The following is a 72,089-nucleotide window of genomic DNA, read 5'->3' as shown; positions in this document are numbered from 1 at the left end:
CTAGATTCAGAACATGCTGTTGTGTGAGAATACCCCATCGATCCATAACACACTGCTGTGTAAAAAGCACCTAGATTCAGAGCATGCTGCTGCGTGAGAATACCCCATAGATTCATAACAGACTGCTGTGTATAATGCACCTAGATTCAGAACATGCTGCTGCGTGAGAATACGCCATAGATTCATAACACACTGCTGTGTAAAATGCACCTGGATTCAGAACATGCTGCTGTGTGAGAATAGCCCATAGATTCATTACACAGTACTGTGTAAAATGCACCTAGATTCAGAACATGCTGTTGTGTGGGAATACCCCATAGATTCATTACACACTGCTGTGTAAAATGCACCTAGATTCAGAACATGCTGCTGTGTGAGCATACCCCATAGATTCATAACACACTGCTGTGTAGAATGCACCTAGATTCAGAACATGCTGCTGTGTGAGAATACCCCATAGATTCATAAAACGCTGCTGTGTAAAATGCACCTAGATTCAGAACATGCTGCTGTGTGAGAATACCCCATAGATTCATAACACACTGCTGTGTAAAATGCACCTAGATTCAGAACATGCTGCTGTGTGAGAATACCCCATAGATTCATAACACACTGCTGTGTAAAATGCACCTAGATTCAGAACATGCTGCTGTGTGAGAATACACCATAGATTCATAACACACTGCTGTGTAAAATGCACCTAGATTCAGAACATGCTGCTGTGTGAGAATACCCCATAGATTCATAACAGACTGCTGTGTATAATGCACCTGGATTCAGAACATGCTGCTGCGTGAGAATACCCCATAGATTCATAACACACTGCTGTGTAAAATGCACCTGGATTCAGAACATGCTGCTGCGTGAGAATAGCCCATAGATTCATTACACAGTACTGTGTAAAATGCACCTAGATTCAGAACATGCTGCTGTGTGGGAATACCCCATAGATTCATTACACACTGCTGTGTAAAATGCACCTAGATTCAGAACATGCTGCTGTGTGAGAATAACCCATAGATTCATAACACACTGCTGTGTAAAATGCACCTAGATTCAGAACATGCTGCTGTGTGAGAATACCCCATAGATTCATAACACACTGCTGTGTAAAATGCACCTAGATTCAGAACATGCTGCTGTGTGAGAATAACCCATAGATTCATAACACACTGCTGTGTAAAATGCACCTAGATTCAGAACATGCTGCTGTGTGAGAATACCCCATAGATTCATAACACACTGCTGTGTAAAATGCACCTAGATTCAGAACATGCTGCTGTGTGAGAATACCCCATAGATTCATAACACACTGCTGTGTAAAATGCACCTAGATTCAGAACATGCTGCTGTGTGAGAATACCCCATAGATTCATAACACACTGCTGTGTAAAATGCACCTAGATTCAGAACATGCTGCTGTGTGAGAATACCCCATAGATTCATAACACACTGCTGTGTATAATGCACCTAGATTCAGAACATGCTGCTGCGTGAGAATACCCCATAGATTCATAACACACTGCTGTGTAAAATGCACCTAGATTCAGAACATGCTGCAGTGTGAGAATACACCATAGATTCATAACACACTGCTGTGTAAAATGCACCTAGATTCAGAACATGCTGCTGCGTGAGAATACCCCATAGATTCATAACACACTGCTGTGTAAAATGCACCTAGATTCAGAACATGCTGCTGTGTGAGAATACCCCAATAGATTCATAGACACTGCTGTGTAAAATGCACCTAGATTCAGAGCATGCTGCTGCGTGAGAATAGCCCATAGATTCATAATACACTGCTGTGTAAAATGCAACTAGATTCAGAGCAAGCTGCTGCGTGAGAATAGCCCATAGATTCATAACACACTGCTGTGTAAAATGCACCTAGATTCAGAGCACGCTGCTGCATGAGAATACCCCATAGATTCATAACACACTTCTGTGTAAAATGCAACTAGATTCAGAGCACTCTGCTGCGTGAGAATCGCCCATAGATTCATAACACACTGCTGTGTAAAATGCACCTAGATTCAGGGCACGCTGCTGCGTGAGAATACCCCATAGATTCATAACACACTGCTGTGTAAAATGCACCTAGATTCAGAGCACGCTGCTGCGTGAGAATACCCCATAGATTCATAACACACTGCTGTGTAAAATGCACCTAGATTCAGAGCATGCTGCTGCGTGAGAATACCCCATAGATTCATAACACACCGCTGTGTATAATGCACCGAGATTCAGAGTATGCTGCTGCGTGAGAATACCCCACAGATTCATAACACACTGCTGTGTAAAATGCACCGAGAATCAGGACATGCTGCTGCGTGAGAATACCCCATAGATTCATAACACACTGCTGCACCGAGAATCAGGACATGCTGCTGCGTGAGAATACCCCATAGATTCATAACACACTGCTGTGTAAAATGCACCTAGATTCAGAGCATGCTGCTGCGTGAGATACCCCATAGATTCATAACACACCGCTGTGTATAATGCACCTAGATTCAGAGTATGCTGCTGTGTGAGATTACCCCATTGATTCATAGACACTGCTGTGTAAAATGCACCTAGATTCAGAGCATGCTGCTGCGTGAGAATACCCCATAGATTCATACACACTGCTGTGTAAAATGCACCTAGATTCAGAGCACGCTGCTGCGTGAGAATACCCCATAGATTCATAACACACTGCTGTGTATAATGCACCTAGATTCAGAACATGCTGCTGCGTGAGAATACCCCATAGATTCATAACACACTGCTGTGTATAATGCACCTAGATTCAGAACATGCTGCTGCGTGAGAATACCCCATAGATTCATAACACACTGCTGTGTAAAATGCACCTAGATTCTGAACATGCTGCTGTGTGAGAATACCCATAGATTCATAACACACTGCTGTGTGAATACCCATAGATTCATAACACACTGCTGTGTATAATGCACCTAGATTCAGAGCACGCTGCTGCATGAGAATACCCCATAGATTCATAACACACTGCTGTGTATAATGCACCTAGATTCAGAATATGCTGCTGCGTGAGAATACCCCATGGATTCATAACACACTGCTGTGTAAAATGCACCTAGATTCTGAACATGCTACTGTGTGAGAATATCCCATAGATTCATAACACACTGCTGTGTGAATACCCCATAGATTCATAACACACTGCTGTGTATAATGCACCTAGATTCAGAACATGCTGCTGTGTGAGAATACCCCATAGATTCATAACACACTGCTGTGTAAAATGCACCTAGATTCAGAACATGCTGCTGCGTGAGAATACCCCATAGATTCATAACACACTGCTGTGTAAAATGGACCTAGATTCAGAACATGCTGCTGCGTGAGAATACCCCATAGATTCATAACACACTGCTGTGTATAATGCACCTAGATTCAGAACATGCTGCTGCGTGAGAATACCCCATAGATTCATAACACAAGGCTGTGTAAAATGCACCTAAATTCAGAACATGCTGCTGCGTGAGAATAGCCCATAGATTCATTACACACTGCTGTGTAAAATGCACCTAGATTCAGAACATGCTGCTGTGTGAGAATACCCCATAGATTCATTACACACTGCTGTGTAAAATGCACCTAGATTCAGAACATGCTGCTGTGTGAGAATACCCCATAGATTCATTACACACTGCTGTGTAAAATGCACCTATATTCAGAACATGCTGCTGTGTGAGAATACCCCATAGATTCATAACACACTGCTGTGTATAATGCACCTAGATTCAGAACATGCTGCTGCATGAGAATACCCCATAGATTCATAACACAAGGCTGTGTAAAATGCACCTAGATTCAGAACATGCTGCTGTGTGAGAATAGCCCATAGATTCATTACACACTGCTGTGTAAAATGCACCTAGATTCAGAACATGCTGCTGTGTGAGAATACCCCATAGATTCATTACACACTGCTGTGTAAAATGCACCTAGATTCAGAACATGCTGCTGTGTGAGAATACCCCATAGATTCATTACACACTGCTGTGTAAAATGCACCTAGATTCAGAACATGCTGCTGTGTGAGAATACCCCATAGATTCATAACACACTGCTGTGTAAAATGCACCTAGATTCAGAACATGCTGCTGTGTGAGAATACCCAATAGATTCATAACACACTGCTGTGTATAATGCACCTAGATTCAGAACATGATGCTGTGTGAGAAAACCCCATAGATTCATAACACACTGCATGACATGCACCTAGATTCAGAACATGCTGCTGTGTGAGAATACCCCATAGATTCATAAGACACTGCATGGAATGCACCTAGATTCAGAACATGCTGCTGTGTGAGAATACCCCATAGATTCATAACACACTGCTGTGTAAAATGCACCTAGATTCAGAACATGCTGCTGCGTGAGAATACCCCAAAGATTCATAACACATTGCTGTGTAAAATGCATCTAGATTCAGAACATGCTGCTGTGTGAGAATACCCCATAGATTCATAACACACTGCTGTGTATAATGCATCTAGATTGAGAGCATACTGCTGTGTGAGAATACCCCATAGATTCATAACACATTGCTGTGTAAAATGCATCTAGATTCAGAACATGCTGCTGTGTGAGAATACCCCATAGATTCATAACACACTGCTGTGTAAAATGCACCTAGATTCAGAACATGCTGTTGTGTGAGAATACCCCATCGATACATAACACACTGCTGTGTAAAATGCACCTAGATTCAGAACATGCTGCTGTGTGAGAATACCCCATAGATCCATAACACACTGCTGTGTAAAATGCACCTAGATTCAGCGCATGCTGCTGCTGAGAATACCCCATAGATTCATAACACACTGCTGTGTATAATGCACCTAGATTCAGAACATGCTGCTGTGTGAGAATACCCCATAGATTCATAACACACTGCTGTGTAAAATGCACCTAGATTCAGAACATGCTGCTGTGTGAGAATAGCCCATAGATTCATTACACACGGCTGTGTAAAATGCACCTAGATTCAGAACATTCTGCTGTGTGAGAATACCCCATAGATTCATTACACACTGCTGTGTAAAATGCACCTAGATTCAGAACATGCTGCTGTGTGAGAATACCCCATAGATTCATAACACACTGCTGTGTAAAATGCACCTAGATTCAGAACATGCTGCTGTGTGAGAATACCCCATAGATTCATAACACACTGCTGTGTATAATGCACCTAGATTCAGAACATGCTGCTGCATGAGAATACCCCATAGATTCATAACACACTGCTGTGTAAAATGCATCTAGATTCAGAACATGCTGCAGCGTGAGAATACACTTTAGATTCATAACACACTGCATGGAATGCACCTAGATTCAGAACATGCTGCTGTGTGAGAATACCCATTAGATTCATTACACACTGCTGTGTAAAATGCACCTAGATTCAGAAAATGCTGCTGCGTGAGAATACCCCATAGATTCAAAACACATTGCTGTGTAAAATGCATCTATATGCAGAACATGCTGCTGTGTGAGAATACCCCATAGATTCATAACACACTGCTGTGTATAATACATCTAGATTGAGAGCATACTGCTGTGTGAGAATACCCCATAGATTCATAACACACTGCTGTGTAAAATGCCCCTAGATTCATAACATGCTGCTGTGTGAGAATACCCCATAGATTCATAACACATTGCTGTGTAAAATGCATCTAGATTCAGAACATGCTGCTGTGTGAGAATACCCCATAGATTCATAACACACTGCTGTGTAAAATGCACCTAGATTCAGAACATGCTGTTGTGTGAGAATACCCCATCGATCCATAACACACTGCTGTGTAAAAAGCACCTAGATTCAGAGCATGCTGCTGCGTGAGAATACCCCATAGATTCATAACAGACTGCTGTGTATAATGCACCTAGATTCAGAACATGCTGCTGCGTGAGAATACGCCATAGATTCATAACACACTGCTGTGTAAAATGCACCTGGATTCAGAACATGCTGCTGTGTGAGAATAGCCCATAGATTCATTACACAGTACTGTGTAAAATGCACCTAGATTCAGAACATGCTGTTGTGTGGGAATACCCCATAGATTCATTACACACTGCTGTGTAAAATGCACCTAGATTCAGAACATGCTGCTGTGTGAGCATACCCCATAGATTCATAACACACTGCTGTGTAAAATGCACCTAGATTCAGAACATGCTGCTGTGTGAGAATACCCCATAGATTCATAAAACACTGCTGTGTAAAATGCACCTATATTCAGAACATGCTGCTGTGTGAGAATACCCCATAGATTCATAACACACTGCTGTGTAAAATGCACCTAGATTCAGAACATGCTGCTGTGTGAGAATACCCCATAGATTCATAACACACTGCTGTGTAAAATGCACCTAGATTCAGAACATGCTGCTGTGTGAGAATACCCCATAGATTCATAACACACTGCTGTGTAAAATGCACCTAGATTCAGAACATGCTGCTGTGTGAGAATACCCAATAGATTCATAACAGACTGCTGTGTATAATGCACCTGGATTCAGAACATGCTGCTGCGTGAGAATACCCCATAGATTCATAACACACTGCTGTGTAAAATGCACCTAGATTCAGAACATGCTGCTGTGTGAGAATACCCCATAGATTCATTACACACTGCTGTGTAAAATGCACCTAGATTCAGAACATGCTGCTGTGTGAGAATACCCCATAGATTCATAACAAACTGCTGTGTAAAATGCACCTAGATTCAGAACATGCTGCTGTGTGAGAATACCCCATAGATTCATAACACACTGCTGTGTGAATACCCCATAGATTCATAACACACTGCTGTGTAAAATGCACCTAGATTCAGAACATGCTGCTGTGTGAGAATACCCCATAGATTCATAACAAACTGCTGTGTAAAATGCACCTAGATTCAGAACATGCTGCTGTGTGAGAATACCCCATAGATTCATAACAAACTGCTGTGTAAAATGCACCTAGATTCAGAACATGCTGCTGTGTGAGAATACCCCATAGATTCATAACAAACTGCTGTGTAAAATGCACCTAGATTCAGAACATGCTGCTGTGTGAGAATACCCCATAGATTCATAACAAACTGCTGTGTAAAATGCACCTAGATTCAGAACATGAAGCTGTGTGAGAATACCCCATAGATTCATAACACACTGCTGTGTGAATACCCCATAGATTCATAACACACTGCTGTGTATAATGCAACTAGATTCAGAACATGCTGCTGTGTGAGAATACCCCATAGATTCATAACACACTGCATGGAATGCACCTAGATTCAGAACATGCTGCTGTGTGAGAATACCCAATAGATTCATAACACACTGCTGTGTATAATGCACCTAGATTCAGAACATGCTGCTGTGTGAGAATACCCCATAGATTCATAACACACTGCTTTGTAAAATGCACCTAGATTCAGAACATGCTGCTGTGTGAGAATACCCCATAGATTCATAACACACTGCTCTGTGAATACCCCATAGATTCATAACACACTGCTGTGTATAATGCACCTAGATTCAGAACATGCTGCTGTGTGAGAATACCCCATAGATTCATAACACACTGCTGTGTATAATGCACCTAGAGTCAGAGCATACTGCTGTGTGAGAATACCCCATAGATTCATAACACACTGCTGAGTATAATGCACCTAGATTCAGAACATGCTGCTGTGTGAGCATACCCCATAGATTCATAACAGACTGCTGTGTAAAATGCACCTAGATTCAGAACATGCTGCTGCGTGAGAATACCGCACAGATTCATAAGACACTGCTGTGTAAAATGCACCTAGATTCAGAACATGCTGCTGCGTGAGAATACCCCATAGATTCATAACACACTGCTGTGTAAAATGCACCTAGATTCAAAACATGCTGCTGTGTGAGAATACCCCATAGATTCATAACACACTGCTGTGTAAAATGCACCTAGATTCTGAACATGCTGCTGTGTGAGATTACCCCATAGATTCATAACACACTGCTGTGTGAATACCCCATAGATTCATAACACACTGCTGTGTATAATGCACCTAGATTCAGAACATGCTGCTGTGTGAGAATACCCCATAGATTCATAACACACTGCTGTGTAAAATGCACCTAGATTCAGAACATGCTGCTGCGTGAGAATACCCCATAGATTCATAACACACTGCTGTGTAAAATGCACCTAGATTCAGAACATGCTGCTGCGTGAGAATACCCCATAGATTCATAACACACTGCTGTGTAAAATGCACCTAGATTCAGAACATGCTGCTGCGTGAGAATACCCCATAGATTCATAACACACTGCTGTGTAAAATGCACCTAGATTCAGAACATGCTGCTGCGTGAGAATACCCCATAGATTCATAACACACTGCTGTGTATAATGCACCTAGATTCAGAACATGATGCTGTGTGAGAAAACTCCATAGATTCATAACACACTGCATGACATGCACCTAGATTCAGAACATGCTGCTGTGTGAGAATACCCCATAGATTCATAACACACTGCATGGAATGCACCTAGATTCAGAACATGCTGCTGTGTGAGAATACCCCATAGATTCAAAACACACTGCTGTGTAAAATGCACCTAGATTCAGAACATGCTGCTGCGTGAGAATACCCCATAGATTCATAACACATTGCTGTGTAAAATGCATCTAGATTCAGAACATGCTGCTGTGTGAGAATACCCCATAGATTCATAACACACTGCTGTGTATAATGCATCTAGATTGAGAGCATACTGCTGTGTGAGAATACCCCATAGATTCATAACACATTGCTGTGTAAAATGCATCTAGATTCAGAACATGCTGCTGTGTGAGAATACCCCATAGATTCATAACACACTGCTGTGTAAAATGCACCTAGATTCAGAACATGCTGTTGTGTGAGAATACCCCATCGATCCATAACACACTGCTGTGTAAAATGCACCTAGATTCAGAACATGCTGCTGTGTGAGAATACCCCATAGATCCATAACACACTGCTGTGTAAAATGCACCTAGATTCAGCGCATGCTGCTGCTGAGAATACCCCATAGATTCATAACACACTGCTGTGTATAATGCACCTAGATTCAGAACATGCTGCTGTGTGAGAATACCCCATAGATTCATAACACACTGCTGTGTAAAATGCACCTAGATTCAGAACATGCTGCTGTGTGAGAATAGCCCATAGATTCATTACACACTGCTGTGTAAAATGCACCTAGATTCAGAACATGCTGCTGTGTGAGAATACCCCATAGATTCATTACACACTGCTGTGTAAAATGCACCTAGATTCAGAACATGCTGCTGTGTGAGAATACCCCATAGATTCATAACACACTGCTGTGTAAAATGCACCTAGATTCAGAACATGCTGCTGTGTGAGAATACCCCATAGATTCATAACACACTGCTGTGTATAATGCACCTAGATTCAGAACATGCTGCTGCATGAGAATACCCCATAGATTCATAACACACTGCTGTGTAAAATGCACCTAGATTCAGAACATGCTGCAGCGTGAGAATACACTTTAGATTCATAACACACTGCTGTGTAAAATGCACCTAGATTCAAAACATGCTGCTGTGTGAGAATACCCCATAGATTCATAACACACTGCTGTGTAAAATGCACCTAGATTCTGAACATGCTGCTGTGTGAGATTACCCCATAGATTCATAACACACTGCTGTGTGAATACCCCATAGATTCATAACACACTGCTGTGTATAATGCACCTAGATTCAGAACATGCTGCTGTGTGAGAATACCCCATAGATTCATAACACACTGCTGTGTAAAATGCACCTAGATTCAGAACATGCTGCTGCGTGAGAATACCCCATAGATTCATAACACACTGCTGTGTAAAATGCACCTAGATTCAGAACATGCTGCTGCGTGAGAATACCCCATAGATTCATAACACACTGCTGTGTAAAATGCACCTAGATTCAGAACATGCTGCTGCGTGAGAATACCCCATAGATTCATAACACACTGCTGTGTAAAATGCACCTAGATTCAGAACATGCTGCTGCGTGAGAATACCCCATAGATTCATAACACACTGCTGTGTATAATGCACCTAGATTCAGAACATGATGCTGTGTGAGAAAACTCCATAGATTCATAACACACTGCATGACATGCACCTAGATTCAGAACATGCTGCTGTGTGAGAATACCCCATAGATTCATAACACACTGCATGGAATGCACCTAGATTCAGAACATGCTGCTGTGTGAGAATACCCCATAGATTCATAACACACTGCTGTGTAAAATGCACCTAGATTCAGAACATGCTGCTGCGTGAGAATACCCCATAGATTCATAACACATTGCTGTGTAAAATGCATCTAGATTCAGAACATGCTGCTGTGTGAGAATACCCCATAGATTCATAACACACTGCTGTGTATAATGCATCTAGATTGAGAGCATACTGCTGTGTGAGAATACCCCATAGATTCATAACACATTGCTGTGTAAAATGCATCTAGATTCAGAACATGCTGCTGTGTGAGAATACCCCATAGATTCATAACACACTGCTGTGTAAAATGCACCTAGATTCAGAACATGCTGTTGTGTGAGAATACCCCATCGATCCATAACACACTGCTGTGTAAAATGCACCTAGATTCAGAACATGCTGCTGTGTGAGAATACCCCATAGATCCATAACACACTGCTGTGTAAAATGCACCTAGATTCAGCGCATGCTGCTGCTGAGAATACCCCATAGATTCATAACACACTGCTGTGTATAATGCACCTAGATTCAGAACATGCTGCTGTGTGAGAATACCCCATAGATTCATAACACACTGCTGTGTAAAATGCACCTAGATTCAGAACATGCTGCTGTGTGAGAATAGCCCATAGATTCATTACACACTGCTGTGTAAAATGCACCTAGATTCAGAACATGCTGCTGTGTGAGAATACCCCATAGATTCATTACACACTGCTGTGTAAAATGCACCTAGATTCAGAACATGCTGCTGTGTGAGAATACCCCATAGATTCATAACACACTGCTGTGTAAAATGCACCTAGATTCAGAACATGCTGCTGTGTGAGAATACCCCATAGATTCATAACACACTGCTGTGTATAATGCACCTAGATTCAGAACATGCTGCTGCATGAGAATACCCCATAGATTCATAACACACTGCTGTGTAAAATGCACCTAGATTCAGAACATGCTGCAGCGTGAGAATACACTTTAGATTCATAACACACTGCATGGAATGCACCTAGATTCAGAACATGCTGCTGTGTGAGAATACCCATTAGATTCATAACACACTGCTGTGTAAAATGCACCTAGATTCAGAAAATGCTGCTGCGTGAGAATACCCCATAGATTCAAAACAGATTGCTGTGTAAAATGCATCTATATGCAGAACATGCTGCTGTGTGAGAATACCCCATAGATTCATAACACACTGCTGTGTATAATACATCTAGATTGAGAGCATACTGCTGTGTGAGAATACCCCATAGATTCATAACACACTGCTGTGTAAAATGCCCCTAGATTCATAACATGCTGCTGTGTGAGAATACCCCATAGATTCATAACACATTGCTGTGTAAAATGCATCTAGATTCAGAACATGCTGCTGTGTGAAAATACCCCATAGATTCATAAAACACTGCTGTGTAAAATGCACCTAAATTCAGAACATGCTGTTGTGTGAGAATACCCCATCGATCCATAACACACTGCTGTGTAAAATGCACCTAGATTCAGAGCATGCTGCTGCGTGAGAATACCCCATAGATTCATAACAGACTGCTGTGTATAATGCACCTAGATTCAGAACATGCTGCTGCGTGAGAATACCCCATAGATTCATAACACACTGCTGTGTAAAATGCACCTGGATTCAGAACATGCTGCTGTGTGAGAATAGCCCATAGATTCATTACACAGTACTGTGTAAAATGCACCTAGATTCAGAACATGCTGTTGTGTGGGAATACCCCATAGATTCATTACACACTGCTGTGTAAAATGCGCCTAGATTCAGAACATGCTGCTGTGTGAGCATACCCCATAGATTCATAACACACTGCTGTGTAAAATGCACCTAGATTCAGAACATGCTGCTGTGTGAGAATACCCCATAGATTCATAACACACTGCTGTGTAAAATGCACCTAGATTCAGAACATGCTGCTGTGTGAGAATAACCCATAGATTCATAACACACTGCTGTGTAAAATGCACCTAGATTCAGAACATGCTGCTGTGTGAGAATACCCCATAGATTCATAACACACTGCTGTGTAAAATGCACCTAGATTCAGAACATGCTGCTGTGTGAGAATACCCCATAGATTCATAACAGACTGCTGTGTATAATGCACCTAGATTCAGAACATGCTGCTGCGTGAGAATACCCCATAGATTCATAACATACTGCTGTGTAAAATGCACCTGGATTCAGAACATGCTGCTGTGTGAGAATAGCCCATAGATTCATTACACAGTACTGTGTAAAATGCACCTAGATTCAGAACATGCTGTTGTGTGGGAATACCCCATAGATTCATTACACACTGCTGTGTAAAATGCGCCTAGATTCAGAACATGCTGCTGTGTGAGCATACCCCATAGATTCATAACACACTGCTGTGTAAAATGCACCTAGATTCAGAACATGCTGCTGTGTGAGAATACCCCATAGATTCATAACACACTGCTGTGTAAAATGCACCTAGATTCAGAACATGCTGCTGTGTGAGAATAACCCATAGATTCATAACACACTGCTGTGTAAAATGCACCTAGATTCAGAACATGCTGCTGTGTGAGAATACCCCATAGATTCATAACACACTGCTGTGTAAAATGCACCTAGATTCAGAACATGCTGCTGTGTGAGAATACCCCATAGATTCATAACAGACTGCTGTGTATAATGCACCTAGATTCAGAACATGCTGCTGCGTGAGAATACCCCATAGATTCATAACATACTGCTGTGTAACATGCACCTGGATTCAGAACATGCTGCTGCGTGAGAATAGCCCATAGATTCATTACACAGTACTGTGTAAAATGCACCTAGATTCAGAACATGCTGATGTGTGGGAATACCCCATAGATTCATTACACACTGCTGTGTAAAATGCACCTAGATTCAGAACATGCTGCTGTGTGAGAATACCCCATAGATTCATAACACACTGCTGTGTAAAATGCACCTAGATTCAGAACATGCTGCTGTGTGAGAATACCCCATAGATTCATAACACACTGCTGTATAAAATGCACCTAGATTCAGAACATGCTGCTGTGTGAGAATAACCCATAGATTCATAACACACTGCTGTGTAAAATGCACCTAGATTCTGAACATGCTGCTGTGTGAGAATACCCCATAGATTCATAACACACTGCTGTGTAAAATGCACCTAGATTCAGAACATGCTGCTGTGTGAGAATACCCCAATAGATTCATAGACACTGCTGTGTAAAATGCACCTAGATTCAGAGCATGCTGCTGCGTGAGAATACCCCATAGAGTCATAACACACTGCTGTGTAAAATGCAACTAGATTCAGAGCACGCTGCTGCGTGAGAATAGCCCATAGATTCATAACACACTGCTGTGTAAAATGCACCTAGATTCAGAGCACGCTGCTGCGTGAGAATACCCCATAGATTCATAACACACTTCTGTGTAAAATGCAACTAGATTCAGAGCACGCTGCTGCGTGAGAATCGCCCATAGATTCATAACACACTGCTGTGTAAAATGCACCTAGATTCAGGGCACGCTGCTGCGTGAGAATACCCCATAGATTCATAACACACTGCTGTGTATAATGCACCTAGATTCAGAGCACGCTGCTGCGTGAGAATACCCCATAGATTCATAACACACTGCTGTGTAAAATGCACCTAGATTCAGAGCATGCTGCTGCGTGAGAATACCCCATAGATTCATAACACACCGCTGTGTATAATGCACCGAGATTCAGAGTATGCTGCTGCGTGAGAATACCCCACAGATTCATAACACACTGCTGTGTAAAATGCACCGAGAATCAGGACATGCTGCTGCGTGAGAATACCCCATAGATTCATAACACACTGCTGCACCGAGAATCAGGACATGCTGCTGCGTGAGAATACCCCATAGATTCATAACACACTGCTGTGTAAAATGCACCTAGATTCAGAGCATGCTGCTGCGTGAGATACCCCATAGATTCATAACACACCGCTGTGTATAATGCACCTAAATTCAGAGTATGCTGCTGTGTGAGATTACCCCATTGATTCATAGACACTGCTGTGTAAAATGCACCTAGATTCAGAGCATGCTGCTGCATGAGAATACCCCATAGATTCATACACACTGCTGTGTAAAATGCACCTAGATTCAGAGCACGCTGCTGCGTGAGAATAGCCCTAGATTCATAACACGCTGCTGTGTAAAATGCACCTAGATTCAGAGCACGCTGCTGCATGAGAATACCCCATAGATTCATAACACACTGCTGTGTATAATGCACCTAGATTCAGAACATGCTGCTGCGTGAGAATACCCCATAGATTCATAACACACTGCTGTGTAAAATGCACCTAGATTCTGAACATGCTGCTGTGTGAGAATACCCCAAAGATTCATAACACAATGCTGTGTGAATACCCATAGATTCATAACACACTGCTGTGTATAATGCACCTAGATTCAGAGCATGCTGCTGCATGAGAATACACCATAGATTCATAACACACTGCTGTGTATAATGCACCTAGATTCAGAATATGCTGCTGCGTGAGAATACCCCATAGATTCATAACACACTGCTGTGTAAAACGCACCTAGATTCTGAACATGCTGCTGTGTGAGAATACCCCATAGATTCATAACACACTGCTGTGTGAATACCCCATAGATTCATAACACACTGCTGTGTATAATGCACCTAGATTCAGAACATGCTGTTGTGTGAGAATACCCCATAGATTCATAACACACTGCTGTGTAAAATGCACCTAGATTCAGAACATGCTGCTGCGTGAGAATACCCCATAGATTCATAACACACTGCTGTGTAAAATGCACCTAGATTCAGAACATGCTGCTGTGTGAGAATACCCCATAGATTCATAACACACTGCTGTGTATAATGCACCTAGATTCAGAACATGCTGCTGCGTGAGAATACCCCATAGATTCATAACACAAGGCTGTGCAAAATGCACCTAGATTCAGAACATGCTGCTGTGTGAGAATAGCCCATAGATTCATTACACACTGCTGTGTAAAATGCACCTAGATTCAGAACATGCTGCTGTGTGAGAATACCCCATAGATTCATTACACACTGCTGTGTAAAATGCACCTAGATTCAGAACATGCTGCTGTGTGATAATACCCCATAGATTCATTACACACTGCTGTGTAAAATGCACCTAGATTCAGAACATGCTGCTGTGTGAGAATACCCCATAGATTCATAACACACTGCTGTGTAAAATGCACCTAGATTCAGAACATGCTGCTGTGTGAGAATACCCCATAGATTCATAACACACTGCTGTGTATAATGCACCTAGATTCAGAACATGATGCTGTGTGAGAAAACCCCATAGATTCATAACACACTGCATGACATGCACCTAGATTCAGAACATGCTGCTGTGTGAGAATACCCCATAGATTCATAACACACTGCATCGAATGCACCTAGATTCAGAACATGCTGCTGTGTGAGAATACCCCATAGATTCATAACACACTGCTGTGTAAAATGCACCTAGATTCAGAACATGCTGCTGCGTGAGAATACCCCATAGATTCATAACACATTGCTGTGTAAAATGCATCTAGATTCAGAACATGCTGCTGTGTGAGAATACCCCATAGATTCATAACACACTGCTGTGTATAATGCATCTAGATTGAGAGCATACTGCTGTGTGAGAATACCCCATAGATTCATAACACATTGCTGTGTAAAATGCATCTAGATTCAGAACATGCTGCTGTGTGAGAATACCCCATAGATTCATAACACACTGCTGTGTAAAATGCACCTAGATTCAGAACATGCTGTTGTGTGAGAATACCCCATCGATCCATAACACACTGCTGTGTAAAATGCACCTAGATTCAGAACATGCTGCTGTGTGAGAATACCCCATAGATCCATAACACACTGCTGTGTAAAATGCACCTAGATTCAGCGCATGCTGCTGCTGAAAATACCCCATAGATTCATAACACACTGCTGTGTATAATGCACCTAGATTCAGAACATGCTGCTGTGTGAGAATACCCCATAGATTCATAACACACTGCTGTGTAAAATGCACCTAGATTCAGAACATGCTGCTGTGTGAGAATAGCCCATAGATTCATTACACACGGCTGTGTAAAATGCACCTAGATTCAGAACATGCTGCTGTGTGAGAATACCCCATAGATTCATTACACACTGCTGTGTAAAATGCACCTAGATTCAGAACATGCTGCTGTGTGAGAATACCCCATAGATTCATAACACACTCCTGTGTAAAATGCACCTAGATTCAGAACATGCTGCTGTGTGAGAATACCCCATAGATTCATAACACACTGCTGTGTATAATGCACCTAGATTCAGAACATGCTGCTGCATGAGAATACCCCATAGATTCATAACACACTGCTGTGTAAAATGCACCTAGATTCAGAAAATGCTGCAGCGTGAGAATACACTTTAGATTCATAACACACTGCATGGAATGCACCTAGATTCAGAACATGCTGCTGTGTGAGAATACCCCATAGATTCAAAACACATTGCTGTGTAAAATGCATCTATATGCAGAACATGCTGCTGTGTGAGAATACCCCACAGATTCATAACACACTGCTGTGTATAATACATCTAGATTGAGAGCATACTGCTGTGTGAGAATACCCCATAGATTCATAACACACTGCTGTGTAAAATGCCCCTAGATTCATAACATGCTGCTGTGTGAGAATACCCCATAGATTCATAACACATTGCTGTGTAAAATGCATCTAGATTCAGAACATGCTGCTGTGTGAGAATACCCCATAGATTCATAACACACTGCTGTGTAAAATGCACCTAGATTCAGAACATGCTGTTGTGTGAGAATACCCCATCGATCCATAACACACTGCTGTGTAAAAAGCACCTAGATTCAGAGCATGCTGCTGCGTGAGAATACCCCATAGATTCATAACAGACTGCTGTGTATAATGCACCTAGATTCAGAACATGCTGCTGCGTGAGAATAGCCCATAGATTCATTACACAGTACTGTGTAAAATGCACCTAGATTCAGAACATGCTGTTGTGTGGGAATACCCCATTGATTCATTACACACTGCTGTGTAAAATGCACCTAGATTCAGAACATGCTGCTGTGTGAGCATACCCCATAGATTCATAACACACTGCTGTGTAAAATGCACCTAGATTCAGAACATGCTGCTGTGTGAGAATACCCCATAGATTCATAACACACTGCTGTGTAAAATGCACCTAGATTCAGAACATGCTGCTGTGTGAGAATACCCCATAGATTCATAACACACTGCTGTGTAAAATGCACCTAGATTCAGAACATGCTGCTGTGTGAGAATACCCCATAGATTCATAACACACTGCTGTGTAAAATGCACCTAGATTCAGAACATGCTGCTGTGTGAGAATAGACCATAGATTCATAACACACTGCTGTGTAAAATGCACCTAGATTCAGAACATGCTGCTGTGTGAGAATACCCCATAGATTCATAACAGACTGCTGTGTATAATGCACCTAGATTCAGAACATGCTGCTGCGTGAGAATACACCATAGATTCATAACACACTGCTGTGTAAAATGCACCTGGATTCAGAACATACTGCTGCGTGAGAATAGCCCATAGATTCATTACACAGTACTGTGTAAAATGCACCTAGATTCAGAACATGCTGTTGTGTGGGAATACCCCATAGATTCATTACACACTGCTGTGTAAAATGCACCTAGATTCAGAACATGCTGCTGTGTGAGAATACCCCATAGATTCATAACACACTGCTGTGTAAAATGCACCTAGATTCAGAACATGCTGCTGTGTGAGAATAACCCATAGATTCATAACACACTGCTGTGTAAAATGCACCTAGAGTCAGAACATGCTGCTGTGTGAGAATACCCCATAGATTCATAACACACTGCTGTGTAAAATGCACCTAGATTCAGAACATGCTGCTGTGTGAGAATACCCCATAGATTCATAACACACTGCTGTGTAAAATGCACCTAGATTCAGAACATGCTGCTGTGTGAGAATACCCCATAGGTTCATAACACACTGCTGTGTATAATGCACCTAGATTCAGAACATGCTGCTGCGTGAGAATACCCCATAGATTCATAACACACTGCTGTGTAAAATGCACCTAGATTCAGAACATGCTGCAGTGTGAGAATACACCATAGATTCATAACACACTGCTGTGTAAAATGCACCTAGATTCAGGACCTGCTGCTGCGTGAGAATACCCCATAGATTCATAACACACTGCTGTGTAAAATGCACCTAGATTCAGAACATGCTGCTGTGTGAGAATACCCCAATAGATTCATAGACACTGCTGTGTAAAATGCACCTAGATTCAGAGCATGCTGCTGCGTGAGAATACCCCATAGATTCATAACACACTGCTGTGTAAAATGCAACTAGATTCAGAGCACGCTGCTGCGTGAGAATAGCCCATAGATTCATAACACACTGCTGTGTAAAATGCACCTAGATTCAGAGCACGCTGCTGCATGAGAATACCCCATAGATTCATAACACACTTCTGTGTAAAATGCAACTAGATTCAGAGCACGCTGCTGCGTGAGAATCGCCCATAGATTCATAACACACTGCTGTGTAAAATGCACCTAGATTCAGGGCACGCTGCTGCGTGAGAATACCCCATAGATTCATAACACACCGCTGTGTAAAATGCACCTAGATTCTGAACATGCTGCTGTGTGAGAATACCCCAAAGATTCATAACACACTGCTGTGTGAATACCCATAGATTCATAACACACTGCTGTGTATAATGCACCTAGATTCAGAGCACGCTGCTGCATGAGAATACCCCATAGATTCATAACACACTGCTGTGTATAATGCACCTAGATTCAGAATATGCTGCTGCGTGAGAATACCCCATAGATTCATAACACACTGCTGTATAAAATGCACCTAGATTCTGAACATGCTGCTGTGTGAGGATACCCCATAGATTCATAACACACTGCTGTGTGAATACCCCATAGATTCATAACACACTGCTGTGTATAATGCACCTAGATTCAGAACATGCTGCTGTGTGAGAATACCCCATAGATTCATAACACACTGCTGTGTAAAATGCACCTAGATTCAGAACATGCTGCTGCGTGAGAATACCCCATAGATTCATAACACACTGCTGTGTAAAATGCACCTATATTCAGAACATGCTGCTGTGTGAGAATACCCCATAGATTCATAACACACTGCTGTGTATAATGCACCTAGATTCAGAACATGCTGCTGCGTGAGAATACCCCATAGATTCATAACACAAGGCTGTGTAAAATGCACCTAGATTCAGAACATGCTGCTGTGTGAGAATAGCCCATAGATTCATTACACACTGCTGTGTAAAATGCACCTAGATTCAGAACATGCTGCTGTGTGAGAATACCCCATAGATTCATTACACACTGCTGTGTAAAATGCACCTAGATTCAGAACATGCTGCTGTGTGAGAATACCCCATAGATTCATTACACACTGCTGTGTAAAATGCACCTAGATTCAGAACATGCTGCTTTGTGAGAATACCCCATAGATTCATAACACACTGCTGTGTAAAATGCACCTAGATTCAGAACATGCTGCTGTGTGAGAATACCCCATAGATTCATAACACACTGCTGTGTATAATGCACCTAGATTCAGAACATGATGCTGTGTGAGAAAACCCCATAGATTCATAACACACTGCATGACATGCACCTAGATTCAGAACATGCTGCTGTGTGAGAATACCCCATAGATTCATAAGACACTGCATGGAATGCACCTAGATTCAGAACATGCTGCTGTGTGAGAATACCCCATAGATTCATAACACACTGCTGTGTAAAATGCACCTAGATTCAGAACATGCTGCTGCGTGAGAATACCCCAAAGATTCATAACACATTGCTGTGTAAAATGCATCTAGATTCAGAACATGCTTCTGTGTGAGAATACCCCATAGATTCATAACACACTGCTGTGTATAATGCATCTAGATTGAGAGCATACTGCTGTGTGAGAATACCCCATAGATTCATAACACATTGCTGTGTAAAATGCATCTAGATTCAGAACATGCTGCTGTGTGAGAATACCCCATAGATTCATAACACACTGCTGTGTAAAATGCACCTAGATTCAGAACATGCTGTTGTGTGAGAATACCCCATCGATACATAACACACTGCTGTGTAAAATGCACCTAGATTCAGAACATGCTGCTGTGTGAGAATACCCCATAGATCCATAACACACTGCTGTGTAAAATGCACCTAGATTCAGCGCATGCTGCTGCTGAGAATACCCCATAGATTCATAACACACTGCTGTGTATAATGCACCTAGATTCAGAACATGCTGCTGTGTGAGAATACCCCATAGATTCATAACACACTGCTGTGTAAAATGCACCTAGATTCAGAACATGCTGCTGTGTGAGAATACCCCATAGATTCATAACACACTGCTGTGTATAATGCACCTAGATTCAGAACATGCTGCTGCATGAGAATACCCCATAGATTCATAACACACTGCTGTGTAAAATGCATCTAGATTCAGAACATGCTGCAGCGTGAGAATACACTTTAGATTCATAACACACTGCATGGAATGCACCTAGATTCAGAATATGCTGCTGTGTGAGAATACCCATTAGATTCATTACACACTGCTGTGTAAAATGCACCTAGATTCAGAAAATGCTGCTGCGTGAGAATACCCCATAGATTCAAAACACATTGCTGTGTAAAATGCATCTATATGCAGAACATGCTGCTGTGTGAGAATACCCCATAGATTCATAACACACTGCTGTGTATAATACATCTAGATTGAGAGCATACTGCTGTGTGAGAATACCCCATAGATTCATAACACACTGCTGTGTAAAATGCCCCTAGATTCATAACATGCTGCTGTGTGAGAATACCCCATAGATTCATAACACATTGCTGTGTAAAATGCATCTAGATTCAGAACATGCTGCTGTGTGAGAATACCCCATAGATTCATAACACACTGCTGTGTAAAATGCACCTAGATTCAGAACATGCTGTTGTGTGAGAATACCCCATCGATCCATAACACACTGCTGTGTAAAAAGCACCTAGATTCAGAGCATGCTGCTGCGTGAGAATACCCCATAGATTCATAACAGACTGCTGTGTATAATGCACCTAGATTCAGAACATGCTGCTGCGTGAGAATACGCCATAGATTCATAACACACTGCTGTGTAAAATGCACCTGGATTCAGAACATGCTGCTGTGTGAGAATAGCCCATAGATTCATTACACAGTACTGTGTAAAATGCACCTAGATTCAGAACATGCTGTTGTGTGGGAATACCCCATAGATTCATTACACACTGCTGTGTAAAATGCACCTAGATTCAGAACATGCTGCTGTGTGAGCATACCCCATAGATTCATAACACACTGCTGTGTAAAATGCACCTAGATTCAGAACATGCTGCTGTGCGAGAATACCCCATAGATTCATAAAACACTGCTGTGTAAAATGCACCTATATTCAGAACATGCTGCTGTGTGAGAATACCCCATAGATTCATAACACACTGCTGTGTAAAATGCACCTAGATTCAGAACATGCTGCTGTGTGAGAATACCCCATAGATTCATAACACACTGCTGTGTAAAATGCACCTAGATTCAGAACATGCTGCTGTGTGAGAATACCCCATAGATTCATAACACACTGCTGTGTAAAATGCACCTAGATTCAGAACATGCTGCTGTGTGAGAATACCCAATAGATTCATAACAGACTGCTGTGTATAATGCACCTGGATTCAGAACATGCTGCTGCGTGAGAATACCCCATAGATTCATAACACACTGCTGTGTAAAATGCACCTAGATTCAGAACATGCTGCTGTGTGAGAATACCCCATAGATTCATTACACACTGCTGTGTAAAATGCACCTAGATTCAGAACATGCTGCTGTGTGAGAATACCCCATAGATTCATAACACACTGCTGTGTAAAATGCACCTAGATTCAGAACATGCTGCTGTGTGAGAATACCCCATAGATTCATAACACACTGCTGTGTATAATGCACCTAGATTCAGAACATGATGCTGTGTGAGAAAACCCCATAGATTCATAACACACTGCATGACATGCACCTAGATTCAGAACATGCTGCTGTGTGAGAATACCCCATAGATTCATAACACACTGCATGGAATGCACCTAGATTCAGAACATGCTGCTGTGTGAGAATACCCCATAGATTCATAATACACTGCTGTGTAAAATGCACCTAGATTCAGAACATGCTGCTGCATGAGAATACCCCAAAGATTCATAACACATTGCTGTGTAAAATGCATCTAGATTCAGAACATGCTGCTGTGTGAGAATACCCCATAGATTCATAACACACTGCTGTGTATAATGCATCTAGATTGAGAGCATACTGCTGTGTGAGAATACCCCATAGATTCATAACACATTGCTGTGTAAAATGCATCTAGATTCAGAACATGCTGCTGTGTGAGAATACCCCATAGATTCATAACACATTCCTGTGTAAAATGCACCTAGATTCAGAACATGCTGTTGTGTGAGAATACCCCATCGATACATAACACACTGCTGTGTAAAATGCACCTAGATTCAGAACATGCTGCTGTGTGAGAATACCCCATAGATCCATAACACACTGCTGTGTAAAATGCACCTAGATTCAGCGCATGCTGCTGCTGAGAATACCCCATAGATTCATAACACACTGCTGTGTATAATGCACCTAGATTCAGAACATGCTGCTGTGTGAGAATACCCCATAGATTCATAACACACTGCTGTGTAAAATGCACCTAGATTCAGAACATGCTGCTGTGTGAGAATAGCCCATAGATTCATTACACACGGCTGTGTAAAATGCACCTAGATTCAGAACATTCTGCTGTGTGAGAATACCCCATAGATTCATTACACACTGCTGTGTAAAATGCACCTAGATTCAGAACATGCTGCTGTGTGAGAATACCCCATAGATTCATAACACACTGCTGTGTAAAATGCACCTAGATTCAGAACATGCTGCTGTGTGAGAATACCCCATAGATTCATAACACACTGCTGTGTATAATGCACCTAGATTCAGAACATGCTGCTGCATGAGAATACCCCATAGATTCATAACACACTGCTGTATAAAATGCACCTAGATTCAGAACATGCTGCAGCGTGAGAATACACTTTAGATTCATAACACACTGCATGGAATGCACCTAGATTCAGAACATGCTGCTGTGTGAGAATACCCATTAGATTCATAACACACTGCTGTGTAAAATGCACCTAGATTCAGAAAATGCTGCTGCGTGAGAATACCCCATAGATTCAAAACACATTGCTGTGTAAAATGCATCTATATGCAGAACATGCTGCTGTGTGAGAATACCCCATAGATTCATAACACACTGCTGTGTATAATACATCTAGATTGAGAGCATACTGCTGTGTCAGAATACCCCATAGATTCATAACACACTGCTGTGTAAAATGCCCCTAGATTCATAACATGCTGCTGTGTGAGAATACCCCATAGATTCATAACACATTGCTGTGTAAAATGCATCTAGATTCAGAACATGCTGCTGTGTGAGAATACCCCATAGATTCATAACACACTGCTGTGTAAAATGCACCTAGATTCAGAACATGCTGTTGTGTGAGAATACCCCATCGATCCATAACACACTGCTGTGTAAAAAGCACCTAGATTCAGAGCATGCTGCTGCGTGAGAATACCCCATAGATTCATAACAGACTGCTGTGTATAATGCACCTAGATTCAGAACATGCTGCTGCGTGAGAATACGCCATAGATTCATAACACACTGCTGTGTAAAATGCACCTGGATTCAGAACATGCTGCTGTGTGAGAATAGCCCATAGATTCATTACACAGTACTGTGTAAAATGCACCTAGATTCAGAACATGCTGTTGTGTGGGAATACCCCATAGATTCATTACACACTGCTGTGTAAAATGCACCTAGATTCAGAACATGCTGCTGTGTGAGCATACCCCATAGATTCATAACACACTGCTGTGTAGAATGCACCTAGATTCAGAACATGCTGCTGTGTGAGAATACCCCATAGATTCATAAAACGCTGCTGTGTAAAATGCACCTAGATTCAGAACATGCTGCTGTGTGAGAATACCCCATAGATTCATAACACACTGCTGTGTAAAATGCACCTAGATTCAGAACATGCTGCTGTGTGAGAATACCCCATAGATTCATAACACACTGCTGTGTAAAATGCACCTAGATTCAGAACATGCTGCTGTGTGAGAATACACCATAGATTCATAACACACTGCTGTGTAAAATGCACCTAGATTCAGAACATGCTGCTGTGTGAGAATACCCCATAGATTCATAACAGACTGCTGTGTATAATGCACCTGGATTCAGAACATGCTGCTGCGTGAGAATACCCCATAGATTCATAACACACTGCTGTGTAAAATGCACCTGGATTCAGAACATGCTGCTGCGTGAGAATAGCCCATAGATTCATTACACAGTACTGTGTAAAATGCACCTAGATTCAGAACATGCTGCTGTGTGGGAATACCCCATAGATTCATTACACACTGCTGTGTAAAATGCACCTAGATTCAGAACATGCTGCTGTGTGAGAATAACCCATAGATTCATAACACACTGCTGTGTAAAATGCACCTAGATTCAGAACATGCTGCTGTGTGAGAATACCCCATAGATTCATAACACACTGCTGTGTAAAATGCACCTAGATTCAGAACATGCTGCTGTGTGAGAATAACCCATAGATTCATAACACACTGCTGTGTAAAATGCACCTAGATTCAGAACATGCTGCTGTGTGAGAATACCCCATAGATTCATAACACACTGCTGTGTAAAATGCACCTAGATTCAGAACATGCTGCTGTGTGAGAATACCCCATAGATTCATAACACACTGCTGTGTAAAATGCACCTAGATTCAGAACATGCTGCTGTGTGAGAATACCCCATAGATTCATAACACACTGCTGTGTAAAATGCACCTAGATTCAGAACATGCTGCTGTGTGAGAATACCCCATAGATTCATAACACACTGCTGTGTATAATGCACCTAGATTCAGAACATGCTGCTGCGTGAGAATACCCCATAGATTCATAACACACTGCTGTGTAAAATGCACCTAGATTCAGAACATGCTGCAGTGTGAGAATACACCATAGATTCATAACACACTGCTGTGTAAAATGCACCTAGATTCAGAACATGCTGCTGCGTGAGAATACCCCATAGATTCATAACACACTGCTGTGTAAAATGCACCTAGATTCAGAACATGCTGCTGTGTGAGAATACCCCAATAGATTCATAGACACTGCTGTGTAAAATGCACCTAGATTCAGAGCATGCTGCTGCGTGAGAATAGCCCATAGATTCATAATACACTGCTGTGTAAAATGCAACTAGATTCAGAGCAAGCTGCTGCGTGAGAATAGCCCATAGATTCATAACACACTGCTGTGTAAAATGCACCTAGATTCAGAGCACGCTGCTGCATGAGAATACCCCATAGATTCATAACACACTTCTGTGTAAAATGCAACTAGATTCAGAGCACTCTGCTGCGTGAGAATCGCCCATAGATTCATAACACACTGCTGTGTAAAATGCACCTAGATTCAGGGCACGCTGCTGCGTGAGAATACCCCATAGATTCATAACACACTGCTGTGTAAAATGCACCTAGATTCAGAGCACGCTGCTGCGTGAGAATACCCCATAGATTCATAACACACTGCTGTGTAAAATGCACCTAGATTCAGAGCATGCTGCTGCGTGAGAATACCCCATAGATTCATAACACACCGCTGTGTATAATGCACCGAGATTCAGAGTATGCTGCTGCGTGAGAATACCCCACAGATTCATAACACACTGCTGTGTAAAATGCACCGAGAATCAGGACATGCTGCTGCGTGAGAATACCCCATAGATTCATAACACACTGCTGCACCGAGAATCAGGACATGCTGCTGCGTGAGAATACCCCATAGATTCATAACACACTGCTGTGTAAAATGCACCTAGATTCAGAGCATGCTGCTGCGTGAGATACCCCATAGATTCATAACACACCGCTGTGTATAATGCACCTAGATTCAGAGTATGCTGCTGTGTGAGATTACCCCATTGATTCATAGACACTGCTGTGTAAAATGCACCTAGATTCAGAGCATGCTGCTGCGTGAGAATACCCCATAGATTCATACACACTGCTGTGTAAAATGCACCTAGATTCAGAGCACGCTGCTGCGTGAGAATACCCCATAGATTCATAACACACTGCTGTGTATAATGCACCTAGATTCAGAACATGCTGCTGCGTGAGAATACCCCATAGATTCATAACACACTGCTGTGTATAATGCACCTAGATTCAGAACATGCTGCTGCGTGAGAATACCCCATAGATTCATAACACACTGCTGTGTAAAATGCACCTAGATTCTGAACATGCTGCTGTGTGAGAATACCCATAGATTCATAACACACTGCTGTGTGAATACCCATAGATTCATAACACACTGCTGTGTATAATGCACCTAGATTCAGAGCACGCTGCTGCATGAGAATACCCCATAGATTCATAACACACTGCTGTGTATAATGCACCTAGATTCAGAATATGCTGCTGCGTGAGAATACCCCATAGATTCATAACACACTGCTGTGTAAAATGCACCTAGATTCTGAACATGCTACTGTGTGAGAATATCCCATAGATTCATAACACACTGCTGTGTGAATACCCCATAGATTCATAACACACTGCTGTGTATAATGCACCTAGATTCAGAACATGCTGCTGTGTGAGAATACCCCATAGATTCATAACACACTGCTGTGTAAAATGCACCTAGATTCAGAACATGCTGCTGCGTGAGAATACCCCATAGATTCATAACACACTGCTGTGTAAAATGCACCTAGATTCAGAACATGCTGCTGCGTGAGAATACCCCATAGATTCATAACACACTGCTGTGTATAATGCACCTAGATTCAGAACATGCTGCTGCGTGAGAATACCCCATAGATTCATAACACAAGGCTGTGCAAAATGCACCTAAATTCAGAACATGCTGCTGCGTGAGAATAGCCCATAGATTCATTACACACTGCTGTGTAAAATGCACCTAGATTCAGAACATGCTGCTGTGTGAGAATACCCCATAGATTCATTACACACTGCTGTGTAAAATGCACCTAGATTCAGAACATGCTGCTGTGTGAGAATACCCCATAGATTCATTACACACTGCTGTGTAAAATGCACCTATATTCAGAACATGCTGCTGTGTGAGAATACCCCATAGATTCATAACACACTGCTGTGTATAATGCACCTAGATTCAGAACATGCTGCTGCGTGAGAATACCCCATAGATTCATAACACAAGGCTGTGTAAAATGCACCTAGATTCAGAACATGCTGCTGTGTGAGAATAGCCCATAGATTCATTACACACTGCTGTGTAAAATGCACCTAGATTCAGAACATGCTGCTGTGTGAGAATACCCCATAGATTCATTACACACTGCTGTGTAAAATGCACCTAGATTCAGAACATGCTGCTGTGTGAGAATACCCCATAGATTCATTACACACTGCTGTGTAAAATGCACCTAGATTCAGAACATGCTGCTGTGTGAGAATACCCCATAGATTCATAACACACTGCTGTGTAAAATGCACCTAGATTCAGAACATGCTGCTGTGTGAGAATACCCAATAGATTCATAACACACTGCTGTGTATAATGCACCTAGATTCAGAACATGATGCTGTGTGAGAAAACCCCATAGATTCATAACACACTGCATGACATGCACCTAGATTCAGAACATGCTGCTGTGTGAGAATACCCCATAGATTCATAAGACACTGCATGGAATGCACCTAGATTCAGAACATGCTGCTGTGTGAGAATACCCCATAGATTCATAACACACTGCTGTGTAAAATGCACCTAGATTCAGAACATGCTGCTGCGTGAGAATACCCCAAAGATTCATAACACATTGCTGTGTAAAATGCATCTAGATTCAGAACATGCTGCTGTGTGAGAATACCCCATAGATTCATAACACACTGCTGTGTATAATGCATCTAGATTGAGAGCATACTGCTGTGTGAGAATACCCCATAGATTCATAACACATTGCTGTGTAAAATGCATCTAGATTCAGAACATGCTGCTGTGTGAGAATACCCCATAGATTCATAACACACTGCTGTGTAAAATGCACCTAGATTCAGAACATGCTGTTGTGTGAGAATACCCCATCGATACATAACACACTGCTGTGTAAAATGCACCTAGATTCAGAACATGCTGCTGTGTGAGAATACCCCATAGATCCATAACACACTGCTGTGTAAAATGCACCTAGATTCAGCGCATGCTGCTGCTGAGAATACCCCATAGATTCATAACACACTGCTGTGTATAATGCACCTAGATTCAGAACATGCTGCTGTGTGAGAATACCCCATAGATTCATAACACACTGCTGTGTAAAATGCACCTAGATTCAGAACATGCTGCTGTGTGAGAATAGCCCATAGATTCATTACACACGGCTGTGTAAAATGCACCTAGATTCAGAACATTCTGCTGTGTGAGAATACCCCATAGATTCATTACACACTGCTGTGTAAAATGCACCTAGATTCAGAACATGCTGCAGTGTGAGAATACCCCATAGATTCATAACACACTGCTGTGTAAAATGCACCTAGATTCAGAACATGCTGCTGTGTGAGAATACCCCATAGATTCATAACACACTGCTGTGTATAATGCACCTAGATTCAGAACATGCTGCTGCATGAGAATACCCCATAGATTCATAACACACTGCTGTGTAAAATGCATCTAGATTCAGAACATGCTGCAGCGTGAGAATACACTTTAGATTCATAACACACTGCATGGAATGCACCTAGATTCAGAACATGCTGCTGTGTGAGAATACCCATTAGATTCATTACACACTGCTGTGTAAAATGCACCTAGATTCAGAAAATGCTGCTGCGTGAGAATACCCCATAGATTCAAAACACATTGCTGTGTAAAATGCATCTATATGCAGAACATGCTGCTGTGTGAGAATACCCCATAGATTCATAACACACTGCTGTGTATAATACATCTAGATTGAGAGCATACTGCTGTGTGAGAATACCCCATAGATTCATAACACACTGCTGTGTAAAATGCCCCTAGATTCATAACATGCTGCTGTGTGAGAATACCCCATAGATTCATAACACATTGCTGTGTAAAATGCATCTAGATTCAGAACATGCTGCTGTGTGAGAATACCCCATAGATTCATAACACACTGCTGTGTAAAATGCACCTAGATTCAGAACATGCTGTTGTGTGAGAATACCCCATCGATCCATAACACACTGCTGTGTAAAAAGCACCTAGATTCAGAGCATGCTGCTGCGTGAGAATACCCCATAGATTCATAACAGACTGCTGTGTATAATGCACCTAGATTCAGAACATGCTGCTGCGTGAGAATACGCCATAGATTCATAACACACTGCTGTGTAAAATGCACCTGGATTCAGAACATGCTGCTGTGTGAGAATAGCCCATAGATTCATTACACAGTACTGTGTAAAATGCACCTAGATTCAGAACATGCTGTTGTGTGGGAATACCCCATAGATTCATTACACACTGCTGTGTAAAATGCACCTAGATTCAGAACATGCTGCTGTGTGAGCATACCCCATAGATTCATAACACACTGCTGTGTAAAATGCACCTAGATTCAGAACATGCTGCTGTGTGAGAATACCCCATAGATTCATAAAACACTGCTGTGTAAAATGCACCTATATTCAGAACATGCTGCTGTGTGAGAATACCCCATAGATTCATAACACACTGCTGTGTAAAATGCACCTAGATTCAGAACATGCTGCTGTGTGAGAATACCCCATAGATTCATAACACACTGCTGTGTAAAATGCACCTAGATTCAGAACATGCTGCTGTGTGAGAATACCCCATAGATTCATAACACACTGCTGTGTAAAATGCACCTAGATTCAGAACATGCTGCTGTGTGAGAATACCCAATAGATTCATAACAGACTGCTGTGTATAATGCACCTGGATTCAGAACATGCTGCTGCGTGAGAATACCCCATAGATTCATAACACACTGCTGTGTAAAATGCACCTAGATTCAGAACATGCTGCTGTGTGAGAATACCCCATAGATTCATTACACACTGCTGTGTAAAATGCACCTAGATTCAGAACATGCTGCTGTGTGAGAATACCCCATAGATTCATAACACACTGCTGTGTAAAATGCACCTAGATTCAGAACATGCTGCTGTGTGAGAATACCCCATAGATTCATAACACACTGCTGTGTATAATGCACCTAGATTCAGAACATGATGCTGTGTGAGAAAACCCCATAGATTCATAACACACTGCATGACATGCACCTAGATTCAGAACATGCTGCTGTGTGAGAATACCCCATAGATTCATAACACACTGCATGGAATGCACCTAGATTCAGAACATGCTGCTGTGTGAGAATACCCCATAGATTCATAACACACTGCTGTGTAAAATGCACCTAGATTCAGAACATGCTGCTGCATGAGAATACCCCAAAGATTCATAACACATTGCTGTGTAAAATGCATCTAGATTCAGAACATGCTGCTGTGTGAGAATACCCCATAGATTCATAACACACTGCTGTGTATAATGCATCTAGATTGAGAGCATACTGCTGTGTGAGAATACCCCATAGATTCATAACACATTGCCGTGTAAAATGCATCTAGATTCAGAACATGCTGCTGTGTGAGAATACCCCATAGATTCATAACACATTCCTGTGTAAAATGCACCTAGATTCAGAACATGCTGTTGTGTGAGAATACCCCATCGATACATAACACACTGCTGTGTAAAATGCACCTAGATTCAGAACATGCTGCTGTGTGAGAATACCCCATAGATCCATAACACACTGCTGTGTAAAATGCACCTAGATTCAGCGCATGCTGCTGCTGAGAATACCCCATAGATTCATAACACACTGCTGTGTATAATGCACCTAGATTCAGAACATGCTGCTGTGTGAGAATACCCCATAGATTCATAACACACTGCTGTGTAAAATGCACCTAGATTCAGAACATGCTGCTGTGTGAGAATACCCCATAGATTCATAACACACTGCTGTGTAAAATGCACCTAGATTCAGAACATGCTGCTGTGTGAGAATACCCCATAGATTCATAACACACTGCTGTGTAAAATGCACCTAGATTCAGAACATGCTGCTGTGTGAGAATACCCAATAGATTCATAACAGACTGCTGTGTATAATGCACCTGGATTCAGAACATGCTGCTGCGTGAGAATACCCCATAGATTCATAACACACTGCTGTGTAAAATGCACCTAGATTCAGAACATGCTGCTGTGTGAGAATACCCCATAGATTCATTACACACTGCTGTGTAAAATGCACCTAGATTCAGAACATGCTGCTGTGTGAGAATACCCCATAGATTCATAACACACTGCTGTGTAAAATGCACCTAGATTCAGAACATGCTGCTGTGTGAGAATACCCCATAGATTCATAACACACTGCTGTGTATAATGCACCTAGATTCAGAACATGATGCTGTGTGAGAAAACCCCATAGATTCATAACACACTGCATGACATGCACCTAGATTCAGAACATGCTGCTGTGTGAGAATACCCCATAGATTCATAACACACTGCATGGAATGCACCTAGATTCAGAACATGCTGCTGTGTGAGAATACCCCATAGATTCATAACACACTGCTGTGTAAAATGCACCTAGATTCAGAACATGCTGCTGCATGAGAATACCCCAAAGATTCATAACACATTGCTGTGTAAAATGCATCTAGATTCAGAACATGCTGCTGTGTGAGAATACCCCATAGATTCATAACACACTGCTGTGTATAATGCATCTAGATTGAGAGCATACTGCTGTGTGAGAATACCCCATAGATTCATAACACATTGCCGTGTAAAATGCATCTAGATTCAGAACATGCTGCTGTGTGAGAATACCCCATAGATTCATAACACATTCCTGTGTAAAATGCACCTAGATTCAGAACATGCTGTTGTGTGAGAATACCCCATCGATACATAACACACTGCTGTGTAAAATGCACCTAGATTCAGAACATGCTGCTGTGTGAGAATAGCCCATAGATTCATTACACACGGCTGTGTAAAATGCACCTATATTCAGAACATTCTGCTGTGTGAGAATAGCCCATAGATTCATTACACACGGCTGTGTAAAATGCACCTATATTCAGAACATTCTGCTGTGTGAGAATACCCCATAGATTCATTACACACTGCTGTGTAAAATGCACCTAGATTCAGAACATGCTGCTGTGTGAGAATAACCCATAGATTCATAACACACTGCTGTGTAAAATGCACCTAGATTCAGAACATGCTGCTGTGTGAGAATACCCCATAGATTCATAACACACTGCTGTGTATAATGCACCTAGATTCAGAACATGCTGCTGCATGAGAATACCCCATAGATTCATAACACACTGCTGTATAAAATGCACCTAGATTCAGAACATGCTGCTGTGTGAGAATACCCCATAGATTCATAACACACTGCTGTGTAAAATGCACCTAGATTCAGAACATGCTGCTGTGTGAGAATACCCCATAGATTCATAACACACTGCTGTGTAAAATGCACCTAGATTCAGAACATGCTGCTGTGTGAGAATACCCCATAGATTCATAACACACTGCTGTGTAAAATGCACCTAGATTCAGAACATGCTGCTGTGTGAGAATACCCAATAGATTCATAACAGACTGCTGTGTATAATGCACCTGGATTCAGAACATGCTGCTGCGTGAGAATACCCCATAGATTCATAACACACTGCTGTGTAAAATGCACCTAGATTCAGAACATGCTGCTGTGTGAGAATACCCCATAGATTCATTACACACTGCTGTGTAAAATGCACCTAGATTCAGAACATGCTGCTGTGTGAGAATACCCCATAGATTCATAACACACTGCTGTGTAAAATGCACCTAGATTCAGAACATGCTGCTGTGTGAGAATACCCCATAGATTCATAACACACTGCTGTGTATAATGCACCTAGATTCAGAACATGATGCTGTGTGAGAAAACCCCATAGATTCATAACACACTGCATGACATGCACCTAGATTCAGAACATGCTGCTGTGTGAGAATACCCCATAGATTCATAACACACTGCATGGAATGCACCTAGATTCAGAACATGCTGCTGTGTGAGAATACCCCATAGATTCATAACACACTGCTGTGTAAAATGCACCTAGATTCAGAACATGCTGCTGCATGAGAATACCCCAAAGATTCATAACACATTGCTGTGTAAAATGCATCTAGATTCAGAACATGCTGCTGTGTGAGAATACCCCATAGATTCATAACACACTGCTGTGTATAATGCATCTAGATTGAGAGCATACTGCTGTGTGAGAATACCCCATAGATTCATAACACATTGCCGTGTAAAATGCATCTAGATTCAGAACATGCTGCTGTGTGAGAATACCCCATAGATTCATAACACATTCCTGTGTAAAATGCACCTAGATTCAGAACATGCTGTTGTGTGAGAATACCCCATCGATACATAACACACTGCTGTGTAAAATGCACCTAGATTCAGAACATGCTGCTGTGTGAGAATAGCCCATAGATTCATTACACACGGCTGTGTAAAATGCACCTATATTCAGAACATTCTGCTGTGTGAGAATAGCCCATAGATTCATTACACACGGCTGTGTAAAATGCACCTATATTCAGAACATTCTGCTGTGTGAGAATACCCCATAGATTCATTACACACTGCTGTGTAAAATGCACCTAGATTCAGAACATGCTGCTGTGTGAGAATAACCCATAGATTCATAACACACTGCTGTGTAAAATGCACCTAGATTCAGAACATGCTGCTGTGTGAGAATACCCCATAGATTCATAACACACTGCTGTGTATAATGCACCTAGATTCAGAACATGCTGCTGCATGAGAATACCCCATAGATTCATAACACACTGCTGTATAAAATGCACCTAGATTCAGAACATGCTGCAGCGTGAGAATACACTTTAGATTCATAACACACTGCATGGAATGCACCTAGATTCAGAACATGCTGCTGTGTGAGAATACCCATTAGATTCATAACACACTGCTGTGTAAATGCACCTAGATTCAGAAAATGCTGCTGCGTGAGAATACCCCATAGATTCAAAACACATTGCTGTGTAAAATGCATCTATATGCAGAACATGCTGCTGTGTGAGAATACCCCATAGATTCATAACACACTGCTGTGTATAATACATCTAGATTGAGAGCATACTGCTGTGTGAGAATACCCCATAGATTCATAACACACTGCTGTGTAAAATGCCCCTAGATTCATAACATGCTGCTGTGTGAGAATACCCCATAGATTCATAACACATTGCTGTGTAAAATGCATCTAGATTCAGAACATGCTGCTGTGTGAGAATACCCCATAGATTCATAACACACTGCTGTGTAAAATGCACCTAGATTCAGAACATGCTGTTGTGTGAGAATACCCCATCGATCCATAACACACTGCTGTGTAAAAAGCACCTAGATTTAGAGCATGCTGCTGCGTGAGAATACCCCATAGATTCATAACAGACTGCTGTGTATAATGCACCTAGATTCAGAACATGCTGCTGCGTGAGAATACGCCATAGATTCATAACACACTGCTGTGTAAAATGCACCTGGATTCAGAACATGCTGCTGTGTGAGAATAGCCCATAGATTCATTACACAGTACTGTGTAAAATGCACCTAGATTCAGAACATGCTGTTGTGTGGGAATACCCCATAGATTCATTACACACTGCTGTGTAAAATGCACCTAGATTCAGAACATGCTGCTGTGTGAGCATACCCCATAGATTCATAACACACTGCTGTGTAGAATGCACCTAGATTCAGAACATGCTGCTGTGTGAGAATACCCCATAGATTCATAAAACACTGCTGTGTAAAATGCACCTAGATTCAGAACATGCTGCTGTGTGAGAATACCCCATAGATTCATAACACACTGCTGTGTAAAATGCACCTAGATTCAGAACATGCTGCTGTGTGAGAATACCCCATAGATTCATAACACACTGCTGTGTAAAATGCACCTAGATTCAGAACATGCTGCTGTGTGAGAATACACCATAGATTCATAACACACTGCTGTGTAAAATGCACCTAGATTCAGAACATGCTGCTGTGTGAGAATACCCCATAGATTCATAACAGACTGCTGTGTATAATGCACCTGGATTCAGAACATGCTGCTGCGTGAGAATACCCCATAGATTCATAACACACTGCTGTGTAAAATGCACCTGGATTCAGAACATGCTGCTGCGTGAGAATAGCCCATAGATTCATTACACAGTACTGTGTAAAATGCACCTAGATTCAGAACATGCTGCTGTGTGGGAATACCCCATAGATTCATTACACACTGCTGTGTAAAATGCACCTAGATTCAGAACATGCTGCTGTGTGAGAATAACCCATAGATTCATAACACACTGCTGTGTAAAATGCACCTAGATTCAGAACATGCTGCTGTGTGAGAATACCCCATAGATTCATAACACACTGCTGTGTAAAATGCACCTAGATTCAGAACATGCTGCTGTGTGAGAATAACCCATAGATTCATAACACACTGCTGTGTAAAATGCACCTAGATTCAGAACATGCTGCTGTGTGAGAATACCCCATAGATTCATAACACACTGCTGTGTAAAATGCACCTAGATTCAGAACATGCTGCTGTGTGAGAATACCCCATAGATTCATAACACACTGCTGTGTAAAATGCACCTAGATTCAGAACATGCTGCTGTGTGAGAATACCCCATAGATTCATAACACACTGCTGTGTAAAATGCACCTAGATTCAGAACATGCTGCTGTGTGAGAATACCCCATAGATTCATAACACACTGCTGTGTATAATGCACCTAGATTCAGAACATGCTGCTGCGTGAGAATACCCCATAGATTCATAACACACTGCTGTGTAAAATGCACCTAGATTCAGAACATGCTGCAGTGTGAGAATACACCATAGATTCATAACACACTGCTGTGTAAAATGCACCTAGATTCAGAACATGCTGCTGCGTGAGAATACCCCATAGATTCATAACACACTGCTGTGTAAAATGCACCTAGATTCAGAACATGCTGCTGTGTGAGAATACCCCAATAGATTCATAGACACTGCTGTGTAAAATGCACCTAGATTCAGAGCATGCTGCTGCGTGAGAATAGCCCATAGATTCATAATACACTGCTGTGTAAAATGCAACTAGATTCAGAGCAAGCTGCTGCGTGAGAATAGCCCATAGATTCATAACACACTGCTGTGTAAAATGCACCTAGATTCAGAGCACGCTGCTGCATGAGAATACCCCATAGATTCATAACACACTTCTGTGTAAAATGCAACTAGATTCAGAGCACTCTGCTGCGTGAGAATCGCCCATAGATTCATAACACACTGCTGTGTAAAATGCACCTAGATTCAGGGCACGCTGCTGCGTGAGAATACCCCATAGATTCATAACACACTGCTGTGTATAATGCACCTAGATTCAGAGCACGCTGCTGCGTGAGAATACCCCATAGATTCATAACACACTGCTGTGTAAAATGCACCTAGATTCAGAGCATGCTGCTGCGTGAGAATACCCCATAGATTCATAACACACCGCTGTGTATAATGCACCGAGATTCAGAGTATGCTGCTGCGTGAGAATACCCCACAGATTCATAACACACTGCTGTGTAAAATGCACCGAGAATCTGCTGCGTGAGAATACCCCATAGATTCATAACACACTGCTGCACCGAGAATCAGGACATGCTGCTGCGTGAGAATACCCCATAGATTCATAACACACTGCTGTGTAAAATGCACCTAGATTCAGAGCATGCTGCTGTGTGAGATTACCCCATTGATTCATAGACACTGCTGTGTAAAATGCACCTAGATTCAGAGCATGCTGCTGCGTGAGAATACCCCATAGATTCATACACACTGCTGTGTAAAATGCACCTAGATTCAGAGCACGCTGCTGCGTGAGAATACCCCATAGATTCATAACACACTGCTGTGTATAATGCACCTAGATTCAGAACATGCTGCTGCGTGAGAATACCCCATAGATTCATAACACACTGCTGTGTAAAATGCACCTAGATTCTGAACATGCTGCTGTGTGAGAATACCCATAGATTCATAACACACTGCTGTGTGAATACCCATAGATTCATAACACACTGCTGTGTATAATGCACCTAGATTCAGAGCACGCTGCTGCATGAGAATACCCCATAGATTCATAACACACTGCTGTGTATAATGCACCTAGATTCAGAATATGCTGCTGCGTGAGAATACCCCATAGATTCATAACACACTGCTGTGTAAAATGCACCTAGATTCTGAACATGCTACTGTGTGAGAATATCCCATAGATTCATAACACACTGCTGTGTGAATACCCCATAGATTCATAACACACTGCTGTGTATAATGCACCTAGATTCAGAACATGCTGCTGTGTGAGAATACCCCATAGATTCATAACACACTGCTGTGTAAAATGCACCTAGATTCAGAACATGCTGCTGCGTGAGAATACCCCATAGATTCATAACACACTGCTGTGTAAAATGCACCTAGATTCAGAACATGCTGCTGCGTGAGAATACCCCATAGATTCATAACACACTGCTGTGTATAATGCACCTAGATTCAGAACATGCTGCTGCGTGAGAATACCCCATAGATTCATAACACAAGGCTGTGTAAAATGCACCTAAATTCAGAACATGCTGCTGCGTGAGAATAGCCCATAGATTCATTACACACTGCTGTGTAAAATGCACCTAGATTCAGAACATGCTGCTGTGTGAGAATACCCCATAGATTCATTACACACTGCTGTGTAAAATACACCTAGATTCAGAACATGCTGCTGTGTGAGAATACCCCATAGATTCATTACACACTGCTGTGTAAAATGGACCTAGATTCAGAACATGCGGCTGTGTGAGAATACCCCATAGATTCATAACACATTGCTGTGTAAAATGCATCTAGATTCAGAACATGCTGCTGTGTGAGAATACCCCATAGATTCATAACACACTGCTGTGTAAAATGCACCTAGATTCAGAACATGCTGTTGTGTGAGAATACCCCATCGATCCATAACACACTGCTGTGTAAAATGCACCTAGATTCAGAACATGCTGCTGTGTGAGAATACCCCATAGATCCATAACACACTGCTGTGTAAAATGCACCTAGATTCAGCGCATGCTGCTGTGTGAGAATACCCCATAGATTCATAACACACTGCATGGAATGCACCTAGATTCAGAACATGCTGCTGTGTGAGAATACCCCATAGATTCATAACACACTGCTGTGTATAATGCACCTAGATTCAGAACATGCTGCTGTGTGAGAATAACCCATAGATTCATAACACACTGCTTTGTAAAATGCACCTAGATTCAGAACATGCTGCTGTGTGAGAATACCCCATAGATTCATAACACACTGCTGTGTGAATACACCATAGATTCATAACACACTGCTGTGTATAATGCACCTAGATTCAGAACATGCTGCTGTGTGAGAATACCCCATAGATTCATAACACACTGCTGTGTATAATGCACCTAGAGTCAGAGCATACTGCTGTGTGAGAATACCCCATAGATTCATAACACACTGCTGAGTATAATGCACCTAGATTCAGAACATGCTGCTGTGTGAGCATACCCCATAGATTCATAAAAGACTGCTGTGTAAAATGCACCTAGATTCAGAACATGCTGCTGCGTGAGAATACCGCATAGATTCATAAGACACTGCTATGTAAAATGCACCTAGATTCAGGACATGCTGCTGCGTGAGAATACCCCATAGATTCATAACACACTGCTGTGTAAAATGCACCTAGATTCAGAACATGCTGCTGTGTGAGAATACCCCATAGATTCATAACACACTGCTGTGTAAAATGCACCTAGATTCTGAACATGCTGCTGTGTGAGATTACCCCATAGATTCATAACACACTGCTGTGTGAATACCCCATAGATTCATAACACACTGCTGTGTATAATGCACCTAGATTCAGAACATGCTGCTGTGTGAGAATACCCCATAGATTCATAACACACTGCTGTGTATAATGCACCTAGATTCAGAACATGGTGCTGCGTGAGAATACCCCATAGATTCATAACACAAGGCTGTGTAAAATGCACCTAAATTCAGAACATGCTGCTGCGTGAGAATAGCCCATAGATTCATTACACACTGCTGTGTAAAATGCACCTAGATTCAGAACATGCTGCTGTGTGAGAATACCCCATAGATTCATTACACACTGCTGTGTAAAATGCACCTAGATTCAGAACATGCTGCTGTGTGAGAATACCCCATAGATTCATTACACACTGCTGTGTAAAATGGACCTAGATTCAGAACATGCTGCTGCGTGAGAATACCGCATAGATTCATAAGACACTGCTATGTAAAATGCACCTAGATTCAGGACATGCTGCTGCGTGAGAATACCCCATAGATTCATAACACACTGCTGTGTAAAATGCACCTAGATTCAGAACATGCTGCTGTGTGAGAATACCCCATAGATTCATAACACACTGCTGTGTAAAATGCACCTAGATTCTGAACATGCTGCTGTGTGAGATTACCCCATAGATTAATAACACACTGCTGTGTGAATACCCCATAGATTCATAACACACTGCTGTGTATAATGCACCTAGATTCAGAACATGCTGCTGTGTGAGAATACCCCATAGATTCATAACACACTGCTGTTAAAATGCACCTAGATTCAGAACATGCTGCTGCGTGAGAATACCCCATAGATTCATAACACACTGCTGTGTAAAATGCACCTAGATTCAGAACATGCTGCTGCGTGAGAATACCCCATAGATTCATAACACACTGCATGACATGCACCTAGATTCAGAACATGCTGCTGTGTGAGAATACCCCATAGATTCATAACACACTGCATGGAATGCACCTAGATTCAGAACATGCTGCTGTGTGAGAATACCCCATAGATTCATAACACACTGCTGTGTAAAATGCACCTAGATTCAGAACATGCTGCTGCGTGAGAATAACCCATAGATTTATAACACATTGCTGTGTAAAATGCATCTAGATTCAGAACATGCTGCTGTGTGAGAATTCCCCATAGATTCATAACACACTGCTGTGTATAATGCATCTAGATTGAGAGCATACTGCTGTGTGAGAATACCCCATAGATTCATAACACACTGCTGTGTAAAATGCCCCTAGATTCATAACATGCTGCTGTGTGAGAATACCCCATAGATTCATAACACATTGCTGTGTAAAATGCATCTAGATTCAGAACATGCTGCTGTGTGAGAATACCCCATAGATTCATAACACACTGCTGTGTAAAATGCACCTAGATTCAGAACATGCTGTTGTGTGAGAATACCCCATCGATCCATAACACACTGCTGTGTAAAATGCACCTAGATTCAGAACATGCTGCTGTGTGAGAATACCCCATAGATCCACAACACACTGCTGTGTAAAATGCACCTAGATTCAGCGCATGCTGCTGCTGAGAATACCCCATAGATTCATAACACACTGCTGTGTATAATGCACCTAGATTCAGAACATGCTGCTGTGTGAGAATACCCCATAGATTCATAACACACTGCTGTGTAAAATGCACCTAGATTCAGAACATGCTGCTGTCTGAGAATAGCCCATAGATTCATAACACATTGCTGTGTAAAATGCATCTATATTCAGAACATGCTGCTGTGTGAGAATACCCCATAGATTCATAACACACTGCTGTGTAAAATGCCCCTAGATTCATAACATGCTGCTGTGTGAGAATACCCCATAGATTCATAACACATTGCTGTGTAAAATGCATCTAGATTCAGAACATGCTGCTGTGTGAGAATACCCCATAGATTCATAACACACTGCTGTGTAAAATGCACCTAGATTCAGAGCATGCTGCTGCGTGAGAATACCCCATAGATTCATAACACACTGCTGTCTATAATGCACCTAGATTCAGAACATGCTGCTGCGTGAGAATACCCCATAGATTCATAACACACTGCTGTGTAAAATGCACCTGGATTCAGAACATGCTGCTGTGTGAGAATAGCCCATAGATTCATTACACAGTACTGTGTAAAATGCACCTAGATTCAGAACATGCTGTTGTGTGGGAATACCCCATAGATTCATTACACACTGCTGTGTAAAATGCACCTAGATTCAGAACATGCTGCTGTGTGAGCATACCCCATAGATTCATAACACACTGCTGTGTAGAATGCACCTAGATTCAGAGCATGCTGCTGCGTGAGAATGCCCCATAGATTCATAACACACCGCTGTGTATAATGCACCTAGATTCAGAGTATGCTGCTGTGTGAGATTACCCCATTGATTCATAGACACTGCTGTGTAAAATGCACCTAGATTCAGAGCATGCTGCTGCGTGAGAATACCCCATAGATTCATACACACTGCTGTGTAAAATGCACCTAGATTCAGAGCACGCTGCTGCGTGAGAATAGCCCATAGATTCATAACACACTGCTGTGTATAATGCACCTAGATTCAGAACATGCTGCTGCGTGAGAATACCCCATAGATTCATAACACACTGCTGTGTAAAATGCACCTAGATTCTGAACATGCTGCTGTGTGAGAATACCCCATAGATTCATAACACACTGCTGTGTGAATACCCCATAGATTCATAACACACTGCTGTGTATAATGCACCTAGATTCAGAACATGCTGCTGTGTGAGAATACCCCATAGATTCATAACACACTGCTGTGTAAAATGCACCTAGATTCAGAACATGCTGTTGTGTGAGAATACCCCATCGATCCATAACACACTGCTGTGTAAAATGCACCTAGATTCAGAGCATGCTGCTGCGTGAGAATACCCCATAGATTCATAACACACTGCTGTGTATAATGCACCTAGATTCAGAACATGCTGCTGCGTGAGAATACCCCATAGATTCATAACACACTGCTGTGTAAAATGCATCTAGATTCAGAACATGCTGCTGTGTGACAATACCCCATAGATTCATAACACACTGCTGTGTAAAATGCACCTAGATTCAGAACATGCTGTTGTGTGAGAATACCCCATCGATCCATAACACACTGCTGTGTAAAATGCACCTAGATTCAGAGCATGCTGCTGCGTGAGAATACCCCACAGATTCATAACACACTGCTGTGTATAATGCACCTAGATTCAGAACATGCTGCTGCGTGAGAATACCCCATAGATTCATAACACACTGCTGTGTAAAATGCACCTGGATTCAGAACATGCTGCTGTGTGAGAATAGCCCATAGATTCATTACACAGTACTGTGTAAAATGCACCTAGATTCAGAACATGCTGTTGTGTGGGAATACCCCATAGATTCATTACACACTGCTGTGCAAAATGCACCTAGATTCAGAACATGCTGCTGTGTGAGAATACCCCATAGATTCATAACACACTGCTGTGTAAAATGCACCTAGATTCAGAACATGCTGCTGTGTGAGAATAACCCATAGATTCATAACACACTGCTGTGTAAAATGCACCTAGATTCAGAGCATGCTGCTGCGTGAGAATACCCCATAGATTCATACACACTGCTGTGTAAAATGCACCTAGATTCAGAGCATGCTGCTGCGTGAGAATAGCCATAGATTCATAACACACTGCTGTGTAAAATGCACATAGATTCAGAACATGCTGCTGTGTGAGAATAACCCATAGATTCATAACACACTGCTGTGTAAAATGCACCTAGATTCAGAACATGCTGCTGTGTGAGAATACCCCATAGATTCATAACACACTGCTGTGTAAAATGCACCTAGATTCAGAACATGCTGCTGTGTGAGAATACCCCATAGATTCATAACACACTGCTGTGTATAATGCACCTAGATTCAGAACATGCTGCTGCGTGAGAATACCCCATAGATTCATAACACACTGCTGTGTAAAATGCACCCAGATTCAGAACATGCTGCAGCGTGAGAATACCCCATAGATTCATAACACACTGCGGTGTAAAATGCACCTAGATTCAGAACATGCTGCAGCGTGAGAATACACCATAGATTCATTACACACTGCTGTGTAAAATGCACCTAGATTCAGAACATGCTGCTGCGTGAGAATACCCCATAGATTCATAACACACTGCTGTGTAAAATGCACCTAGATTCAGAACATGCTGCTGTGTGAGAATACCCCAATAGATTCATAGACACTGCTGTGTAAAATGCACCTAGATTCAGAGCATGCTGCTGCGTGAGAATAGCCCATAGATTCATAACACACTGCTGTGTAAAATGCACCTAGATTCAGAGCACGCTGCTGCGTGAGAATACCCCATAGATTCATAACACACTTCTGTGTAAAATGCAACTAGATTCAGAGCACGCTGCTGCGTGAGAAATGCCCATAGATTCATAACACACTGCTGTGTAAAATGCACCTAGATTCAGGGCACGCTGCTGCGTGAGAATACCCCATAGATTCATAACACACTGCTGTGTATAATGCACCTAGATTCAGAGCACGCTGCTGCGTGAGAATACCCCATAGATTCATAACACACTGCTGTGTTAAATGCACCTAGATTCAAAGCACGCTGCTGTGTGAGAATACCCCATAGATTCATAACACACTGCTGTGTAAAATGCACCGAGATTCAGAGCATGCTGCTGCGTGAGAATACCCCACAGATTCATAACACACCGCTGTGTAAAATGCACCGTGAATCAGGACATGCTGCTGCGTGAGAATACCCCACAGATTCATAACACACTGCTGTGTAAAATGCACCTAGATTCAGAGCATGCTGCTGCGTGAGAATACCCCATAGATTCATAACACACCGCTGTGTATAATGCACCTAGATTCAGAGTATGCTGCTGTGTGAGATTACCCCATTGATTCATAGACACTGCTGTGTAAAATGCACCTAGATTCAGAGCATGCTGCTGCGTGAGAATACCCCATAGATTCATACACACTGCTGTGTAAAATGCACCTAGATTCAGAGCACGCTGCTGCGTGAGAATAGCCCATAGATTCATAACACACTGCTGTGTATAATGCACCTAGATTCAGAACATGCTGCTGCGTGAGAATACCCCATAGATTCATAACACACTGCTGTGTAAAATGCACCTAGATTCAGAACATGCTGCTGTGTGAGAATACCCCATAGATTCATAACACACTGCTGTGTATAATGCACCTAGATTCAGAACATGCTGCTGCATGAGAATACCCCATAGATTCATAACACACTGCTGTATAAAATGCACCTAGATTCAGAACATGCTGCAGCGTGAGAATACACTTTAGATTCATAACACACTGCATGGAATGCACCTAGATTCAGAACATGCTGCTGTGTGAGAATACCCATTAGATTCATAACACACTGCTGTGTAAAATGCACCTAGATTCAGAAAATGCTGCTGCGTGAGAATACCCCATAGATTCAAAACACATTGCTGTGTAAAATGCATCTATATGCAGAACATGCTGCTGTGTGAGAATACCCCATAGATTCATAACACACTGCTGTGTATAATACATCTAGATTGAGAGCATACTGCTGTGTGAGAATACCCCATAGATTCATAACACACTGCTGTGTAAAATGCCCCTAGATTCATAACATGCTGCTGTGTGAGAATACCCCATAGATTCATAACACATTGCTGTGTAAAATGCATCTAGATTCAGAACATGCTGCTGTGTGAGAATACCCCATAGATTCATAACACACTGCTGTGTAAAATGCACCTAGATTCAGAACATGCTGTTGTGTGAGAATACCCCATCGATCCATAACACACTGCTGTGTAAAAAGCACCTAGATTCAGAGCATGCTGCTGCGTGAGAATACCCCATAGATTCATAACAGACTGCTGTGTATAATGCACCTAGATTCAGAACATGCTGCTGCGTGAGAATACGCCATAGATTCATAACACACTGCTGTGTAAAATGCACCTGGATTCAGAACATGCTGCTGTGTGAGAATAGCCCATAGATTCATTACACAGTACTGTGTAAAATGCACCTAGATTCAGAACATGCTGTTGTGTGGGAATACCCCATAGATTCATTACACACTGCTGTGTAAAATGCACCTAGATTCAGAACATGCTGCTGTGTGAGCATACCCCATAGATTCATAACACACTGCTGTGTAGAATGCACCTAGATTCAGAACATGCTGCTGTGTGAGAATACCCCATAGATTCATAAAACACTGCTGTGTAAAATGCACCTAGATTCAGAACATGCTGCTGTGTGAGAATACCCCATAGATTCATAACACACTGCTGTGTAAAATGCACCTAGATTCAGAACATGCTGCTGTGTGAGAATACCCCATAGATTCATAACACACTGCTGTGTAAAATGCACCTAGATTCAGAACATGTTGCTGTGTGAGAATACCCCATAGATTCATAACAGACTGCTGTGTATAATGCACCTGGATTCAGAACATGCTGCTGCGTGAGAATACCCCATAGATTCATAACACACTGCTGTGTAAAATGCACCTGGATTCAGAACATGCTGCTGCGTGAGAATAGCCCATAGATTCATTACACAGTACTGTGTAAAATGCACCTAGATTCAGAACATGCTGCTGCGTGGGAATACCCCATAGATTCATTACACACTGCTGTGTAAAATGCACCTAGATTCAGAACATGCTGCTGTGTGAGAATAACCCATAGATTCATAACACACTGCTGTGTAAAATGCACCTAGATTCAGAACATGCTGCTGTGTGAGAATACCCCATAGATTCATAACACACTGCTGTGTAAAATGCACCTAGATTCAGAACATGCTGCTGTGTGAGAATAACCAATAGATTCATAACACACTGCTGTGTAAAATGCACCTATATTCAGAACATGCTGCTGTGTGAGAATACCCCATAGATTCATAACACACTGCTGTGTAAAATGCACCTAGATTCAGAACATGCTGCTGTGTGAGAATACCCCATAGATTCATAACACACTGCTGTGTAAAATGCACCTAGATTCAGAACATGCTGCTGTGTGAGAATACCCCATAGATTCATAACACACTGCTGTGTAAAATGCACCTAGATTCAGAACATGCTGCTGTGTGAGAATACCCCATAGATTCATAACACACTGCTGTGTATAATGCACCTAGATTCAGAACATGCTGCTGCGTGAGAATACCCCATAGATTCATAACACACTGCTGTGTAAAATGCACCTAGATTCAGAACATGCTGCAGTGTGAGAATACACCATAGATTCATAACACACTGCTGTGTAAAATGCACCTAGATTCAGAACATGCTGCTGCGTGAGAATACCCCATAGATTCATAACACACTGCTGTGTAAAATGCACCTAGATTCAGAACATGCTGCTGTGTGAGAATACCCCAATAGATTCATAGACACTGCTGTGTAAAATGCACCTAGATTCAGAGCATGCTGCTGCGTGAGAATAGCCCATAGATTCATAATACACTGCTGTGTAAAATGCAACTAGATTCAGAGCAAGCTGCTGCGTGAGAATAGCCCATAGATTCATAACACACTGCTGTGTAAAATGCACCTAGATTCAGAGCACGCTGCTGCATGAGAATACCCCATAGATTCATAACACACTTCTGTGTAAAATGCAACTAGATTCAGAGCACTCTGCTGCGTGAGAATCGCCCATAGATTCATAACACACTGCTGTGTAAAATGCACCTAGATTCAGGGCACGCTGCTGCGTGAGAATACCCCATAGATTCATAACACACTGCTGTGTATAATGCACCTAGATTCAGAGCACGGTGCTGCGTGAGAATACCCCATAGATTCATAACACACTGCTGTGTAAAATGCACCTAGATTCAGAGCATGCTGCTGCGTGAGAATACCCCATAGATTCATAACACACCGCTGTGTATAATGCACCGAGATTCAGAGTATGCTGCTGCGTGAGAATACCCCACAGATTCATAACACACTGCTGTGTAAAATGCACCGAGAATCAGGACATGCTGCTGCGTGAGAATACCCCATAGATTCATAACACACTGCTGCACCAAGAATCAGGACATGCTGCTGCGTGAGAATACCCCATAGATTCATAACACACTGCTGTGTAAAATGCACCTAGATTCAGAGCATGCTGCTGCGTGAGATACCCCATAGATTCATAACACACCGCTGTGTATAATGCACCTAGATTCAGAGTATGCTGCTGTGTGAGATTACCCCATTGATTCATAGACACTGCTGTGTAAAATGCACCTAGATTCAGAGCATGCTGCTGCGTGAGAATACCCCATAGATTCATACACACTGCTGTGTAAAATGCACCTAGATTCAGAGCACGCTGCTGCGTGAGAATACCCCATAGATTCATAACACACTGCTGTGTATAATGCACCTAGATTCAGAACATACTGCTGCGTGAGAATACCCCATAGATTCATAACACACTGCTGTGTATAATGCACCTAGATTCAGAACATGCTGCTGCGTGAGAATACCCCATAGATTCATAACACACTGCTGTGTAAAATGCACCTAGATTCTGAACATGCTGCTGTGTGAGAATACCCATAGATTCATAACACACTGCTGTGTGAATACCCATAGATTCATAACACACTGCTGTGTATAATGCACCTAGATTCAGAGCACGCTGCTGCATGAGAATACCCCATAGATTCATAACACACTGCTGTGTATAATGCACCTAGATTCAGAATATGCTGCTGCGTGAGAATACCCCATAGATTCATAACACACTGCTGTGTAAAATGCACCTAGATTCTGAACATGCTACTGTGTGAGAATATCCCATAGATTCATAACACACTGCTGTGTGAATACCCCATAGATTCATAACACACTGCTGTGTATAATGCACCTAGATTCAGAACATGCTGCTGTGTGAGAATACCCCATAGATTCATAACACACTGCTGTGTAAAATGCACCTAGATTCAGAACATGCTGCTGCGTGAGAATACCCCATAGATTCATAACACACTGCTGTGTAAAATGCACCTAGATTCAGAACATGCTGCTGCGTGAGAATACCCCATAGATTCATAACACACTGCTGTGTATAATGCACCTAGATTCAGAACATGCTGCTGCGTGAGAATACCCCATAGATTCATAACACAAGGCTGTGTAAAATGCACCTAAATTCAGAACATGCTGCTGCGTGAGAATAGCCCATAGATTCATTACACACTGCTGTGTAAAATGCACCTAGATTCAGAACATGCTGCTGTGTGAGAATACCCCATAGATTCATTACACACTGCTGTGTAAAATGCACCTAGATTCAGAACATGCTGCTGTGTGAGAATACCCCATAGATTCATTACACACTGCTGTGTAAAATGCACCTATATTCAGAACATGCTGCTGTGTGAGAATACCCCATAGATTCATAACACACTGCTGTGTATAATGCACCTAGATTCAGAACATGCTGCTGCGTGAGAATACCCCATAGATTCATAACACAAGGCTGTGTAAAATGCACCTAGATTCAGAACATGCTGCTGTGTGAGAATAGCCCATAGATTCATTACACACTGCTGTGTAAAATGCACCTAGATTCAGAACATGCTGCTGTGTGAGAATACCCCATAGATTCATTACACACTGCTGTGTAAAATGCACCTAGATTCAGAACATGCTGCTGTGTGAGAATACCCCATAGATTCATTACACACTGCTGTGTAAAATGCACCTAGATTCAGAACATGCTGCTGTGTGAGAATACCCCATAGATTCATAACACACTGCTGTGTAAAATGCACCTAGATTCAGAACATGCTGCTGTGTGAGAATACCCCATAGATTCATAACACACTGCTGTGTATAATGCACCTAGATTCAGAACATGATGCTGTGTGAGAAAACCCCATAGATTCATAACACACTGCATGACATGCACCTAGATTCAGAACATGCTGCTGTGTGAGAATACCCCATAGATTCATAAGACACTGCATGGAATGCACCTAGATTCAGAACATGCTGCTGTGTGAGAATACCCCATAGATTCATAACACACTGCTGTGTAAAATGCACCTAGATTCAGAACATGCTGCTGCGTGAGAATACCCCAAAGATTCATAACACATTGCTGTGTAAAATGCATCTAGATTCAGAACATGCTGCTGTGTGAGAATACCCCATAGATTCATAACACACTGCTGTGTATAATGCATCTAGATTGAGAGCATACTGCTGTGTGAGAATACCCCATAGATTCATAACACATTGCTGTGTAAAATGCATCTAGATTCAGAACATGCTGCTGTGTGAGAATACCCCATAGATTCATAACACACTGCTGTGTAAAATGCACCTAGATTCAGAACATGCTGTTGTGTGAGAATACCCCATCGATAAATAACACACTGCTGTGTAAAATGCACCTAGATTCAGAACATGCTGCTGTGTGAGAATACCCCATAGATCCATAACACACTGCTGTGTAAAATGCACCTAGATTCAGCGCATGCTGCTGCTGAGAATACCCCATAGATTCATAACACACTGCTGTGTATAATGCACCTAGATTCAGAACATGCTGCTGTGTGAGAATACCCCATAGATTCATAACACACTGCTGTGTAAAATGCACCTAGATTCAGAACATGCTGCTGTGTGAGAATAGCCCATAGATTCATTACACACGGCTGTGTAAAATGCACCTAGATTCAGAACATTCTGCTGTGTGAGAATACCCCATAGATTCATTACACACTGCTGTGTAAAATGCACCTAGATTCAGAACATGCTGCTGTGTGAGAATACCCCATAGATTCATAACACACTGCTGTGTAAAATGCACCTAGATTCAGAACATGCTGCTGTGTGAGAATACCCCATAGATTCATAACACACTGCTGTGTATAATGCACCTAGATTCAGAACATGCTGCTGCATGAGAATACCCCATAGATTCATAACACACTGCTGTGTAAAATGCATCTAGATTCAGAACATGCTGCAGCGTGAGAATACACTTTAGATTCATAACACACTGCATGGAATGCACCTAGATTCAGAACATGCTGCTGTGTGAGAATACCCATTAGATTCATTACACACTGCTGTGTAAAATGCACCTAGATTCAGAAAATGCTGCTGCGTGAGAATACCCCATAGATTCAAAACACATTGCTGTGTAAAATGCATCTATATGCAGAACATGCTGCTGTGTGAGAATACCCCATAGATTCATAACACACTGCTGTGTATAATACATCTAGATTGAGAGCATACTGCTGTGTGAGAATACCCCATAGATTCATAACACACTGCTGTGTAAAATGCCCCTAGATTCATAACATGCTGCTGTGTGAGAATACCCCATAGATTCATAACACATTGCTGTGTAAAATGCATCTAGATTCAGAACATGCTGCTGTGTGAGAATACCCCGAAGATTCATAACACACTGCTGTGTAAAATGCACCTAGATTCAGAACATGCTGTTGTGTGAGAATACCCCATCGATCCATAACACACTGCTGTGTAAAAAGCACCTAGATTCAGAGCATGCTGCTGCGTGAGAATACCCCATAGATTCATAACAGACTGCTGTGTATAATGCACCTAGATTCAGAACATGCTGCTGCGTGAGAATACGCCATAGATTCATAACACACTGCTGTGTAAAATGCACCTGGATTCAGAACATGCTGCTGTGTGAGAATAGCCCATAGATTCATTACACAGTACTGTGTAAAATGCACCTAGATTCAGAACATGCTGTTGTGTGGGAATACCCCATAGATTCATTACACACTGCTGTGTAAAATGCACCTAGATTCAGAACATGCTGCTGTGTGAGCATACCCCATAGATTCATAACACACTGCTGTGTAAAATGCACCTAGATTCAGAACATGCTGCTGTGTGAGAATACCCCATAGATTCATAAAACACTGCTGTGTAAAATGCACCTGTATTCAGAACATGCTGCTGTGTGAGAATACCCCATAGATTCATAACACACTGCTGTGTAAAATGCACCTAGATTCAGAACATGCTGCTGTGTGAGAATACCCCATAGATTCATAACACACTGCTGTGTAAAATGCACCTAGATTCAGAACATGCTGCTGTGTGAGAATACCCCATAGATTCATAACACACTGCTGTGTAAAATGCACCTAGATTCAGAACATGCTGCTGTGTGAGAATACCCAATAGATTCATAACATACTGCTGTGTATAATGCACCTGGATTCAGAACATGCTGCTGCGTGAGAATACCCCATAGATTCATAACACACTGCTGTGTAAAATGCACCTAGATTCAGAACATGCTGCTGTGTGAGAATACCCCATAGATTCATTACACACTGCTGTGTAAAATACACCTAGATTCAGAACATGCTGCTGTGTGAGAATACCCCATAGATTCATAACACACTGCTGTGTAAAATGCACCTAGATTCAGAACATGCTGCTGTGTGAGAATACCCCATAGATTCATAACACACTGCTGTGTATAATGCACCTAGATTCAGAACATGATGCTGTGTGAGAAAACCCCATAGATTCATAACACACTGCATGACATGCACCTAGATTCAGAACATGCTGCTGTTTGAGAATACCCCATAGATTCATAACACACTGCATGGAATGCACCTAGATTCAGAACATGCTGCTGTGTGAGAATACCCCATAGATTCATAACACACTGCTGTGTAAAATGCACCTAGATTCAGAACATGCTGCTGCATGAGAATACCCCAAAGATTCATAACACATTGCTGTGTAAAATGCATCTAGATTCAGAACATGCTGCTGTGTGAGAATACCCCATAGATTCATAACACACTGCTGTGTATAATGCATCTAGATTGAGAGCATACTGCTGTGTGAGAATACCCCATAGATTCATAACACATTGCCGTGTAAAATGCATCTAGATTCAGAACATGCTGCTGTGTGAGAATACCCCATAGATTCATAACACATTCCTGTGTAAAATGCACCTAGATTCAGAACATGCTGTTGTGTGAGAATACCCCATCGATACATAACACACTGCTGTGTAAAATGCACCTAGATTCAGAACATGCTGCTGTGTGAGAATACCCCATAGATCCATAACACACTGCTGTGTAAAATGCACCTAGATTCAGCGCATGCTGCTGCTGAGAATACCCCATAGATTCATAACACACTGCTGTGTATAATGCACCTAGATTCAGAGCAAGCTGCTGCGTGAGAATAGCCCATAGATTCATAACACACTGCTGTGTAAAATGCACCTAGATTCAGAGCACGCTGCTGCATGAGAATACCCCATAGATTCATAACACACTTCTGTGTAAAATGCAACTAGATTCAGAGCACTCTGCTGCGTGAGAATCGCCCATAGATTCATAACACACTGCTGTGTAAAATGCACCTAGATTCAGGGCACGCTGCTGCGTGAGAATACCCCATAGATTCATAACACACTGCTGTGTATAATGCACCTAGATTCAGAGCACGCTGCTGCGTGAGAATACCCCATAGATTCATAACACACTGCTGTGTAAAATGCACCTAGATTCAGAGCATGCTGCTGCGTGAGAATACCCCATAGATTCATAACACACCGCTGTGTATAATGCACCGAGATTCAGAGTATGCTGCTGCGTGAGAATACCCCACAGATTCATAACACACTGCTGTGTAAAATGCACCGAGAATCAGGACATGCTGCTGCGTGAGAATACCCCATAGATTCATAACACACTGCTGCACCGAGAATCAGGACATGCTGCTGCGTGAGAATACCCCATAGATTCATAACACACTGCTGTGTAAAATGCACCTAGATTCAGAGCATGCTGCTGCGTGAGATACCCCATAGATTCATAACACACCGCTGTGTATAATGCACCTAGATTCAGAGTATGCTGCTGTGTGAGATTACCCCATTGATTCATAGACACTGCTGTGTAAAATGCACCTAGATTCAGAGCATGCTGCTGCGTGAGAATACCCCATAGATTCATACACACTGCTGTGTAAAATGCACCTAGATTCAGAGCACGCTGCTGCGTGAGAATACCCCATAGATTCATAACACACTGCTGTGTATAATGCACCTAGATTCAGAACATGCTGCTGCGTGAGAATACCCCATAGATTCATAACACACTGCTGTGTAAAATGCACCTAGATTCTGAACATGCTGCTGTGTGAGAATACCCATAGATTCATAACACACTGCTGTGTGAATACCCATAGATTCATAACACACTGCTGTGTATAATGCACCTAGATTCAGAGCACGCTGCTGCATGAGAATACCCCATAGATTCATAACACACTGCTGTGTATAATGCACCTAGATTCAGAATATGCTGCTGCGTGAGAATACCCCATAGATTCATAACACACTGCTGTGTAAAATGCACCTAGATTCTGAACATGCTACTGTGTGAGAATATCCCATAGATTCATAACACACTGCTGTGTGAATACCCCATAGATTCATAACACACTGCTGTGTATAATGCACCTAGATTCAGAACATGCTGCTGTGTGAGAATACCCCATAGATTCATAACACACTGCTGTGTAAAATGCACCTAGATTCAGAACATGCTGCTGCGTGAGAATACCCCATAGATTCATAACACACTGCTGTGTAAAATGCACCTAGATTCAGAACATGCTGCTGCGTGAGAATACCCCATAGATTCATAACACACTGCTGTGTATAATGCACCTAGATTCAGAACATGCTGCTGCGTGAGAATACCCCATAGATTCATAACACAAGGCTGTGTAAAATGCACCTAAATTCAGAACATGCTGCTGCGTGAGAATAGCCCATAGATTCATTACACACTGCTGTGTAAAATGCACCTAGATTCAGAACATGCTGCTGTGTGAGAATACCCCATAGATTCATTACACACTGCTGTGTAAAATGCACCTAGATTCAGAACATGCTGCTGTGTGAGAATACCCCATAGATTCATTACACACTGCTGTGTAAAATGGACCTAGATTCAGAACATGCGGCTGTGTGAGAATACCCCATAGATTCATAACACATTGCTGTGTAAAATGCATCTAGATTCAGAACATGCTGCTGTGTGAGAATACCCCATAGATTCATAACACACTGCTGTGTAAAATGCACCTAGATTCAGAACATGCTGTTGTGTGAGAATACCCCATCGATCCATAATACACTGCTGTGTAAAATGCACCTAGATTCAGAACATGCTGCTGTGTGAGAATACCCCATAGATCCATAACACACTGCTGTGTAAAATGCACCTAGATTCAGCGCATGCTGCTGTGTGAGAATACCCCATAGATTCATAACACACTGCATGGAATGCACCTAGATTCAGAACATGCTGCTGTGTGAGAATACCCCATAGATTCATAACACACTGCTGTGTATAATGCACCTAGATTCAGAACATGCTGCTGTGTGAGAATAACCCATAGATTCATAACACACTGCTTTGTAAAATGCACCTAGATTCAGAACATGCTGCTGTGTGAGAATACCCCATAGATTCATAACACACTGCTGTGTGAATACACCATAGATTCATAACACACTGCTGTGTATAATGCACCTAGATTCAGAACATGCTGCTGTGTGAGAATACCCCATAGATTCATAACACACTGCTGTGTATAATGCACCTAGAGTCAGAGCATACTGCTGTGTGAGAATACCCCATAGATTCATAACACACTGCTGAGTATAATGCACCTAGATTCAGAACATGCTGCTGTGTGAGCATACCCCATAGATTCATAAAAGACTGCTGTGTAAAATGCACCTAGATTCAGAACATGCTGCTGCGTGAGAATACCGCATAGATTCATAAGACACTGCTATGTAAAATGCACCTAGATTCAGGACATGCTGCTGCGTGAGAATACCCCATAGATTCATAACACACTGCTGTGTAAAATGCACCTAGATTCAGAACATGCTGCTGTGTGAGAATACCCCATAGATTCATAACACACTGCTGTGTAAAATGCACCTAGATTCTGAACATGCTGCTGTGTGAGATTACCCCATAGATTCATAACACACTGCTGTGTGAATACCCCATAGATTCATAACACACTGCTGTGTATAATGCACCTAGATTCAGAACATGCTGCTGTGTGAGAATACCCCATAGATTCATAACACACTGCTGTGTATAATGCACCTAGATTCAGAACATGGTGCTGCGTGAGAATACCCCATAGATTCATAACACAAGGCTGTGTAAAATGCACCTAAATTCAGAACATGCTGCTGCGTGAGAATAGCCCATAGATTCATTACACACTGCTGTGTAAAATGCACCTAGATTCAGAACATGCTGCTGTGTGAGAATACCCCATAGATTCATTACACACTGCTGTGTAAAATGCACCTAGATTCAGAACATGCTGCTGTGTGAGAATACCCCATAGATTCATTACACACTGCTGTGTAAAATGGACCTAGATTCAGAACATGCTGCTGCGTGAGAATACCGCATAGATTCATAAGACACTGCTATGTAAAATGCACCTAGATTCAGGACATGCTGCTGCGTGAGAATACCCCATAGATTCATAACACACTGCTGTGTAAAATGCACCTAGATTCAGAACATGCTGCTGTGTGAGAATACCCCATAGATTCATAACACACTGCTGTGTAAAATGCACCTAGATTCTGAACATGCTGCTGTGTGAGATTACCCCATAGATTCATAACACACTGCTGTGTGAATACCCCATAGATTCATAACACACTGCTGTGTATAATGCACCTAGATTCAGAACATGCTGCTGTGTGAGAATACCCCATAGATTCATAACACACTGCTGTTAAAATGCACCTAGATTCAGAACATGCTGCTGCGTGAGAATACCCCATAGATTCATAACACACTGCTGTGTAAAATGCACCTAGATTCAGAACATGCTGCTGCGTGAGAATACCCCATAGCTTCATAACACACTGCTGTGTAAAATGCACCTAGATTCAGAACATGCTGCTGCGTGAGAATACCCCATAGATTCATAACACACTGCTGTGTAAAATGCACCTAGATTCAGAACATGCTGCTGCGTGAGAATACCCCATAGATTCATAACACACTGCTGTGTAAAATGCACCTAGATTCAGAACATGCTGCGGCATGAGAATACCCCATAGATTCATAACACACTGCTGTGTATAATGCACCTAGATTCAGAACATGATGCTGTGTGAGAAAACCCCATAGATTCATAACACACTGCATGACATGCACCTAGATTCAGAACATGCTGCTGTGTGAGAATACCCCATAGATTCATAACACACTGCATGACATGCACCTAGATTCAGAACATGCTGCTGTGTGAGAATACCCCATAGATTCATAACACACTGCATGGAATGCACCTAGATTCAGAACATGCTGCTGTGTGAGAATACCCCATAGATTCATAACACACTGCTGTGTAAAATGCACCTAGATTCAGAACATGCTGCTGCGTGAGAATAACCCATAGATTTATAACACATTGCTGTGTAAAATGCATCTAGATTCAGAACATGCTGCTGTGTGAGAATTCCCCATAGATTCATAACACACTGCTGTGTATAATGCATCTAGATTGAGAGCATACTGCTGTGTGAGAATACCCCATAGATTCATAACACACTGCTGTGTAAAATGCCCCTAGATTCATAACATGCTGCTGTGTGAGAATACCCCATAGATTCATAACACATTGCTGTGTAAAATGCATCTAGATTCAGAACATGCTGCTGTGTGAGAATACCCCATAGATTCATAACACACTGCTGTGTAAAATGCACCTAGATTCAGAACATGCTGTTGTGTGAGAATACCCCATCGATCCATAACACACTGCTGTGTAAAATGCACCTAGATTCAGAACATGCTGCTGTGTGAGAATACCCCATAGATCCACAACACACTGCTGTGTAAAATGCACCTAGATTCAGCGCATGCTGCTGCTGAGAATACCCCATAGATTCATAACACACTGCTGTGTATAATGCACCTAGATTCAGAACATGCTGCTGTGTGAGAATACCCCATAGATTCATAACACACTGCTGTGTAAAATGCACCTAGATTCAGAACATGCTGCTGTCTGAGAATAGCCCATAGATTCATAACACATTGCTGTGTAAAATGCATCTATATTCAGAACATGCTGCTGTGTGAGAATACCCCATAGATTCATAACACACTGCTGTGTAAAATGCACCTAGATTCAGAGCATGCTGCTGCGTGAGAATACCCCATAGATTCATAACACACTGCTGTGTATAATGCACCTAGATTCAGAACATGCTGCTGCGTGAGAATACCCCATAGATTCATAACACACTGCTGTGTAAAATGCACCTGGATTCAGAACATGCTGCTGTGTGAGAATAGCCCATAGATTCATTACACAGTACTGTGTAAAATGCACCTAGATTCAGAACATGCTGTTGTGTGGGAATACCCCATAGATTCATTACACACTGCTGTGCAAAATGCACATAGATTCAGAACATGCTGCTGTGTGAAAATACCCCATAGATTCATAACACACTGCTGTGTAAAATGCACCTAGATTCAGAACATGCTGCTGTGTGAGAATACCCCATAGATTCATAACACACTGCTGTGTAAAATGCACATAGATTCAGAACATGCTGCTGTGTGAGAATAACCCATAGATTCATAACACACTGCTGTGTAAAATGCACCTAGATTCAGAACATGCTGCTGTGTGAGAATACCCCATAGATTCATAACACACTGCTGTGTAAAATGCACCTAGATTCAGAACATGCTGCTGTGTGAGAATACCCCATAGATTCATAACACACTGCTGTGTATAATGCACCTAGATTCAGAACATGCTGCTGCGTGAGAATACCCCATAGATTAATAACACACTGCTGTGTAAAATGCACCTAGATTCAGAACATGCTGCAGCGTGAGAATACCCCATAGATTCATAACACACTGCTGTGTAAAATGCACCTAGATTCAGAACATGCTGCAGCGTGAGAATACACCATAGATTCATTACACACTGCTGTGTAAAATGCAACTAGATTCAGAACATGCCGCTGCGTGAGAATACCCCATAGATTCATAACACACTGCTGTGTAAAATGCACCTAGATTCAGAACATGCTGCTGTGTGAGAATACCCCAATAGATTCATAGACACTGCTGTGTAAAATGCACCTAGATTCAGAGCATGCTGCTGCATGAGAATACCCCATAGATTCATAACACACTGCTGTGTAAAATGCAACTAGATTCAGAGCACGCTGCTGCGTGAGAATAGCCCATAGATTCATAACACACTGCTGTGTAAAATGCACCTAGATTCAGAGCACGCTGCTGTTTGAGAATACCCCATAGATTCATAACACACTTCTGTGTAAAATGCAACTAGATTCAGAGCACGCTGCTGCGTGAGAAACGCCCATAGATTCATAACACACTGCTGTGTAAAATGCACCTAGATTCAGGGCACGCTGCTGCGTGAGAATACCCCATAGATTCATAACACACTGCTGTGTATAATGCACCTAGATTCAGAGCACGCTGCTGCGTGAGAATACCCCATAGATTCATAACACACTGCTGTGTATAATGCATCTAGATTGAGAGCATACTGCTGTGTGAGAATACCCCATAGATTCATAACACATTGCCGTGTAAAATGCATCTAGATTCAGAACATGCTGCTGTGTGAGAATACCCCATAGATTCATAACACATTCCTGTGTAAAATGCACCTAGATTCAGAACATGCTGTTGTGTGAGAATACCCCATCGATACATAACACACTGCTGTGTAAAATGCACCTAGATTCAGAACATGCTGCTGTGTGAGAATAGCCCATAGATTCATTACACACGGCTGTGTAAAATGCACCTATATTCAGAACATTCTGCTGTGTGAGAATAGCCCATAGATTCATTACACACGGCTGTGTAAAATGCACCTATATTCAGAACATTCTGCTGTGTGAGAATACCCCATAGATTCATTACACACTGCTGTGTAAAATGCACCTAGATTCAGAACATGCTGCTGTGTGAGAATAACCCATAGATTCATAACACACTGCTGTGTAAAATGCACCTAGATTCAGAACATGCTGCTGTGTGAGAATACCCCATAGATTCATAACACACTGCTGTGTATAATGCACCTAGATTCAGAACATGCTGCTGCATGAGAATACCCCATAGATTCATAACACACTGCTGTATAAAATGCACCTAGATTCAGAACATGCTGCAGCGTGAGAATACACTTTAGATTCATAACACACTGCATGGAATGCACCTAGATTCAGAACATGCTGCTGTGTGAGAATACCCATTAGATTCATAACACACTGCTGTGTAAATGCACCTAGATTCAGAAAATGCTGCTGCGTGAGAATACCCCATAGATTCAAAACACATTGCTGTGTAAAATGCATCTATATGCAGAACATGCTGCTGTGTGAGAATACCCCATAGATTCATAACACACTGCTGTGTATAATACATCTAGATTGAGAGCATACTGCTGTGTGAGAATACCCCATAGATTCATAACACACTGCTGTGTAAAATGCCCCTAGATTCATAACATGCTGCTGTGTGAGAATACCCCATAGATTCATAACACATTGCTGTGTAAAATGCATCTAGATTCAGAACATGCTGCTGTGTGAGAATACCCCATAGATTCATAACACACTGCTGTGTAAAATGCACCTAGATTCAGAACATGCTGTTGTGTGAGAATACCCCATCGATCCATAACACACTGCTGTGTAAAAAGCACCTAGATTTAGAGCATGCTGCTGCGTGAGAATACCCCATAGATTCATAACAGACTGCTGTGTATAATGCACCTAGATTCAGAACATGCTGCTGCGTGAGAATACGCCATAGATTCATAACACACTGCTGTGTAAAATGCACCTGGATTCAGAACATGCTGCTGTGTGAGAATAGCCCATAGATTCATTACACAGTACTGTGTAAAATGCACCTAGATTCAGAACATGCTGTTGTGTGGGAATACCCCATAGATTCATTACACACTGCTGTGTAAAATGCACCTAGATTCAGAACATGCTGCTGTGTGAGCATACCCCATAGATTCATAACACACTGCTGTGTAGAATGCACCTAGATTCAGAACATGCTGCTGTGTGAGAATACCCCATAGATTCATAAAACACTGCTGTGTAAAATGCACCTAGATTCAGAACATGCTGCTGTGTGAGAATACCCCATAGATTCATAACACACTGCTGTGTAAAATGCACCTAGATTCAGAACATGCTGCTGTGTGAGAATACCCCATAGATTCATAACACACTGCTGTGTAAAATGCACCTAGATTCAGAACATGCTGCTGTGTGAGAATACACCATAGATTCATAACACACTGCTGTGTAAAATGCACCTAGATTCAGAACATGCTGCTGTGTGAGAATACCCCATAGATTCATAACAGACTGCTGTGTATAATGCACCTGGATTCAGAACATGCTGCTGCGTGAGAATACCCCATAGATTCATAACACACTGCTGTGTAAAATGCACCTGGATTCAGAACATGCTGCTGCGTGAGAATAGCCCATAGATTCATTACACAGTACTGTGTAAAATGCACCTAGATTCAGAACATGCTGCTGTGTGGGAATACCCCATAGATTCATTACACACTGCTGTGTAAAATGCACCTAGATTCAGAACATGCTGCTGTGTGAGAATAACCCATAGATTCATAACACACTGCTGTGTAAAATGCACCTAGATTCAGAACATGCTGCTGTGTGAGAATACCCCATAGATTCATAACACACTGCTGTGTAAAATGCACCTAGATTCAGAACATGCTGCTGTGTGAGAATAACCCATAGATTCATAACACACTGCTGTGTAAAATGCACCTAGATTCAGAACATGCTGCTGTGTGAGAATACCCCATAGATTCATAACACACTGCTGTGTAAAATGCACCTAGATTCAGAACATGCTGCTGTGTGAGAATACCCCATAGATTCATAACACACTGCTGTGTAAAATGCACCTAGATTCAGAACATGCTGCTGTGTGAGAATACCCCATAGATTCATAACACACTGCTGTGTAAAATGCACCTAGATTCAGAACATGCTGCTGTGTGAGAATACCCCATAGATTCATAACACACTGCTGTGTATAATGCACCTAGATTCAGAACATGCTGCTGCGTGAGAATACCCCATAGATTCATAACACACTGCTGTGTAAAATGCACCTAGATTCAGAACATGCTGCAGTGTGAGAATACACCATAGATTCATAACACACTGCTGTGTAAAATGCACCTAGATTCAGAACATGCTGCTGCGTGAGAATACCCCATAGATTCATAACACACTGCTGTGTAAAATGCACCTAGATTCAGAACATGCTGCTGTGTGAGAATACCCCAATAGATTCATAGACACTGCTGTGTAAAATGCACCTAGATCCAGAGCATGCTGCTGCGTGAGAATAGCCCATAGATTCATAATACACTGCTGTGTAAAATGCAACTAGATTCAGAGCAAGCTGCTGCGTGAGAATAGCCCATAGATTCATAACACACTGCTGTGTAAAATGCACCTAGATTCAGAGCACGCTGCTGCATGAGAATACCCCATAGATTCATAACACACTTCTGTGTAAAATGCAACTAGATTCAGAGCACTCTGCTGCGTGAGAATCGCCCATAGATTCATAACACACTGCTGTGTAAAATGCACCTAGATTCAGGGCACGCTGCTGCGTGAGAATACCCCATAGATTCATAACACACTGCTGTGTATAATGCACCTAGATTCAGAGCACGCTGCTGCGTGAGAATACCCCATAGATTCATAACACACTGCTGTGTAAAATGCACCTAGATTCAGAGCATGCTGCTGCGTGAGAATACCCCATAGATTCATAACACACCGCTGTGTATAATGCACCGAGATTCAGAGTATGCTGCTGCGTGAGAATACCCCACAGATTCATAACACACTGCTGTGTAAAATGCACCGAGAATCTGCTGCGTGAGAATACCCCATAGATTCATAACACACTGCTGCACCGAGAATCAGGACATGCTGCTGCGTGAGAATACCCCATAGATTCATAACACACTGCTGTGTAAAATGCACCTAGATTCAGAGCATGCTGCTGCGTGAGATACCCCATAGATTCATAACACACCGCTGTGTATAATGCACCTAGATTCAGAGTATGCTGCTGTGTGAGATTACCCCATTGATTCATAGACACTGCTGTGTAAAATGCACCTAGATTCAGAGCATGCTGCTGCGTGAGAATACCCCATAGATTCATACACACTGCTGTGTAAAATGCACCTAGATTCAGAGCACGCTGCTGCGTGAGAATACCCCATAGATTCATAACACACTGCTGTGTATAATGCACCTAGATTCAGAACATGCTGCTGCGTGAGAATACCCCATAGATTCATAACACACTGCTGTGTAAAATGCACCTAGATTCTGAACATGCTGCTGTGTGAGAATACCCATAGATTCATAACACACTGCTGTGTGAATACCCATAGATTCATAACACACTGCTGTGTATAATGCACCTAGATTCAGAGCACGCTGCTGCATGAGAATACCCCATAGATTCATAACACACTGCTGTGTATAATGCACCTAGATTCAGAATATGCTGCTGCGTGAGAATACCCCATAGATTCATAACACACTGCTGTGTAAAATGCACCTAGATTCTGAACATGCTACTGTGTGAGAATATCCCATAGATTCATAACACACTGCTGTGTGAATACCCCATAGATTCATAACACACTGCTGTGTATAATGCACCTAGATTCAGAACATGCTGCTGTGTGAGAATACCCCATAGATTCATAACACACTGCTGTGTAAAATGCACCTAGATTCAGAACATGCTGCTGCGTGAGAATACCCCATAGATTCATAACACACTGCTGTGTAAAATGCACCTAGATTCAGAACATGCTGCTGCGTGAGAATACCCCATAGATTCATAACACACTGCTGTGTATAATGCACCTAGATTCAGAACATGCTGCTGCGTGAGAATACCCCATAGATTCATAACACAAGGCTGTGTAAAATGCACCTAAATTCAGAACATGCTGCTGCGTGAGAATAGCCCATAGATTCATTACACACTGCTGTGTAAAATGCACCTAGATTCAGAACATGCTGCTGTGTGAGAATACCCCATAGATTCATTACACACTGCTGTGTAAAATGCACCTAGATTCAGAACATGCTGCTGTGTGAGAATACCCCATAGATTCATTACACACTGCTGTGTAAAATGGACCTAGATTCAGAACATGCGGCTGTGTGAGAATACCCCATAGATTCATAACACATTGCTGTGTAAAATGCATCTAGATTCAGAACATGCTGCTGTGTGAGAATACCCCATAGATTCATAACACACTGCTGTGTAAAATGCACCTAGATTCAGAACATGCTGTTGTGTGAGAATACCCCATCGATCCATAACACACTGCTGTGTAAAATGCACCTAGATTCAGAACATGCTGCTGTGTGAGAATACCCCATAGATCCATAACACACTGCTGTGTAAAATGCACCTAGATTCAGCGCATGCTGCTGTGTGAGAATACCCCATAGATTCATAACACACTGCATGGAATGCACCTAGATTCAGAACATGCTGCTGTGTGAGAATACCCCATAGATTCATAACACACTGCTGTGTATAATGCACCTAGATTCAGAACATGCTGCTGTGTGAGAATAACCCATAGATTCATAACACACTGCTTTGTAAAATGCACCTAGATTCAGAACATGCTGCTGTGTGAGAATACCCCATAGATTCATAACACACTGCTGTGTGAATACACCATAGATTCATAACACACTGCTGTGTATAATGCACCTAGATTCAGAACATGCTGCTGTGTGAGAATACCCCATAGATTCATAACACACTGCTGTGTATAATGCACCTAGAGTCAGAGCATACTGCTGTGTGAGAATACCCCATAGATTCATAACACACTGCTGAGTATAATGCACCTAGATTCAGAACATGCTGCTGTGTGAGCATACCCCATAGATTCATAAAAGACTGCTGTGTAAAATGCACCTAGATTCAGAACATGCTGCTGCGTGAGAATACCGCATAGATTCATAAGACACTGCTATGTAAAATGCACCTAGATTCAGGACATGCTGCTGCGTGAGAATACCCCATAGATTCATAACACACTGCTGTGTAAAATGCACCTAGATTCAGAACATGCTGCTGTGTGAGAATACCCCATAGATTCATAACACACTGCTGTGTAAAATGCACCTAGATTCTGAACATGCTGCTGTGTGAGATTACCCCATAGATTCATAACACACTGCTGTGTGAATACCCCATAGATTCATAACACACTGCTGTGTATAATGCACCTAGATTCAGAACATGCTGCTGTGTGAGAATACCCCATAGATTCATAACACACTGCTGTGTATAATGCACCTAGATTCAGAACATGGTGCTGCGTGAGAATACCCCATAGATTCATAACACAAGGCTGTGTAAAATGCACCTAAATTCAGAACATGCTGCTGCGTGAGAATAGCCCATAGATTCATTACACACTGCTGTGTAAAATGCACCTAGATTCAGAACATGCTGCTGTGTGAGAATACCCCATAGATTCATTACACACTGCTGTGTAAAATGCACCTAGATTCAGAACATGCTGCTGTGTGAGAATACCCCATAGATTCATTACACACTGCTGTGTAAAATGGACCTAGATTCAGAACATGCTGCTGCGTGAGAATACCGCATAGATTCATAAGACACTGCTATGTAAAATGCACCTAGATTCAGGACATGCTGCTGCGTGAGAATACCCCATAGATTCATAACACACTGCTGTGTAAAATGCACCTAGATTCAGAACATGCTGCTGTGTGAGAATACCCCATAGATTCATAACACACTGCTGTGTAAAATGCACCTAGATTCTGAACATGCTGCTGTGTGAGATTACCCCATAGATTAATAACACACTGCTGTGTGAATACCCCATAGATTCATAACACACTGCTGTGTATAATGCACCTAGATTCAGAACATGCTGCTGTGTGAGAATACCCCATAGATTCATAACACACTGCTGTTAAAATGCACCTAGATTCAGAACATGCTGCTGCGTGAGAATACCCCATAGATTCATAACACACTGCTGTGTAAAATGCACCTAGATTCAGAACATGCTGCTGCGTGAGAATACCCCATAGATTCATAACACACTGCATGACATGCACCTAGATTCAGAACATGCTGCTGTGTGAGAATACCCCATAGATTCATAACACACTGCATGGAATGCACCTAGATTCAGAACATGCTGCTGTGTGAGAATACCCCATAGATTCATAACACACTGCTGTGTAAAATGCACCTAGATTCAGAACATGCTGCTGCGTGAGAATAACCCATAGATTTATAACACATTGCTGTGTAAAATGCATCTAGATTCAGAACATGCTGCTGTGTGAGAATTCCCCATAGATTCATAACACACTGCTGTGTATAATGCATCTAGATTGAGAGCATACTGCTGTGTGAGAATACCCCATAGATTCATAACACACTGCTGTGTAAAATGCCCCTAGATTCATAACATGCTGCTGTGTGAGAATACCCCATAGATTCATAACACATTGCTGTGTAAAATGCATCTAGATTCAGAACATGCTGCTGTGTGAGAATACCCCATAGATTCATAACACACTGCTGTGTAAAATGCACCTAGATTCAGAACATGCTGTTGTGTGAGAATACCCCATCGATCCATAACACACTGCTGTGTAAAATGCACCTAGATTCAGAACATGCTGCTGTGTGAGAATACCCCATAGATCCACAACACACTGCTGTGTAAAATGCACCTAGATTCAGCGCATGCTGCTGCTGAGAATACCCCATAGATTCATAACACACTGCTGTGTATAATGCACCTAGATTCAGAACATGCTGCTGTGTGAGAATACCCCATAGATTCATAACACACTGCTGTGTAAAATGCACCTAGATTCAGAACATGCTGCTGTCTGAGAATAGCCCATAGATTCATAACACATTGCTGTGTAAAATGCATCTATATTCAGAACATGCTGCTGTGTGAGAATACCCCATAGATTCATAACACACTGCTGTGTAAAATGCCCCTAGATTCATAACATGCTGCTGTGTGAGAATACCCCATAGATTCATAACACATTGCTGTGTAAAATGCATCTAGATTCAGAACATGCTGCTGTGTGAGAATACCCCATAGATTCATAACACACTGCTGTGTAAAATGCACCTAGATTCAGAGCATGCTGCTGCGTGAGAATACCCCATAGATTCATAACACACTGCTGTCTATAATGCACCTAGATTCAGAACATGCTGCTGCGTGAGAATACCCCATAGATTCATAACACACTGCTGTGTAAAATGCACCTGGATTCAGAACATGCTGCTGTGTGAGAATAGCCCATAGATTCATTACACAGTACTGTGTAAAATGCACCTAGATTCAGAACATGCTGTTGTGTGGGAATACCCCATAGATTCATTACACACTGCTGTGCAAAATGCACATAGATTCAGAACATGCTGCTGTGTGAAAATACCCCATAGATTCATAACACACTGCTGTGTAAAATGCACCTAGATTCAGAACATGCTGCTGTGTGAGAATACCCCATAGATTCATAACACACTGCTGTGTAAAATGCACATAGATTCAGAACATGCTGCTGTGTGAGAATAACCCATAGATTCATAACACACTGCTGTGTAAAATGCACCTAGATTCAGAACATGCTGCTGTGTGAGAATACCCCATAGATTCATAACACACTGCTGTGTAAAATGCACCTAGATTCAGAACATGCTGCTGTGTGAGAATACCCCATAGATTCATAACACACTGCTGTGTATAATGCACCTAGATTCAGAACATGCTGCTGCGTGAGAATACCCCATAGATTAATAACACACTGCTGTGTAAAATGCACCTAGATTCAGAACATGCTGCAGCGTGAGAATACCCCATAGATTCATAACACACTGCTGTGTAAAATGCACCTAGATTCAGAACATGCTGCAGCGTGAGAATACACCATAGATTCATTACACACTGCTGTGTAAAATGCAACTAGATTCAGAACATGCCGCTGCGTGAGAATACCCCATAGATTCATAACACACTGCTGTGTAAAATGCACCTAGATTCAGAACATGCTGCTGTGTGAGAATACCCCAATAGATTCATAGACACTGCTGTGTAAAATGCACCTAGATTCAGAGCATGCTGCTGCATGAGAATACCCCATAGATTCATAACACACTGCTGTGTAAAATGCAACTAGATTCAGAGCACGCTGCTGCGTGAGAATAGCCCATAGATTCATAACACACTGCTGTGTAAAATGCACCTAGATTCAGAGCACGCTGCTGTTTGAGAATACCCCATAGATTCATAACACACTTCTGTGTAAAATGCAACTAGATTCAGAGCACGCTGCTGCGTGAGAAACGCCCATAGATTCATAACACACTGCTGTGTAAAATGCACCTAGATTCAGGGCACGCTGCTGCGTGAGAATACCCCATAGATTCATAACACACTGCTGTGTATAATGCACCTAGATTCAGAGCACGCTGCTGCGTGAGAATACCCCATAGATTCATAACACACTGCTGTGTAAAATGCACCTAGATTCAGAGCACGCTGCTGCGTGAGAATACCCCATAGATTCATAACACACTGCTGTGTATAATGCACCGAGATTCAGAGCATGCTGCTGCGTGAGAATACCCCACAGATTCATAACACACCGCTGTGTAAAATGCACCGAGAATCAGGACATGCTGCTGCGTGAGAATACCCCACAGATTCATAACACACTGCTGTGTAAAATGCACCTAGATTCAGAGCATGCTGCTGCGTGAGAATGCCCCATAGATTCATAACACACCGCTGTGTATAATGCACCTAGATTCAGAGTATGCTGCTGTGTGAGATTACCCCATTGATTCATAGACACTGCTGTGTAAAATGCACCTAGATTCAGAGCATGCTGCTGCGTGAGAATACCCCATAGATTCATACACACTGCTGTGTAAAATGCACCTAGATTCAGAGCACGCTGCTGCGTGAGAATAGCCCATAGATTCATAACACACTGCTGTGTATAATGCACCTAGATTCAGAACATGCTGCTGCGTGAGAATACCCCATAGATTCATAACACACTGCTGTGTAAAATGCACCTAGATTCTGAACATGCTGCTGTGTGAGAATACCCCATAGATTCATAACACACTGCTGTGTGAATACCCCATAGATTCATAACACACTGCTGTGTATAATGCACCTAGATTCAGAACATGCTGCTGTGTGAGAATACCCCATAGATTCATAACACACTGCTGTGTAAAATGCACCTAGATTCAGAACATGCTGTTGTGTGAGAATACCCCATCGATCCATAACACACTGCTGTGTAAAATGCACCTAGATTCAGAGCATGCTGCTGCGTGAGAATACCCCATAGATTCATAACACACTGCTGTGTATAATGCACCTAGATTCAGAACATGCTGCTGCGTGAGAATACCCCATAGATTCATAACACACTGCTGTGTAAAATGCATCTAGATTCAGAACATGCTGCTGTGTGACAATACCCCATAGATTCATAACACACTGCTGTGTAAAATGCACCTAGATTCAGAACATGCTGTTGTGTGAGAATACCCCATCGATCCATAACACACGGCTGTGTAAAATGCACCTAGATTCAGAGCATGCTGCTGCGTGAGAATACCCCACAGATTCATAACACACTGCTGTGTATAATGCACCTAGATTCAGAACATGCTGCTGCGTGAGAATACCCCATAGATTCATAACACACTGCTGTGTAAAATGCACCTGGATTCAGAACATGCTGCTGTGTGAGAATAGCCCATAGATTCATTACACAGTACTGTGTAAAATGCACCTAGATTCAGAACATGCTGTTGTGTGGGAATACCCCATAGATTCATTACACACTGCTGTGCAAAATGCACCTAGATTCAGAACATGCTGCTGTGTGAGAATACCCCATAGATTCATAACACACTGCTGTGTAAAATGCACCTAGATTCAGAACATGCTGCTGTGTGAGAATAACCCATAGATTCATAACACACTGCTGTGTAAAATGCACCTAGATTCAGAGCATGCTGCTGCGTGAGAATACCCCATAGATTCATACACACTGCTGTGTAAAATGCACCTAGATTCAGAGCATGCTGCTGCGTGAGAATAGCCATAGATTCATAACACACTGCTGTGTAAAATGCACATAGATTCAGAACATGCTGCTGTGTGAGAATAACCCATAGATTCATAACACACTGCTGTGTAAAATGCACCTAGATTCAGAACATGCTGCTGTGTGAGAATACCCCATAGATTCATAACACACTGCTGTGTAAAATGCACCTAGATTCAGAACATGCTGCTGTGTGAGAATACCCCATAGATTCATAACACACTGCTGTGTATAATGCACCTAGATTCAGAACATGCTGCTGCGTGAGAATACCCCATAGATTCATAACACACTGCTGTGTAAAATGCACCCAGATTCAGAACATGCTGCAGCGTGAGAATACCCCATAGATTCATAACACACTGCGGTGTAAAATGCACCTAGATTCAGAACATGCTGCAGCGTGAGAATACACCATAGATTCATTACACACTGCTGTGTAAAATGCACCTAGATTCAGAACATGCTGCTGCGTGAGAATACCCCATAGATTCATAACACACTGCTGTGTAAAATGCACCTAGATTCAGAACATGCTGCTGTGTGAGAATACCCCAATAGATTCATAGACACTGCTGTGTAAAATGCACCTAGATTCAGAGCATGCTGCTGCGTGAGAATAGCCCATAGATTCATAACACACTGCTGTGTAAAATGCACCTAGATTCAGAGCACGCTGCTGCGTGAGAATACCCCATAGATTCATAACACACTTCTGTGTAAAATGCAACTAGATTCAGAGCACGCTGCTGCGTGAGAAATGCCCATAGATTCATAACACACTGCTGTGTAAAATGCACCTAGATTCAGGGCACGCTGCTGCGTGAGAATACCCCATAGATTCATAACACACTGCTGTGTATAATGCACCTAGATTCAGAGCACGCTGCTGCGTGAGAATACCCCATAGATTCATAACACACTGCTGTGTTAAATGCACCTAGATTCAAAGCACGCTGCTGTGTGAGAATACCCCATAGATTCATAACACACTGCTGTGTAAAATGCACCGAGATTCAGAGCATGCTGCTGCGTGAGAATACCCCACAGATTCATAACACACCGCTGTGTAAAATGCACCGTGAATCAGGACATGCTGCTGCGTGAGAATACCCCACAGATTCATAACACACTGCTGTGTAAAATGCACCTAGATTCAGAGCATGCTGCTGCGTGAGAATACCCCATAGATTCATAACACACCGCTGTGTATAATGCACCTAGATTCAGAGTATGCTGCTGTGTGAGATTACCCCATTGATTCATAGACACTGCTGTGTAAAATGCACCTAGATTCAGAGCATGCTGCTGCGTGAGAATATCCCATAGATTCATACACACTGCTGTGTAAAATGCACCTAGATTCAGAGCACGCTGCTGCGTGAGAATAGCCCATAGATTCATAACACACTGCTGTGTATAATGCACCTAGATTCAGAACATGCTGCTGCGTGAGAATACCCCATAGATTCATAACACACTGCTGTGTAAAATGCACCTAGATTCAGAACATGCTGCTGTGTGAGAATACCCCATAGATTCATAACACACTGCTGTGTATAATGCACCTAGATTCAGAACATGCTGCTGCATGAGAATACCCCATAGATTCATAACACACTGCTGTATAAAATGCACCTAGATTCAGAACATGCTGCAGCGTGAGAATACACTTTAGATTCATAACACACTGCATGGAATGCACCTAGATTCAGAACATGCTGCTGTGTGAGAATACCCATTAGATTCATAACACACTGCTGTGTAAAATGCACCTAGATTCAGAAAATGCTGCTGCGT

This window comes from Ambystoma mexicanum, chromosome 14 (genome assembly GCF_040938575.1).
Source record: "Ambystoma mexicanum isolate Mex_15411 chromosome 14, UKY_AmexF1_1, whole genome shotgun sequence".
Taxonomy (NCBI): Eukaryota; Metazoa; Chordata; class Amphibia; order Caudata; family Ambystomatidae; genus Ambystoma; species Ambystoma mexicanum.
This window is presented reverse-complemented; position numbering follows the sequence as displayed.